Source organism: Mobula hypostoma, chromosome 5 (genome assembly GCF_963921235.1).
Source record: "Mobula hypostoma chromosome 5, sMobHyp1.1, whole genome shotgun sequence".
NCBI classification, from domain to species: domain Eukaryota; kingdom Metazoa; phylum Chordata; class Chondrichthyes; order Myliobatiformes; family Myliobatidae; genus Mobula; species Mobula hypostoma.
Window position 1 is genome coordinate 82,405,542 of NC_086101.1, and position 72,089 is coordinate 82,477,630.

At 39.5% G+C, this 72,089-nt stretch overlaps 1 long non-coding RNA gene across 1 annotated transcript; it reads right to left on the reverse strand.

Moving 5' to 3' along the window:
* Positions 1-26,738: 26,738 nt before the first annotated feature.
* On the reverse strand, positions 26,739-50,156 carry LOC134346225 (uncharacterized). The gene is made up of 4 exons (XR_010017871.1): positions 50,039-50,156; positions 45,849-45,995; positions 28,128-28,243; positions 26,739-26,948 (listed from the first exon to the last, which is right to left on the reverse strand). It is a non-coding gene; the product is annotated as an uncharacterized LOC134346225 (long non-coding RNA).
* Between the last annotated feature and the right edge of the window lie 21,933 nt (positions 50,157-72,089).

A 72,089-nucleotide genomic window follows, 5' to 3' on the forward strand; every position in this document is an offset into this window, starting at 1 on the left:
TCAGAATGGGAATGGGATGATCCTGCTTTCTCTGAATCTCAAGCTACTTGACTGATTTGGATGAACACAACAGCAGGAAGATCTGCGTCCGGTGCTCCCGATGTGGCCTTTTATATATTGGCGAGACCCGACGCAGACTGGGAGACCGCTTTGCTGAATATCTACGCTCTCTGCCAGAGAAAGCAGGATCTCCCAGTGGCCACACATTTTAATTCCAAGTTTCTGGTCAACGCAGCAAGCCAGACAGCATCTCTAGGAAGAGGTACAGTCGATCTCCCAGTGGCCACACATTTTAACTCCACATGCCATTCCTATTCTGATATGTCTATCCACGGCCTCCTCTACTGTAAAGATGAAGCCACACTCAGGTTGGAGGAACAACACCTTATATTCCGTCTGGGTAGCCTCCAACCTGATGGCATGAACCTTGGCTTCTCTAACTTCACCTAATGCCCCACCTCCCCCTTGTACCCCATTTGTTATTTATTTATATACACACATTCTTTCTCTCTCTCTCTCTCTCTCTCCTTTTTCTCCCTCTGTCCCTCTGACTACGCCTTGCCCTTTTCCTTCTCCCTGGGCCTCCTGTTCCATGATCCTCTCATATCCCTTTTGCCAATCACCTGTCCAGCTCTTGGCTCCATCCCTCCCCCTCCTGTCTTCTCCTATCATTATGGATCTCCCCCTCCCCCTCCCACTGTCAAATCTCTTACTAGCTCTTCCTTCAGTTAGTCCTGACGAAGGGTCTCGGCCCAAAACGTCGACTGTACCTCTTCCTAGAGATGCCGCCTGGCCTGCTGCATTCACCAGCAACTTTGATGTGTGTTGCTTGAATTTCCAGCATCTGCAGAATTCCTCGTGTTTGAGGATTTCCAAGTCCATTTGAACCTCTGATTTATGAATTGTCTTACTATTTAGAAAATAGTCTATGTCTTTGTTCCTTCTACCAAATTGTACAACCAGATATTTCACCACACTGTATTCTATCTGTCCATTCTCCTAACCTTGTTTAAGCCCTTCTGTGGCCTCCCTGATCCCTTAAAACTATTTGCCTTTCCATCCTTCTTCATATCATCTGAAAACTTGTCCACAAAGCCATGAATTCCATCATCCAAATCATTGACATATAATGTAAATGAAGCAGTCCCAAAACTGACCCTGGCAGAACACCACTCGTCACAGGCAGCCAATCAGAAAAGGCTCCCTTTATTCCCACTTTTTGCCTCCTGCCAATCCTCTACCTATGCTAGTAACTTTCCTGTAATACCATGGGCTGTTATCTTGTTAAGTCGTCTCATGAGTGGCACCTTGCCAAAGGCCTTTTTAAAATCCAAGTAAACAACTCCCACCAATTCTTGCTTGTATATCCGTTTTGTTATTTTCTCAGAGAATTCTAACAGATTTGTCAGACAAAATTTTTCCTTAAGGAAACCATGTTGATCTATTTTATCATGTGCTTCCAGTCAGCTAAGACCTTATCCTTAACAATTAACTTCCACATCTACCCAAACACTGAGATCAGACTAATTGGTCCATAATCTCCTTTCCTTGTCCTTCCTCCTTTCTTGAATAGTGGAGTAACATTTGCAATTTTCCAGTCCTCCAAAACCATGCCAGAATATAGTGATTCTTGAAAGATCATTACTGATGCCTACACACTTTTTACAGCTACCTGAAGCGTAGTCCGTCTGGTCCAGATGACTTATCCATCTTCAGACCTTTCAGCTTCCCAAACAACTTATCCCTAGTAATCACAATTGCACTCACTTCTGCCCCCGGCACTCTCAAACTTCCATCATACTGCTAGAGTCTTCCACAGTGAAGACTGATGCAAAATATGTATTCAGTTTGTCCTCCATTTTCTTGTTTTCCATTCCTATCTCACCAGCATTATTTTCTAGTGGTCCAATATCTAATCTTGCCTCTCTTTTACTCTTTATATTGTATATCAGAAAACAAATTTTTGGTATCCTCTTTGATATTATTGTTTATCTTACCTTCATAATTCACCTTTTCCTTCCTTATGGCTTTTTAGTTGCCTTCTGTTGGTTCTTAAAGGTTTCCCAATTCTCTAACTTCCCATTAATTTTTGCTCTATTATATGCCCTCTCTTTTGGTTTTATGTTTTTTTACTTTGACTTCCCTTGTTAGCCACAGCTGCACCATTCTGCCTTTAGAATACTTCTTCTTTGGGGTGTATCTGTCTTGCGCCCTCGAATTTCTCCGAGAAACTCCAGCCTTTGCTGTTCTGCTGTCATCCCTAATAGTGTACTTTCCCAATTAACTTTGACCAGCTCCTTTCTCATGCCTGTATAATTCCCTTTACTCCACTGTAATAATGAAGTTTATCATATTTTGATCATTGCCTCCTAAGAGTCCCTTTACCTTAAACTCACTAATCAAATCTGGTTCATTATACAACAAGTAATTCAGAATTGCCTTTCCCATAGTGGATCAATCTCAAGCTGCTCCAAAAAGCCATTTTGTAGGCATTCTATAAATTCTCCAGCACCAATTTAATTTTCCCAATCCTCCTGCCTATTGAAATCCCCTATTGACTACTTTGAAGTGCATTTTTGATCTCCCATTGTAAATTGCAGCCCACATCTTGACAGATGTTTTCAGGACTGCATATAACTTCCATCAAGATCTTTCTACCATTGCAGTTTCTTAACTCTACCCACAAGGATTCTACATTTCCTGATCCTATGTCACCTCTTTCTAAGGACTTGATTTCATTTTTTACCAACAGAGCTTCCCCACCCCCTGTGCCTACCTGCCTGTCCTTTTGATACAACATGTATCCTTGGATGTGAAGCTTCCAACTATAATATTCTTTCAGTCCTGACTTAAGAGATGCCCACATCGTCATATCTACCAATCTCTAACTGCACTATAAGATCTTCTATCTTATTGCATACATTGTGTACATTCAAACATAACACTTTCAGTCCTGTATTCATTATCCGCTTTGATTTTGTCCCCATGTTACACTGCAACTCATTTCACTGACTGCAGTTTAGCTCTGTCATCTGCCTGTCCTTCCTGACAGTAGCACTGCACACTGCATCTAGTAGTATACCAACTGCCATACCCTCAGCCCTACCACTCTGGTTCTCATACCCCCGCCAAATTAGTAAAAACCCTCTCCAACAGCTCTAGCAAACCTTCCCATAAGGATCCTCTTTTGTATCGGTCATACCTTCCCCAGAAGAGATCCCAATGACTCAGTAATCTGAAGTCCCGCCTCCAGCACCAGCCACGCATTCGTCTGTCAATTCATCCTATTCTTACCCTCACTGACACACGGCACAGGCAGCAATCCAGAGATTTCTACACTGGAGGTTCTGCTTTTCAGCTTTCTACCTAACTCCATAAATTCTCTCTTCAGGACCTCCTCCCTTTTCCTACGTATGTCACTGGTGCTAATACGTACCAAGATTTCCAGCTCCTCACAGGCTCTCTTTAGAATGCCATGGGCCCTATCCGAAACATTTCTGACCCTGGCACCCGGGATGCAACATACCATCTGGATGTCTCTTTCATGTCAACAGAATCTCATGTCTACTCTTCCAAATATGGAATCCCTTAACACCTCTGCAGTCCTCTTCTCCCTTCCCTTCTGAGCCACAGCACTGGACACAAGAGCCAGAAACCCAGTCACTGCGGCACTCCCAACAGTATACAAAGCAGTATACTTATTATTGAAGGGAACAGCCGCAGGGGTACTCTGCACTGGCTGTCCACTTCCTTTCCCTCTTCTGACAGTCACCCGGTATATGCTTCCTGCAATTTAGAGTTGACTACCTCCCTGTAGGTCCTATCTATCACCTCCTCAGTTTCCTGTATGAGCCAAAAGTCATTGAGCTGCAGCTCCAGTTCCTTAACATGTTCTGTGAGGAGCTGCAGCTTGGTGCACCCAGTGCAGATGTGGTTATCCGTGAAGCTGGAGGCCTCCCTGAATTCCCACATCACACATAAAGAACATAACTCAGTCCCTGGAGTCATTCTTACCGCACTAACTATGCACTAACAGACAAAGAATGAAGAATGAAGATACTTATCAGAAACAACAGGAATTCTGCAGATGCTGGAAATTCAGGCAACACACATAAAAGTTGCTGGTGAACGCAGCAGGCCAGGCAGCATCTCTAGGAAGAGGTGCAGTCGACGTTTCAGGCCGAGACCCTTCGTCAGGACTAACTGAAGGAAGAGTGAGTAAGGGATTTGAAAGTTAGAGGGGGAGGGGGAGATCCAAAATGATAGGAGAAGACAGGAGGGGGAGGGATAGAGCCAAGAGCTGGACAGGTGATAGGTAAAAGGGGATACAAGAGTATCATGGGACAGGAGGTCCTGGAAGAAAGACAAGGAGGTGGGGGGGGGGACCCAGAGGATGGGCAAGAGGTATATTCAGAGGGACAGAGGGAGAAAAAGGAGAGTGAGAGAAAGAATGTGTGCATAAAAATAAGTAACAGATGGGGTACGAGGGGGAGGTGGGGCCTAGCGGAAGTTAGAGAAGTCGATGTTCATGCCATCAGGTTGGAGGCTACCCAGACAGAATATAAGGTGTTGTTCCTCCAACCTGAGTGTGGCTTCATTTTTACAGTAGAGGAGGCCGTGGATACACATGTCAGAATGGGACTGGGATGTGGAATTAAAATGTGTGGCCACTGGGAGATCGACTGTACCTCTTCCTAGAGATGCTGCCTGGCCTGCTGCGTTGACCAGAAACTTGGAAATCATCATGCAGGACTCCCTAAAGGTTAAATTGCAGGTTGAGTCAGTGGTGAGGAAGGCAAATGCAATGTAAGCATTTAATTTGAGAAGATTAGAATTAAAAGGTAGGGTGTAATGCTAATGTTTTATAAGATATTGATGAGGGTTCACTTTGAGTATGGTGAGCAGTTTTGGGCCCCTTATCTAAGAAAGGATGTGCTGATGTTGGGGAAGTTCATGAGAATGTTGCTAGGAAATTAAAGAATTATCGTATAAGTGTTTGATGACTCTAGGCCTGCATTCACTAGAATTTAGAAGAATGAGGGGAGATCTCATTGAAGCCTATCGTCTATTGAAAGAGCTAGATAGGGTGGATGTGGAAAGGCTGTTTCCAATAGCCTAGGACCAAGAGGCATAGTCTCAGAATAGAAGGACATCCATTTGAAATGGAGATGAGGAGAAATTTCTTTAGCCAGAGGGTGGTGAATCTGTGGAATTCATTGCCACAGGTAATGGTGGAGGCTAAGTTATGGGGCATATTTAAGGCAGAGGTCGATAGGTTCTTGATTTGTTGGAGTGCAAAAGTTCATAGAGAAAAGGGAGAAGCATACAGTTGAAAGGGAAAATGGATTAGCTATGATGAAATGGTGGAGCAGACTTGATGGTTTAAATTGCTTAATTCTGCACCTATTGCTTATGATCTTATGTTCTTATTTACAGAATTCATAGTGCTATAAGCAGCATTAAATTGTGATGTTGGTTGAGGAATAATTGTTCATTAGGAAATCAAGAAAACATGGTCTTTTTCATGGACAATGTAGAACCTTTAAAACAACTTGAGAAGATCATAGTTCAACATCTCATCTGGAAGACAACAACTCTATAAAGGTAGTGCTCCCCTTGTGCTGTGCAGAGGTGTTATTATAGATAATAAACTCATGCTGTAAGTGTGGGGTTCGAGTATACAACTCTAATTAAGAAATAACAGCGCTGATACTGAACCATCTTATGAGTATCATAAAATCGGCTGAGACAAAGTCCCTGCCTTAAGGCTACGCGTTTTATCTCTGCATAGCAACAAGACAGAATTCTTTACATTTTCCATGTGTTTTTTTTCAGAGTCTAACATCTTTGGGGTTCTAATTTTACTATCAGTCATTCTCAGGTGTTGCTTGTTTCCTGGATGTTTCTGTGAAGAATAAGAATTTCAGGTTGTATACAGTATGCATTCTCTGATATTAAATTGAACCATTTGAAGATGTGAACAACAATCAAATCTTGCCCCCTCCTTTCATGCGTATGACCCATATTGCATATGTTGGAGCAGATTTGTGCCAATTTGAAAATTAACAAAATGTAAGTGTGGGATTTTGTTTGCCCTAACTTTCTCATCTCTGCCTTTCAGAGCTAGTTGCTCTCATTCAAAATAATAGATGATAGATGCTAGGAATCTGAAAAGAAAATGCAAAATACTTGAATGACTAATTAGGTGAAGTAGCAATTGTGAAGTAAAAGTTATTGTTCAACTCTTGAAACATCGACTGTTCATTCATTTCCATAGATGCTGGGTTGATGCGCTGAATTCCTCCAGCATTTTGTGCATGTTGCTCTGGATTTCCAGCATCTGCAGAATTACTCATTTATTGTTCAAGGTCGATAGCCTTTAGTTAGTTCCTTGTCAATGATGATTTACAGCACAGCGGTAATGTATAAGAGGAGATTCAACATAAGGCCTCTCACTCTTAACCATACCATTAATCCAAACTCCCACTTGCGGAAGAGTAAATCTACAGATGCTGGAAATCCAAGCAACACACACAAAATGCTAGAGGAACTCAACAGGCCAGGCAGTATCTATGGAACAAAGTACAGGCGACATTTTGGGCCAAAAGCATTGGTCTCGGCCCAAAACGTCGACTGTACTTTTTTCCATAGATGCTGCCTGGTCTGCTGAATTTCTCCAGCATTTTGAGTATGTTACTCCCTTTTACAAAATAACTTTCTTGCTTTACAGTCTAGAATGTGCAGTTATATTCAAACTTGACCTTGAATTGCTGTAAACACGATGAAATCTGCAGATGCTGGAAATTCAAGCAACACACACAAAATGCTGGTGGAACGCAGCAGGCCAGACAGCATCCATAGGAAGAAGCACAGTCGACGTTTCAGGCCAAGGCCCTTTGTCAGGACTAACTGAAAGAAGAGATAGTAAGAGATTTGAAAGTGGGATGGGGAGGGGGAGATCCGAAATGATAGGAGTAGACAGGAGGGGGAGGGATGGTACTAAGAGCTGGAAAGTTCATTGGCAAAAGGGATACAGAGCTGGAGAAGGGTGAGGATCATGGGACGAGAGGCCGAGGGAGAAAGAAAGGGGGAGGGGAGCGCCAGAGGAAGATGGAGAGCAGGCAAGGAGTTATTGTGAGAGGGACAGAGAGAGAAAAAAGAAAGAGAAAAAAAGCAAAAAAAAAATCTGTCTGTTTAGGTACCATATCTGATGCAGATTTTGTTGACTGTGGTTTTCCATATAGACCTATCCTTCGTATTTTGGATGACTTCCATTTCCTTGATGTGTAGCTTGATAATAAATAATAATAAATAAATAAATAAATAAATAAGGGATGGACTTCACTAACACTCCAACCTGGTGGCATGAATATTGACTTCTCTGACTTCCGTTAACGCCCTTCCTCCCATTCTTATCCCATCCCTTATTTATTTATTTATTTGTTTATTTGTTTGTTTATTTTTTTCCTTTTTTTTCTCTCTCTTTTTTCTCTCTCTGTCCCTCTCACAATAACTCCTTGCCTGCTCTCCATCTTCCTCTGGCGCTCCCCTCACCCTTTCTTTCTCCCTAGGCCTCCCATCCCATGATCCTCTCCCTTCTCCAGCCTCGTATCCTTTTTGCCAATTAACTGTCCAGCTCTTAGTACTATCTCTCCCCTCCTGTCTTCTCTTATCATTTTGGATCTCCCCTCCCCCTTCCATTTTCAAATCTCTTACTATCTCTTCTTTCCGTTAGTCCTGACGAAGGGTCTCAGCCCGAAACGTTGAATTGCTGTATTTAACCTCCATTTTATTGCCAGCAGATTATTTTATTTATCATAGTTTCAGTATCTTATTAAACTTTTGTTTTCCTACTTAACCATGTTCTGCAGCGCATTCCACTGAAGAAAGATAATGAAGTCTAGCATGATATGTGTAGGTTGTGTGGCAACCTAATCTATTGTTATGTGTACAAACAAAGAAATCTGTTGCCATGATAACCATTACCAACAGCTTTTGGCCAGTACCTTAGCTGCCATCTTAGGGCCATGCGTGATATGAACAAGCTTTCTGAATAAACAGGACTGAACATGTAAAATCACTGTGTGTGGATAAAAGTTTCCTAAATTGCACATAACTAAATGTAGGGGTTGAACACAAAGAAAGGAAGAATTTCTTCATTTATTCTATTGAATTACCTTGAAAATACAGTGTTTTTCCAAAGAATAAACACAGTATTCAATAATTGTTAGGACTCATTGGCCCAGAAATCCAGTCACATAGCACATACTGTATATGTGGTATGCTGAAATGTTGTGTTTGGTATTGAATTGTGGTGCAAAGTGAGTGTAATTGGGACTTGAAAACAAATAAAACACGTTGATTTAAAAAAAAATTGGTGCTTGAAGAATGCAAGGTACTCATCAGTCCATTGTAGTATTGTTTTCAAAATCCTTCTCCTGCACTGCACTTGCTCTGTAACCATAGGGTTATTCTGCACGGTTTTGCAAGGGGCTGGTGGTCCCTCATGAGCCTTTTTGAGTTCTTCAAGAAAATGCTAAAATAAATTGATGAAGATAGAGCAGTGGATATGATTTATATGGCTTTTAGTAAGGTATTCAACAAGATTCCCCATGGTAGCTCCTTCAGAAAGTCAGGAGGCTTGAGATCCAGGGAAACTAAGGAGCATGAATTCAGAATTGTCTTGCCCACAGAAGGCAGTGGATGGTAGTAGGCAGAGTATATTCTACGTGGAGGACAGTGACCAGTGGTGTTTTGCAGGGATCTGTTTTTTGTGATTTTAATGAGTGACTTAGCTGAGGAAGTGGAAGGATGGGTTAGTAAGTTAGCAGATGATATGAAGTTTGGTGGTGTCGTGGACAGGGTAGAACAGAGGTTCCCAGCCTGGGGTCGATAGCCTCCTTGCTTAATGGTATCGGTTCATGACATAACAAAGGTTGGGAAATGTTGATGTAGAAGGTTTTGTAGGTTACAATGGGACATAGGTAGGATGTAGAGCTGGGCTGAGAAATAGCAGATGAAGTTCAACCTAGAAATGTGTGAAGTGCAAACTTGAAAGCAGAGTTCAAGGTTAATGGCAGGATTCTTAGCAGTGTGGAGGAATATTGAATCCATGTCCATAGATCCCTCAAAGTTGCTGCACAGGTTGATAAAATGGTTAGGTTTCAATAGGTTTCGGAGGGGCGGAGTGAAGTTATGATGGCGCTAAACGGTAACCCTTTGCTTGCATCTTTGGAAACAGCTCTATTTCTATATTTGGTCTCTCTTTTTTTTTCCTTTTCAAGGTCCTTTTGAAGACTCTGACCCGGAGTTACACTCTGACTTTGGTTCTTTGCGGGAGTGGGACCCACTGTCAGGGCCTCACGACCGGCTGCTTTTTGATATCACAAGGATGTGGCCTGGAAGGTTAGCATGCTTTCAGGGTGCCGGGTTTTTGTGGCTCTGGAGATGTGCGGACTCTAGTCCGGTGCCCCTGACTGAAGTGTTGCAGGAAAACATGGAACATCGGGAGCAGCAGGTTAGCTGCGGGGTTGTGTGCCCGCAGAGCTGCGCCTTTCTGGTGCTGACTCTCTGGATGCAGAGCTCGGAAGAAGCGACGTAACAGACTTTTAGCATTGTAAATCAGCGAGTTTTTTGTTGTGTCTCCCCTCTCACTGCGAAACGGTTTTTCCTGAATCAGGGAGAGAGAGAGTCTATAGTATGTCAAGTTACCAGGTGAATGTATAGTTTTTGGAGTACTGTAAGTCTGTGTCTTGGTTGATGCTTGTGGCATGCTTGAGTGCTCAGTGGAGGGAACTGACGCTTTTTGGTGGTGAAAGCGGGGGTGAGGGTGGGGTGTGGTCATTGCCTTGCTGCTGCTTGTGCGTGGGAGGGGGAAGCTGGGGGGGGCGCTTTGGGGTTCTAACTTTTAACTGCATTCATTCTTTGGGACACTCCTCTGTTTTCGTGGATGTTTGTGAAGAAAAAGAATTTCAGGATATATATTGCATATATTTCTTTGACATTAAACGTACCTATTGAAAGTCTGCCTATTGTGCTGTTTCAATGCTGCAAAATGATCTGTCTGGATGATGCATGTGACAATAATAAACCAAGTTACTAATTTAACTTAGCGGCTTGTAATTGATTCCCTAACTGAATATTAGGGACTTAGTTAAAAAACACATAGCAGATTTAGTTCAGTAGAATAATAGGCTCCCTGATTTTCGATCATTATTCAGGTTCTCAGGGGTAGACTGCCCACCAATCCAATTCTCATTCCCAAGATGCACATATGGCCTCCGATTGCTTCTTCCGGTGCAAGAGAAATAGGGTGATATTTCACAGCCATACAATGTAATTAAATCCTAGTGCTTATGTGAGTCTGGGGGGATATCCGGTACAATGGTGGTGTACTCAGATGCAGCAGCCACTTGGGGTCCAATTAAAGGTGCATTTGTAGGACTTGTAAGTCTTTTTTATGACCGCAAGTCACTGCATGTAGTATTAATGCCTTTGCATCTTTGTCCAACTGTAACTTATCCAATGAAATTCTGGTTGACATATTATTTTATCCCATCGACAAATCTGTAAGGAAAGATGTACGGGAAACCCAAATTTGTTTGTTTCCTGGAAAATAACATTGAACGTATATTTTTTTAAATGCAAATACCACATATGGGTTGGGGAGATGGGATGGTGAAGATATGTCTCTACAAAAGGAGGTGAAAGGCACTCCTTCCCTCCACTAGCCAACAGGTCACTCAAGGGCAAGTTGCAGCTCCTATTTATTCTCCCAATCAGGGGCACATGAAGCCATGAGAGCAGATGTTGGATGGTCATATAAGCAACTGGTGCATATCGCAAGTCCTGGTTATGCGACCTTTGACGCCAGGCAGAAAATCTTTGAAGAGTGTTGATAACGACTGGGGTCACCCACCTTGTGAAGACACTGCCCAGAAGAAGGCAGTGGCAAACCATTTCTGTAGAAAAAATGCAAAGAACAATAATGGTCAAAGGCATTGATTGCCCATGCCTCCCTACGACGTGGCACATAATAATAATGATGAAACTCTGCAAAATTCTTCAATATTCAAGGTCCCTGGAATTATCATGAGAAGGATTTGTACGTTGGTGTTGTGGTGATGGAGAAGCCTCAAAGGTCCAAAGAGGAGGGAGGAAAAGCCAACAGATGGATGGTGTATGGACATTTATAGGTGCTGTGCAGCACTGCAGCAGGTTTTATGGTTGGCTGCTGAGATGTAATTGTCCAGATTGTAGAGGGAGAGATTTGGGAGGTCAATATCAGGTTCAGGGTGTGGAGGTACATTGTAATACCATGGATACTGCTGAGGCACGAGAGAGATCTGCCAGGAGTAATAAGTTACCAATCTGAGGGGCAGCTTGACAATGACAGACTCTAAGGGCTGTAATGGCACTGACTTCGCCGGACTATCTATGCATTAGTGAGTTGAGGACAGTTAAATGTTGCACCTAGCAAATGCTTAATTTTCTTTACTGAATAACTTTCATGAGAATTGACCTACACAGTGGAGAAAATTGTTCTTCATGGTAGAATAGCTTGGAAATGTAGACTTCAATAAAATTATTCTGTTCATGACAAACATTACTGTAACATAATACCAAATTATTTTGACATATGGCAGAATAAGTTTCAGAGATGTTACATGGGATCTCACAGATGTATACAAACATTCATGACTCTTTCCAGATAAAATGTTGGAAAAAGAATCATCACAGACACCATAACAGCTCACACATAATATATAATAGAACCCACAGCATGTGAGCGTCTGCTGGATCGTTCAAAATAGTATTAGATAGGTATATGTGGAAAAATAACTTGTATGAATACAGGTAACCTTCTCATCATTTTTCTCCAGTCCTGATGAAGGGCTGAAATGTCCTCTGTTTACTCTTCTCCATAGATGCTGCCCGGCCTGCTGATTTCCTCCAGCATTCTGTGTGTGTTGGTTGTAAAGAACGAGTGGATGTAATTGAACACAGAACTACAGTGTGTCATCATGGACGTGATGGGCTGAATAGTTTCCTTTGGTGTTACAGCAAATCATGTTCTATAATATTACATACAGTATCTCAAAAATGGACAAATCTAGGGTACACATATAAATCATAACCAAATGAATGAAAAGATGAAGAGGCTTTTTAAAAATGCAGATGATTTTAGTGTAGTCGTTTTCATGAAATTTTAAAGCCTCTATTAGCTTCATGTTTCAAACAATATACCCTTTTTATCATATACTTTATTACCGCTTTCCCAAGTTCAATTTCTGCACTAGCCTCAGTTGCAAATGCATCTCAGCATCTTCACACCCAATATAGGTGTTTTTCACACCTATTTTCAGTAAATGAATAGACATCTAATTACATTATCATAGCAACAGGAATTGGCTATATTCTCCTCCAATTACATCAATTAAGCTAATGAATAATGCCCATTAGTGTAATTACCCAAATGCATACATTAGCTATGACCTTTCTGTTGATCATCTTCATCCTTTTGTGCATCTCATTGCTATATCCACCTTCAGAGCCCTCCATAAATTGTATCCCTTTGATTCCACCTTTTTTCTTGGATATCCCACCTAATTTGCTTGTTTGCTTGGATGTATTTCCCAAGCATGTTCTGTGGAATGTTCTGCAAAACTATAGGTGCCATATCGACGTATAATATATTATTATAAATGTGGTTCTGGCTTCCTCCCTTCCTTTCCAGTTGTGATAAAGGGTCTTGGCGCAAAAAGTAGACAGTTTATTCCTCTCTATTGATGCTGCCTGATTTGCTAAGTTCCTCCAGCATTCTGTGTGCGTGTTGCTTAAAAAAAAACATTATTCTTGTATCTGAAATCCAAAATTTTGCTCGATCTTTTCAGCTGCCAAAGTGAATTTTATAGTTTTATATAGGCCACCACTCTGCACCAGAATTTATGAATATTTGATAATATATGGACTAATCGGCACCATGAATTTACTGCATATAACAGACATCGCTTGAAGAGATCTTCAAACAACAAAGAGAGCCAAAAAATTGGAGCTGATCCGCCTGTCATCAGGAAGATCAAATGTGCTCTTGAGGGAATTCTGAAGATAATCCATTTTACCAGGAGGCTGTATGGATTTGAAGGAACGAGCCATAAGGAGAAGTTGGATAAACTTGGATTGTTTATTCTGGAGCATCAGAGGCCAAGGGAAGGCCTGATGGGTTTATAAAATTATGAGAAGCATAGATAGGGTAGACAATCAGAATCGTTTACACAGGTTGGAAATGTCAAACATCAGGGCACATACACTTAAGGTGTGAGGGGGAAAGTTTAAATGAGTTGTAGAGTCCAAAGCTTTTTACTTACATTCAGTGATAGGTGCTAGAAACCGGCTCCCAGGTGTAGTGGTGGAAGCAGATACAACACTGGAACTTAAGAGACTGTGAGACACATAAATATGCAAAGAATTGAGGAATATGGATCATTTACAGACAAGGTGATTTAGTTTAATTCGGCATTGTGGGCCAAAAGGATCCATTCCTCTGTTATACTGCTCTATTTTCTGTGTTTTACCTTTGGATGTCAACAGTGATTAAAAAGTTATCACAATCATCATACAAATCATAAAGTTTCTCACCTTTAAAACACAAATTCATTTAATTAATTCCTTACCAAGCCTTCACTCATCAGCTAATGGCGTATTAAGTCGAACTCTGTACTGTGCAAATCTAAGTTAATATCAGACAAAATCATTTCATATAGGAGCTTTAAATAGTTTGTGTAGCTCAGGATTACTCACTGAACTATTAACTTAATGGCAAATCAGGAGCCCATGGAACCCTTTGCTTAATGGCATTTGTCCATGGCATAAAAAAGGTTGGGAACCACTGTGTTAGACTGTTATCCCTTGATTGTATGTTGTTTGACATTAGGAATATGACAATTGTTGAAAGGCCAGTGATTATTTAACATGAGTAGAATGTATACATTGCAGGGTATATGCAGACTACTACACCACTCTTCTTGAAACCTTAGTTGTTGCATATTGAAATGCTCTTCGTGGCTGTGTGCATGGGACTGTGGCCACACCCCGGTAACACAGCTTCAAAGTGTGAGCTGAAAAGCTGAGGGTAGCCAGCAGCCCCATACCCTGGTAAGATAGGGTCATGCCAATACTAGCATATGCAGACAGTTCCGGCAGACTGGGCAGATGTGATCTACAGTGAGATCCAACACCCAGGAGGGTGGTTCTGCAATGTTTCCTGGAGAGAGGTCATGACGACAAGGCATAGAAGAAGTCATGGTCATCCACTGCAACCGAGGAAGACCCCAGTTGTGGCAACTACTCATACCACTGAACCCGACTTCCAAGGTTGAGAGAGTGGAACTTCCCCAGTGCAAAGGCTTTTCCGCTTTAAGAACTCTGCCACACAGGTTTCAACTGTCATTGTCGGATGCAATGGATAGTCGATAAATGTAGCCGAGGCATCTGAAATATATTCAATTCAATTACAATTCAATTCAAATTACAAATGACTACGATCCTAACCTTTTTATTCCTCACCATCTACAATTCACAGTGGGGTGACCTGCCATGCTTTCAGTATCCGTGGCATATGAGGCTGCTTGGAAAAATGAGAGCATTAAGCAGAGGAGAATGTCACATATTAAATGCATGACTGCAGTGCTGTCCCACAGCCCTCCTGTACTGTCGTGTTTAGTTTACATGTGTATTGAATGATCAGTATGAACAAGAGGGGCTGAAGGTCCCTATTCATGAAGACTTTATGATTCTGTACGCCGCACATTGAAAGACGCCTTTGTGTAATTCTGTACTAGGACCAAGAACAATCCATGTGGCATCACAGTCTATTTAAATAATGATATGTTGTTTCATTCTTCCTTTCAGACTGGTTAACCTCTCACATTTCCATGTAATTTTTCACTAGTTCATTCACTCATCCAATCTGTTCTATCCTCACAACATGCTAACCTTCCTATTTTCATATCATCAACAAATATGACTACTATTCTTTCGGTCCCTTTAAGATCGACTCCAAATAGTTGAGGCCCCAACAATGATCCCAGTGGCACTCCACAGTAATAGGCTGTCAATTCAAAAATGACCTGGCGAGAATGGCGACATAGTTAGTAGAGCTGTTGCATTGCAGATCCAGAAACCTGGATTCTATCTGCATTTCCTGTGCATTCTGTGTGGAGATGCACATTCACCCTGCATGCAGATCGGTAGGTTAGCTGTCCACATGCAAATTGTCCCAAATGTGCAGTGAATGGTAGAATATGATCATGGCTGATCCTTTAACTCAGCACTCCTCTGCTGTACAAGCCTAAATATCGAACATTTTATTGATCACTGGTTGATGCATTTTAGTAGTCCAAAGGCTTCTGGATTTTCTTTCATATACTTTATGCCAAAATAACCTAGTCACTCTTTCCTTCAGTATTCATTCAGGTCTTCCAATCCAACTTTTCCTTGTAAGGTTATCCAGAGTTCTTGAGGTATGAAAGAATTTCTGGTATTTAGGCATATCTCCTAGTCTGTGGTTCCTTGATTCTAAGTTAAACATTATTTGGATAATTTAAAAAAGGTTTCACATACATACATTGTTCAAAGTTCAAAGTTATTTTTATTATCAAAGTACATATATATTACCTTATACTATCCTGAAATTTATTTTCTTGTGGGCATATTCAATAAACCTATAGAATAATAACCATAACAGGATCAATGAAAGACCACCTAACTAAGGCATTCAACTGGTGTGTAGGAGACAACAAACTGTGCAAATACAAAAAAAGAAGAAATAATAATAAATAAATAAGCAATAAATATTGACAGCATAAGATGAAGAGTCCTTGAACGTGAGTCCATTAGTTGTAGGAACATTTCTATGATGGGGCAAGAGAAGTTGAGTGAAGTTATCCCCTTTGGTTGAAGAGCCAAAAGGCTGAGGGGTAATAACTGTTCCTGAACCTGGTGGTGTGAGCCCTGAGGTTCCTTCTATCTTCTTCATGATGACAGCAGCGAGAAGGGAGCATGTCCTGATTGGCGGAGGTCCCTAATGATGGATGCTTCTTTGTATTGAAGACATTGGAGATGGAAGTGACTTGAAAAATAGCTTAACAAGATAAAGTAAATGTTCATGGTAAAAGGGCAGAGATACTGAATAAAGAATTATACATCATGGACCTCTGCAAAATTCCAGATCAATTCATGGCATTTGTACCATTCTGAAGAGTTTGAAGTAGGGTAATTTATACCATTGAACTATAGCAAATGTCAATTTAGTTATCAGCCATTCATTGAGATAACCTTTTGTGGAGTTACAGAGATACAGATGGAAACAGGCCCCTTAGAACATTGAGTCCTTAATGACTATTAAGCACCTTTCTTTACACTAATCTTTTCTCTTATCAATTTTTATTTTCTTCACATTTCTGTCAACTACAGCCCCTCACCATTGTTTATTTGCTGTCAAAAGAATTGTGGCATTGTTTGGAGACTCTACAGGTGGAAAAGAAGAATGTAAATGAGAGGAAAATGAAAGAAACTGAAATGAAAATTGAAAGAATATACCAAGACCTTTGCATCACTACTTCCAATACTAGGTCATGAAAGTTCAACCTCCATCGCAGACAGAGTACAAGTGCTATGTAAAATGGACACCTAGTCTAGCTTAGGCTTGCAATGTAGACAAGGACACATTACAAGAATAGTGTGCAGTTGACTAGATTGGAGGAGGTGTATGTGATTCACTGCCTTAACTAGAAGTGCTGTTAAGGTCATTAGCTGGCGGTGAATGTTAGGGAAGTGAGGGAGAAAGATATCACTGGCAGTGGAAACCTGTTGGAGCTGGTGGAACACTAATGATTCAGGAATGAAAAACCAGCATTTAGAATTTCAAAACATGATTTTCATTAAATGATATTCACATTCATCGTGGTCTTGACATGTATCTTTGTTGAAAGGCTATTTTATAACATAAGGAAAGCTACCTTATCAGAATACTTTCCAGAGAGTGCAAATTGTCTTATTTTTTAAACATGAACATATTTATACTGAATGTAGATTTGTTGACTTTGTCCTCTCAGAAGTCAAAAACAGCACCATTGAGTGTATGGCCAAGGGTTTCTTTTATAAGTATCTCTTCATTGAAAATTTAATATAAACTTAAACTTACACACTTCTTTTGCCGTGCACAGTAACAGGTTGGCAAAGATCTTTCAGTAATAGAACCACAACAGTGTAACAGATAAAATAGTGTCTAATTCCTCCAGCTTGCATTTATATCCTCACTCTCCATAGTTTGACAATCCTGTATCAAACTCTGCTCTTCAGAGTGTTAAGAAAATTTATAATTCACTTTATTTATACCTGAGTGTCACATAAACTCATTGAACATTCTTCCCACCCATTAATGAAGAGACAAAAAACAAAATATTTAGAATGAGCAGACAAATTGAGAGTGGAAATGAAGGGTTATACTTGGGGCTGAAGGTGATGTAGAATCTGAGGGCAAAAATCTTAGCTTTTTGCCACTAATATCACTCACCAAAATTTGATTCTGCATGGATAGGATTATAATAGTTTAATCTTAGTTGATGAATATGTTTATTTTGCTTTTTATTTTCATAAAGATACTTAAAAACTTTATTTTAATAGGTTATTGGCACTAATAAAAGAATTTCAAATGAACACATCAACTATTCACTTAACTCAATACCCACAACATAATCTCAGAACTTCAATCAATCAATGTTCTCATGTAGAGGACGGCTACAGTAAGTCTAAACTATCAATACACATCACTGTCCACTTCCACTGATATAATATCAGTTTTTTATACATGTTTTCTTTTTTAAAATTAACAGATAATAATTCTAAACATCTAGTATTTAAAGGAATGCATTGCATGATTTGCCAGTGGAAATAAATCCCAGTAAGTTACTGTGCAATCATTGCTTTATTTGTATAAAGCTGTGAAGTGCTTTTATGTTCTTTTCTATAAAGATGAATTCCATGTGGTACATACTTTTCAAAAATGTCTTTGTAGTGAAGTTCTTTCTACAAAGTGCCAAGGATTGTAGTATAAAATATGTTTAGATTAAGCAGAGAGATTTATTACCATAAGGAATAAATATGTGTGCATGATTTTTTTTGGAAATCATAATACGATCTGCTCTCATTCTTGGACTGCAATCGGAGTGAACAAATAGTTTGCACTTTTCTTCAGGTGTTCAATGCTGCAAGTTAAGTATCTTCTCAGTTATATACTTATCTTCACTTGCACATTAACGTTACATCTTCCATATGCTGTCAAGTATCATATAGTACTTAAGTCTGATTCAGAAGATTCAAACACAAATTAGTTTTCTTCATTCAGCACATCATGAGCCTGAAAATTTTACCCTTTACTATCCAATAGGTATGTTTAATATATCAAATGCCTCTTTGCGTTATTTTAATTGATACATAAATAGATTGGCACCTCTTAGAACAGCTCACTGAAGTAGTATGACAGTATTCACTTTCTACCCATAAATTGTAAATTGCACACATCTACAACCACTGCACTGCTTTACCACTTGTAATTTATACAAATAGATCAATGATGTACTGCACAGCAGTGCATATCCTACTGAATATAATACTGATTTTTTTTGGCATTTTAACTTTGTTTTCCTTGTCTAACAGATATGAGGGACAACACTGCTGGAACATGTCCATGGATTAATATAATGACAGAAAGAAAGTAAATAACCTCTGTTCCAACACTGGCTACAATCAAAGTCAGTCTGGCTGCATGAATAATTATTGCTGTGTGATCTCCAGCATAGTCTGATGTCAAAAATAATGTGTGTCTAAATTTGTGATGTTTTATGATAATTGCCTAAGAAAATCTTCCATCACCTTGAGCGTAGAACCCACTGAAATATTATTGGACCACAACAGGCCATTGCACAACTCTTAGATCTTAGAAGCTCCTGGGAGAATCTCTGTTTTACATCTAAGCATAAACTCACACGCCTTGCATGCTCAGACTATTAAAATGAATTGACATGTTAATGCTGACAGCAAGTAGTTACTAAATTACTGCTCAGCCAACCAGAAGGAACTTCTAAGCACTGAACTCCTTCCCCTATCTCCTCAGCACCACCTGAAGCAAAATACACATCTTTATTCTAGAATGTACTGAAAAAAAACAAACATTAAAATGGGCTGAATGTCCTGTTAGTGATGTACCTGTCATAAATCATTGGGATTTTAATCATACCTGTCAACCTCCCTTGCTTCCCCCCTCTGAGAGCCTGTTTGCTTTCTGCTGCCTCCTTCACTCACTTCCAATTATCTGGAAGCTGTTCCCTTGTTTATTTATTTATCTAAAGTTCACATACAGTATGCATGCACAAATTTTCTCCAGAGGGAGATGAGGCGGATCCAACAAAGGTCCACTGGAGCGTGTCAGCTAACAGCTGAATGAATGTACTGAGCCTTTAAACCTGGTTTGGAAATAAATGACAGGAGGGGGGTTGATTCTAATTAGTGCTTACAATGATGGATTATGCCTTAATATCTAGCTGTTTCACCTTTTGACTGCTATTTGACTTTCTGCGTATTGTATTAGAGTTCCAGAAGGACTGAAAAACATCTCCAGTAAATGGTTTATTCACCTGATTAAAAATTCAACTGAAATTATTGTACCAGCTGCTTAACTCTGTAAGCATGTTGTAATTCTTAATTTAAATCCTTGCAAATGCTGGGTGGGTGGGGTTGTTGGGGAGAAAGGGTGAAGTGGTTTAATTTGCAAGAGCAACGAGTGGAATATATGATATTGGAGCCGTGAATATTGTTGACTCAGGTAAGGTCTGTGTACTCTGAATAATACCCTTCATTTGAAGCATGGCAAGGGTAATGATTCAGTAATATTGCAATACAACTCTAAACTGCCACAGGGGAAATGGGCCTGTACCAGACTTAAAGGAGCTTAAACTTGATAGATTCATACAAAAGAGAAACCATTTTGTTATTTAGAAGACAATATTCCTTTGTTGATACAACAGGGAGAATTTTGAAGTCATCATCTAACAAATGCTCATGCCTTTGCATATTAGACTCAGAAAGATTAATATTGTTCCTTTAAGAGAAGCTGTTGACAGCTATATATTAGCAATGGGGTTAAAATGAGGCAGAAATTATCAAATTTTTTAGAGCTGGCTGTAAAAAAAACTAAAACATGACTTGTTTTTCAAATATGAAAAAAATAGTGATTTTGCTCCCAATGCATTTAGTTAACATATATTTTAGAGGAAAAAATGATTTCTTTATGATATGAATCAAGGATTAATTCTAGGTGAATGACACCAGATCAGGGGTATGCAGATAATTGCTAATAGAACATATGTTATAGGAAATTTTCTTGACACCTTTAATTTCTGTTAATAAAAATATAGTTTACATAATTTCTGGACCATACCTTGAGTTGGAATAAAATAATCTTTATTTTCTGATCTTCTTCTGTCTTTTGTCCCCTTTGGTTCTCACTTTCTGTAGGTGATAATTTGTACCGAGGTCACAAATTTATACTTTAGTTCGTCGCATAGCTGTGGTTTATATGTGAAGGATCCAGTCTTTGGTGCATTGATTCAGAATCACCCATCACTTGGATAACTAATGTTTTAAACCCTCAGCCTTCCCCAGTTCTCTGAGATAGAGAGTTCCTAGAATTTACAATCGCTTTATGGAAGGAATTGTTCCTCACTGCAGTCTTCATTAGAGGATATATATCAATAGTATCTATTCAATTGTTGGACCATTGACATTTCTGAATGCTTTTGTAGGGGATATAAAATAAAGCCTTTGTTTCCTTAACGTTGTTATAGCTGGGCGGGGCGGGGGGGGGGTCGGGAATTAATAGGGATTAGCTTCGACTACCCACCTATTAAATGCTCCCAAATAGCCTCTGACAGCCAAATCCAGTTTCTGCCCTTCACATGTGGCTTAGCTACTAAACCCAGCGGAAATGTTTCTACTGACGGGAAAAGAGGCAAAGGTGAGTTACTGGTGCCTTAAAACTAGTCAATTTGGGCAGATGGGGCTCATCAGCTATGGTTGGCAGCTCACTTAGAAGAAGGAAAACTCTGATCTCAAACCTCTACTCTCTTGAGGCAATAGCTGCTCCTGACATGAATATCTGGACACTAGGACATGGTTGAGCCTGAGCAACAGAGAGTCTTATATTAAATAAAACCAATCAAGAATACCATGAGGTTGCTTTACAGGTCAAACCAAAGTGTAAATTGGAGATTATGGAACTAAACTGAATAGCCTTCCAAAACAGGCACTGCAATCACAATAAATGACAATGTATTTGGTATAAAGCAGGCAGCAACATTGTTTAAACAATATTGTGAGTATTTGGAAAGGTATTAGCTTACTGCAGTTGCAGTAATTCTGAAATTGATGCATTTCTGTTTATGACACAATAAAGGAGGAAGTGGACTCAGCCATTTTCAGATGTTCCATTGGAGGCCTTGGTGGAAGAGGGAATGAAAGATGAGATAGGGAGTACAGGAGGCCCAGAGTAGAGTGAGCAGTCAGCCCAGGAGTGCTGATAGCTCTAGCAGTTTCAGAGGATGGTTAACACAAATTTTGCTGGAATCAGCAAGTGAAGCATACGTTACACATTGATCGCAACAAAATATTACAGCAAATTATGTCAATTAGAGAAGTACTCAAAAAATTCTACAAGGATGAGAGGCTTACCTACAAAACAATGTAAAAAGCTAACCAGGGATTGAGACTAGACTTAAGTGCTTACTAACCGCTGCGCGACCAAGAAGGAAGGCAAAAGAAGCGTCTCCACTTCCAGATCCAGCACAGTTTTCATGTCCTTATTGTGGACATCTATGTTGCTCATAACTTGGACTCAGCAGCCACCTGTGAACACACAACAGAACCATACAAATCTAACTGTCACCATCGGATATGACAGATACCAACCATCATCAACTGCTGAAGTGGAAATGAATTTAGAACCACTGGAACCAATGGAATTGGGGCATGTACAGAGGAAAAAGAAGTTCGAACTTCTTGCAGCAAAAGGAAAAACTGGTGGAAGAAAAAGTCACGATTGACAGCACATGACATTCATGAGTTCATCAAGGGTTAGACAGGCAGAAGTTTTGAAGTACTTATTAGAACTTATTAGAACTCTTAAAGATAGATGGAAGACTATGATCACTTATGTCATGCAACATAGTACATAACAATGATGATGATAGAACCAACTCCATTATGACATCTAAAGCATCATTTAGACAGGTCTTCGAAGAATAACGAGCTGTTCATTAATCCTGATAACAAGCAGTTCAGAGGAAGATAGAGACACCCAAACTTTGACTGCCCATTTCCCCTTGTAGATACTGCTTGCATGTTGAGTTCCTCCAGTTTCTTTTGTTCAAAATCTGTGTCTGTAATCTACTTGATTTGTAAGAGAAAGTCATTTCACAGGTACTTCAGAAGTGATCGACACTAACATATGGAAGTGAATTTAGGACAATATCAGAGGAAAATGAGGGAAGACTCAAAGCTGCAGAAATGTGCTTTTTAAGAAGAATGATGAAAATATCATGGAAGGCCACAGTAACAAATGAGGAAGCCAAAATAAGAAGAGAGCCAATATCAGGGGATGGCAACTGGAATTTCTGGGACATGTACTGAGGAAATTTAATTTTCCATACATTGATTGGGACTCCCATACTGTTAGGGGTCTAGATGGTTTAGAGTTTGTAAAATGTGTTCAGGAAAGTTTTCTAAATCAGTATATAAAGGGACCAACTAGAGGGGATGCAATATTGGATCTCCTGTTATGAAACGAATTAGGGCAAGTGACAGAAGTCTGTGTAGGGGAGCACTTTGGTTCCAGTGATCATAACACCATTAGTTTCAATTTGATCATGGACAAGGATAGATCTGGTCCTAGGGTTGAGGTTCTGAACTGGAAGAAGGCCAAATTTGAAGAAATGAGAAAGGATCTAAAAAGCGTGGATTGGGACAGGTTGTTCTCTGGCAAAGATGTGATTGGTAGGTGGGAAGCCTTCAAAGGGGAAATTTTGAGAGTGCAGAGTTTGTATGTTCCTGTCAGGATTAAAGGCAAATTGAATAGGAATAAGGAACCTTGGTTCTCAAGGGATATTGCAACTCTGATAAAGAAGAAGATGGAGTTATATGAAATGTATAGGAAACGGGGTAAATCAGGTGCTTGAGGAGTATAAGGAGTGCAAGAAAATACTTAAGAAAGAAATCAGGAGGGCAAAAAGAAGACATGAGGTTGCCTTGGCAGTCAAAGTGAAGGATAATCCAAAGAGCTTTTACAAGTATATTAAGAGCAAAAGGATTGTAAGGGATAAAATTGGTCCTCTTGAAGATCAGAGTGGTCAGCTTTGTGCGGAACCATAGGAAATGGGGGAGATCTTAAATAGGTTTTTTGTGTCTGTATTTACTAAGGAAGCTGGCATGAAATCTATGGAATTGAGGGAATCAAGTAGTGAGACCATGGAAACTGTACAGATTGAAAAGGAGGAGGTGCTTGCTGTCTTGAGGAAAATTAAAGTGGATAAATCCCCAGGACCCGACAGAGTGTTCCTTCGGACCTTGAAGGAGACTAGTGTTGAAATTGCGGGGGCCCTGGCAGAAATATTTAAAATGTCGCTGTCTACGGGTGAAGTGCCGGAGGATTGGAGAGTGGCTCATGTTGTTCCGTTGTTTAAAAAAGGATCGAAAAGTAATCCGGGAAATTATAGGCTGGTGAGTTTAACATCAGTAGTAGGTAAGTTATTGGAGGGAGTACTAAGAGACAGAATCTACAAGCATTTGGAGAGACAGGGGCTTATTAGGGAGAGTCAACATGGCTTTGTGCGTGGTAGGTCATGTTTGACCAATCTGTTGGAGTTTTTCGAGGAGGTTACCAGGAAAGTGGATGAAGGGAAGGCAGTGGATATTGTCTACATGGACTTCAGTAAGGCCTTTGACAAGGTCCCGCATGGGAGGTTAGTTAGGAAAATTCAGTTGCTAGGTATACATGGAGAGGTGGTAAATTGGATTAGACATTGGCTCGATGGAAGAAGCCAGAGAGTGGTGGTAGAGAATTGCTTCTCTGAGTGGAGGCCTGTGACTAGTGGTGTGCCACAGGGATCAGTGCTGGGTCCATTGTTATTTGTCATCTATATCAATGATCTGAATGATAATGTGGTAAATTGGATCAGCAAGTTTGCTGATGATACAAAGATTGGAGGTGTAGTAGACAGTGAGGAAGGTTTTCAGAGCCTGCAGAGGGACTTGGACCAGCTGGAAAAATGGGCTGAAAAATGGCAGATGGAGTTTAATACTGACAAGTGTGAGGTATTGCACGTTGGAAGGACAAACCAAGGTAGAACATACAGGGTTAATGGTAAGGCACTGAGGAGTGCAATGGAACAGAGGGATCTGGGAATACAGATACAAAATTCCCTAAAAGTGTCGTCACAGGTAGATAGGGTCGTAACGAGATCTTTTGGTATATTGGCCTTTATTAATTGAAGTATTGAGTATAAGAGCTGGAATGTTATGATGAGGTTGTATAAGGCATTGGTGAGGCCGAATCTGGAGTATTGTGTTCAATTTTGGTCACCAAATTACAGGAAGGATATAAATAAGGTTGAAAGAGTGCAGAGAAGGTTTACAAGGATGTTGCCGGGACTTGAGAAACTCAGTTACAGAGAAAGGTTGAATAGGTTAGGACTTTACTCCCTGGAGCGTAGAAGAATGAGGGGAGATTTGATAGAGGTATATAAAATTATGATGGGTATAGATAGAGGGAATGCAAGCAGGTTTTTTCCGCTGAGGCAAGGGGAGAAAAAAACCAGAGGACATGGGTTAAGGGTGAGGGGGGAAAAGTTTAAAGGGAACATTAGGGGGGGCTTCTTCACACAGAGAGTGGTGGGAGTATGGAATGAGCTGCCAGACGAGGTGGTAAATGCGGGTTCTTTTTTAACATTTAAGAATAAATTGGACAGATACATGGATGGGAGGTGTATGGAGGGACATGGTCCGTGTGCAGGTCAGTGGGACTAGGCAGAAAATGGTTCGGCACAGCCAAGAAGGGCCAAAGGGCCTGTTTCTGTGCTGTAGTTTCTATGGTTTCTATGGCTTCTATGGAAAGAGAAGCTTAAACAACTTGCAGTGGTGGGAAAACTGATGGAGACTAAAAAGCCCCACAGCCTAGAACCTGATTAAGCAAAAACAAATAATTACAAGATGGAATTTATTCAGAGGCAGAGTCACAGAGCGCACAAGTAGGCCCTTCAGCAAATCTAGTCCATTCCAAACTGTTATCTTGCCTATTTGCAATGTTCCACACCTGGATCATAGACCTTTATATCTCTTCCGCTCAAAATTCTTTTAAATGTTGAAATAGAACCCGCATTCACCACTCCTTTGAAAGCTCATTCCACACTTGAACTACCCTCTGAGTGAAGAAGCTCCCCCTCAGGATGCCATTAAATATTTCATCTTTCACTCTTAATATACTGTATGACCTCTAGTTCTAGTCTTATTTAACCTCTGTGGAAAAAAGCCTGATTGTATTTACTCATAATTCTGTATACTTTCATACTAAGAGAAAGATGCTGGAAAAGGTCCAGTAACTTCATAAAGGATCTCACACCACACCCTGCTCATGGATTGTTTGTCCCATTCCCATCAGGAAGGAGGCTATGCATCATCCATGCCAGTACCATGAGATTCAAAAACAGTTACTTTCCCCAAGCAGTGAGGCTGATTAACACCTCCACCCACTAATTCCACCACTACTTTATTATCTCCTGTAAGTCACCTTATGTACAGACTAGCGTCACTTTATGGACATACTATCAACCTATATATATATAAGCAATCTTACGTATTTATATTTATTGTGTATTTTTGTTATTATTATTTGTTCTGTATCTTTTGTTTTTTTTATGTTGTATTAGATCTGGAGTAACATTATTTCATTCTTCTTATGCTTGTGTACAGAAAATGACATTAAACAATCTTGACTTCTCATTCTCCTATGCTCCAGAGAATAAAGTCCTGATCTATTCAAGCTTTCCCTATAACTCCAGTCCTCAACTCCTGGCAACATCTTCGTAAATTTTATCTGTACTCTTTCAAATTTACTGATATCTTTCCTGTAGGTAGGAGACCAGAATTGCAACAATACACCAAATTTGAGATCACCAATGTCATATACAATTTTAGCATAACATCCCAACCTCTGTACTCAATACTTTGTGATTTATGAAGAACAATGTGCCAAAAGCTCTCTTCACACCACTTTCAAAGAATTATGGATCTGTATTCCAAGATCCCTTTATTCTACCACATTTCTCAGTGTCCTATTGTTCACTATGTAAGTACTACCCTAGTTTGTCCCATTGCATACTTGTCTGCATTAATTCCAACTGCCTTTTTCCCAGCATATTTTTCCATCTGGTCCTGATCCTGCTGCAAACTTTGATAACCTTCCTAGCAGTCCACTATGCTCCCAATTTTTGGGCATAACCAAGCATGAAAGCAATATAATGAAGGACATTGACCTGAAGCATTAACCTTATTTGTACCTTCATAGATGCTGCTTGAGCTTCAGAGAATTTTCAATTTTTTTTATTTAGGATTTTGTTTCTATAAATTACAAAGGGTAGAATTCTATATCAAAACAGATTAAAATAAAGTTTGGCAAAAAAATTGGCATAAAATAAGTGTCGAAAATATATGGGCACCACGGTAGCATAGCATTAAGCCCAACACTCTTACAGCTGAGGGGTTCATTTCCGGCGTCCTCTGAAAGATGTTTGTATGTCCTTCCCATAAGTGAGTGAATTTCTTCCAGATGCTGTGGTTTCCTTCTACAATCAAAAGACTTACTGGTTAGTAGGTTAAATGTTCATTGTTAACTGTCCTCTGATTAGGCTAGTTTTAATTCAGTGGGTTCCTGGGCAGTGCGGTTCATTGAGCCAGGGAGGACCTGTTTCACATTGTATCTCTAAATAAATAAATAAACATATATAATTACACAAGACAATTAACTTATGAATGAATAAGAGACTATAGGTGGAATAATTAAAGTTCAACACCATAGAAATTGATTGATGATGCCAAATTTTAGACACTTTACTGAAAAAAAGGTACTTGTAAATACCGTAGTTATTGAATGTGTGGAATGTTTATTTCTTACCCTTGAAATTAGTGCACCAGCTTCACACCTTTCATCGCAAGAATAGCCTTCCCCTCTACCGAGCACATCCAAAAAGTGTGCTGTCACAAAAAAAGCAGAATCCATCATCGAGGACCCCTCAGCCCTCTTGCTGCAGCTATCACGAAGGAGATACAGGAGCCTTAGGTCCCATACCACCAGGTTCAAGAACAGTTACTCCCTCTCAGCCACCAGGCTCCTGAACCAGTATGGATAGCTTCACTCACCTCATCACTGAACTGATTCCACGCCAATGGACTAGTTTTCAAGAACTCTACAAATCATATTCTTAGTATTATTTATTTATTTACTTATTTATTGTTGTATTTACATAGTTGTCTTCTTTTAAAAATTGTTTGCTTGTCAGTCCTCGTGTGTAGTTTTTCACTGATTTTCTTGTAATTTTTTGTTCTACTGTGAAATTTAGTATTTAGAATTTATTTAAATCTTACATCCATCCCACAATGTGAGGGAGTAAAAATCTTTGCATTATGACCCCATTGCAATGTACAGACATGTAAATTTAAAAGTCTAATGACTTGTAGGAAAAAACTGTCCCACAGACTGTTGGTCCTGGCTTTAATGCTGCGGTACCGTTTGCCAGACAGAATTAGCTGAAGCAGTTTCTGGTTGGGGTGACTGGTATCCCCAGTGATCTCCAGGCCTTCTTTCCACACCTACTGCTGTAAATGTCCTCAATGGAGGGAAGTTCACATCTGCAGATGTGCTGGGCTATTCATACCACTCTCTGCAGAGCCCAGCTATCAAGGTTGGTGCAAGAATGCCCGCAAAAAAATGAATCTCAGGCTAGTATATGGTGATATATACATACTTTGATAATAAATTTCCTTTGAAGTGAGGCAAGCTGCCTGACTCATTGTTAAAAAGATGTCCTGGACTTGGGAGGGTCTTCTGTAGATATTTCAGTTTAAATCTGTCTCTTCAAACCTTTGAAAATAAAGAAGAGTGCCATTAGCCTCACTGACAGCAAAATATATTCTGTGTCATGACAGCAATTATATTACAGAATTGTCATGCTTCCACCAGCTAACTTAGTAGCATCTGTTATGGAATACTTTTAATAAGTATATGGACATTGTAAGCCTACTCACAAGTTCAGTCTTGCATTGATAGAAAATGTCTTCCTACTAAGCTCTCCATACTTTTTCTTCTCTTTAATTTACTGAGCCCAGCCACATTTATGTCCAATTATATAGGTCTGTAATGTTTTGAATATCTTAAATGCCAAAGATCTAACTTGAAAATAAACTAAAGGAGACATACAGCATATTAGCTAATCATATGAAACATGGACTAACACTTTGAAAATCAAAACAATCCTTTGACCATCTCCCAAGAAAAAAAGATCATAGCAACCCTTTTGCATACCATGCAAAAGGCTGTTTTTTCACATATGGTGTAAAATTTTTACAGATTGCTTTATGTGTGTAGATTGCAACACAGACAATCATTCTAAGTGCAGACGTTATTTGTTAGGGAATAAAGGTGGATATTGTTTTCCATCCGTCATAAGGCACTTAGATCCAGCTGCAACTATTCAAAGGCAATTCAAAGACTACCCAAAATCCATTTCTGGGTAGCAAACAGGTTCCATTTTACAGGCATTCATGAGTTAATTTTGTCCATAAGTTGTCCATAGGTTGAAAGGTTGCTCAATATAGGAACTGCTGCTCCACAATTTAATGAAAGGCATCAAAAGCACATTAGACTGATGAGAAAGAATGATTATTAAAAGTAGAATGAGGAACAAAACTAGTTCTGTCATTCATAGTAGATTAGATCAGATTAGATTAGATTATGAGGACACGCAGTCCTCTTTTATTGTCATTTAGTAATGCATGCATTAAGAAATGATACAATATTCCTCCGGTGTGATATCACAGAAACACAGGACGGACCAAAACTGAAAAACTAACAAAAACCACATAATTATACCGTATAGTTACACATATGTTAACAGTGCAACAATACCACAACTTGATGAAGAACAGGCCATGGCACAGTAAAAAAGTTCAAAGTCTCTCGGAAGCCCTACATCTCATGCAGACAGGAGAAGGATGAAAACTCTCCCTGCCATGCCCGACCACAGTCCGACTCTGAGTCGTCCGAAAACTTCGAGCTCTGATCAGCCCTCTGACACCGAGTACCAAGCAGCATCTCTATCCGAATGCTTCGACCTCAGCCTCAGTCGCCAGCAGCAGGCAAAGCCGGGGACTTTGGGGCCTCCCCTCCGGAGATTCTCGATCGCACAGTAGCAGCGGCAGCGAACCAGCATTTCAGAAATTTCTCCAGATGTTCCTCCGTGCTTTCACGTCTGTCTCCATCAAATCAGAATGTTGTACTTTTCAGAATCCGGTTTATTATCACCGATTGTGCCATGAAATTTGTTAATTTAGCAGCAGCAGTGCAATGCAATACATAATATAGAAGAAGAAGAAACAAATAATCGTAATAAATGAAAAAAATACATCAATTACAGTATGTATATTAAATAGATTAAAATCGTGTAAAAGAACAGAAATAATATATATTTTAAAAGTCAGGTAGTGTTCATGGGTTCAATATCCAATTACGAATTAGATGGCAGAGGGGAAGAAGCGGTTCTTGAATCACTGAGTGTGTGTTTTCAGGCTTCTGTACCTCCCACCTGATGGTAACAGTGAGAAAAGGGCATGTCCTAGGTGCTGGAAGTCCTTAAAAATGGACACTGCCTTTTTGAGACTCTGCTCCTTAAGATGCTATAGGTACTTTGTAGGCTAGTACCAAGATGGGGCCGTATAAATTTACAACCCTTTGCAGCTTCTTTCACCCTGTGCAGTAGCCCCCACCCCCTTACCAGACAGTGATGCAGCCTGTCAGAATGCTCTCCACGGTACATCTATAGAAGTTTTTGAGTGTATTTGTTGACATGCCAAATCTCTTCAAACTCCTAATGAAGTATAGTAGCTGTCTTGCCTTCTTTATAACTGCAGTGATATGTTGGGACCAGGTTAGATCCTCAGAAACTTTGACACCCAGGAACTTGCAACTGCTCATTCTCTCCACTTCTGATCCCTCCTGGTATGTGTTCCTTCGTCTTACCCTTCCTGAAGTTAACAATCAGCTCTTTCATCTTACTGATGTTGAGTGCAAATCTGTTGCTGTGACACCACTCAACTAGCTGGTATACCATGCTACAGTATGCCCTCTCATCTCCATCTGAGATTCTACCAACAATGGTTGTATCACCAGCAAATTTATGGATGGTATTTGAGCTATGCCTAGCCACACAGTCATGTGTATATAGAGAGTAGAGCAGTGGGCTAAGCACACACCCCTGAGTTAATCGTCAGCGAGGAGGAGATATTGTCACCAATCCGCACAGATTGTGGTCTTCCGATTAGGAAATCATGGTTCCAATTGCGGAGGGAGGTACAGAGGCCCAGGATAACTTCTCCATCAGGATTGTGAGAATGATGTAATAAATATCTGTTCATGGGTCAGGCATTCTTAACCTGAAGGTGGCCTGTACCAGACTAAAACCTAAATTGACTGAGATATAGCGCAGAATAGATCATTCTGGCCTTTCAAGCTGCTGCGCAACCTCCCAATTTAACCCTAGTCGAATCATGGAACAATTTAGAATTGACTCCCATACCCCGGTAGGTCTTTGGATTGTGGGAGGAAGCCCATGTGGTCATGGGGAGAACATACAAACTCTTTACAGACAGCAGCAGGAATTGAACCCAAGTCCCTAGTATTCATTCACGAGGGTACCAAGGAGGCGAATGGTCCTCAACTTCGCTTGCATTTTGTTAACTAATACTACGGAGTCTGTAAATAATGCAATACGTCCACCAATTTCCATTGGATATTTTCAAGTATCATTTCAAATTAATATGCTCTAGAGAACAGAAACAAGTCACTAATAATTGATTTAAATTTGGAAGGCTAATATAAAAAGGCTGTCTTTTTTTCTCCTTCATCTGAACAGTAAGTGACTCTGTTGGATTTTTATTGTCTAGATTGTTTTCAGGAAATGCAATTGGTGCAAGAGATATACATTTTAAGCTCTTCATGGTTTTACATAATTGCAATTCCAGCTTTGATGCTGAAAAAATTCATTGAGCTTCACCTTGGAAGTAATTAGGATGTCTCAGAGGTTTATCTTCATAATGTAAAATGAATTCACGTTTTCTCTTCTGATATATTTTTGTTCCCTTTCCTTCAACAATATTGCCATTGAAAATTGTAATGCTAACAAGGAAGACATTTTACGATATGACAATAAGATGATGTCCCAATCAAATTATAATAGAAATATTATTACATTAGTGCTATCCAAGGAATAATAGTGACAAGATGTGACTCAATTGCTGTGCTTTTGTTCCAGTATCAGAAGTTTGTGAGTCTAAACCCTATTTTAGAGTTGTGAGTACTAAAATTCAAGATGACTTTTATGTGCAGCATTAAATTTGCATTGAACCGTCAGTAGCTCCAACATCTGATGTGATATATTTTTTTTAAATGGCTCTCTGAGGTGACTGTAAAACTTGGGCGGTACCTGAAAGAAGGAAAAAGAATTTTCCTTGACAGTTTTACGAACTTTTATCAAAAGGTATTATTAACTTATCTACAAAATAGGAAATGCTGTTACACTTAGCTAGCAAACCCATGAAATTATATGGTCCTTATATCAGTCCTGAAAAAGGGTCTCGGCCTGAAACACAACTGTTTTTTTCATTCTCATAGATGATGCCTAGCCAATGAGTTCCTACAGCATTTTGTTTTGTTGCTTTGGATTTCCAGCATCTGTAGATTTTCTGATATTTGTGCTTCATTTTCATAGGCGCAGCCTGACCTGCTGAGCTCCTCCAGCATTTTCTGTCTGTTGCTTTGGATTTCCAGCCTCTGCAGACTTTCTCGTGTTTACGGTCCTTACCATACAGTGGCTTGCTGGAGCTTGCTGTGTATAAATTGAATTCTGAGTTTCCTACATCACAACCATGGTTAACATTCAAAGTAAACCACAACTTGATTGTCAACTATTTCGAAAGATCCTAAGCTTTGAAAGGTTCTAATGGTTTCTTTTGATACTTTGTGTTATGTTGAGAACAGAAAAAACTCCTTCATTCACATAGATATACTTGAAATACTTTGCATTGCAAAAAATATTTTCACACATTTATTAACTAATGGACTATAATTCTGATGGTGGCATAGTTCGGACATGGGATGTTTGTGAAAGAGGCTGGTGGAGCTACCTCTGTTGCGAACTTGGTATAGTTTGTACATTCCTGGTCTCCGACCTTCATTATAACATGGACCAACAATATTAAGCAAGGGGTCTGTAGATCCCAGTATGATATACTAGACTTTAGTATATCATTGGATATCAAGTAAGTCTTCTAGTAAAGTTTACAGAACTGTGGTGGTGATTTTTTTTTAATGAAATAAAGTCTTAATGAGTGTTTGCATAATTGCAGGTCTGGAAGTTTCAAAAATATTTCTATTTCTCCTTCAGAAATTAGTCACATCCATAAAAATATGGAAAAGGTCGTAATTTTTAAAAAATTGGTAAAATCATAATTTTTACCTTTCTGCATTTTTGGAAAATTATCATTTGATTAAATAATTAATGACATAGGAGACAAGGTAATATAATGGTCAGCACAATGATTTACAGGTTCATTTTCGCCGCTGTCTGTAAGGAGTTTGTATGTTCTCCCTGCGACTGTCTGGGTTTCCATCGGGTGCTCAAGTTTTCTCCTACAATCCAAAGATGTACTGGTTGGTGAGTTAATTGGTCATTGTAAATTGTCCTGTGATTAGGCTGGGATTAAATTGGGGGATTGCTGCGTGACATTGTTCGAGGTGCTGGAAGGGCCTATCCTGTGCTGTATCACAGCAAAAGTAATGTTACGTGGCAAAGTTCATAAATAGTTATACATAACCTGAAATAGATAACCCACACCAATGATAAATTTAAGCAAAGTAACCATTTATTTATATTACCTTTGACCTGGAGTTGCCACTCATGGTGTCTGCTTAGAATTGGAAATAGAATTGGTATTGGCTTAGTATTGTAACAAAGGCCAAGGTATAGTGTAAAGCATGCCTTACATATTGTTCTCACAGATCAAAGTATTACACAGTGATTCGAGGCAGTACAAGGTAAACAACAGAATGCAGAATACAGCTACAGAGAAACTGCAGTACAAGAAGACAATAAGGAGCAAGATCATAATGAGGTGCATAATGAGGTCAAGGGTGCCTTATACTAGGAAGGCATTCAATAGTCTTACAATAACAGGGTTGAATCTGGCCTTGAGCCTGATGGTAGGTGCGTTAATGAATTTGTATTTTCAGTCTGCTGTGAGAGGGAAGAAGAGAGAACATCTGGTGGGGATGGGGGTCTTTGGTTATGCTGGCTGCTTTACAGAGGCAATGAGAAACTTAAAGAGAGCCAGTGGAGGGGAGCCTCATTTCCATAATGTGCTGGGCTGAGTCCACAACTCACTGTAGATTCATGAACCATATTTCATCTAATATTTTTTAGCATCAGTTTATATGTAAAGTTGGATGTAAGAATGGGGAAAAAAACCATGAAATGACAATTTAAATATTTACTGACCCAGAAGTTAAAAAGCAAAAGTAAAGCAGCTTTTGTAGTTATTTTAGTTCTCAAAGCTAAGTCTGAAGGGCAAGGAAGTCAGAGAAGTACAAGATTGTCTTGGAACAGACATTAGATCTGAGTATAAATTAGATTCATTTCACCTGTTGGCAACCATGAAGTTGTTCAATGAGATCCAGTAACTGGATACCTGAGAAATGTCCAACTCAAAATTGATTTGGACTATTTGTCAGTGTACTTGACAACCAATTGAGCTGAAATACCCTTGCTGCCTCAAGAAAGTTTTGATTTATTTATTCAGTTTTTGGGATGCATGTTTTGTTGGGAAGGCTAGCATTTATCGCTTATACCTAGCTACCATTGATAAAGTGGTGATGAGCTGCTGTCTTGAATCACTACACTCCCGGTGTTGACATTCCCACAATGCTGTTGGGTAGGGAGTTCAAAGATTAAAGTCCAGCAATAAAGAATCATGATTTATGTATAATTATTTTTTTCTTGTGAATGTTGTGTATCAGATGCAATGTATCTGATTTATCAGATTTAGCTTTATTATCACTGATCTATGTCATGAAATTTGTTGTTTTGTGGCCAACTATATATTTCCACTTCCGAGAGGACCACGACCTTGCTATAGGGTTTGGAGGCTTGCATGCCTCAGTGGTCTGGAGAGCTATGTTGGCTGGTGTCAGTGCTTTATGCTTTGGTCTCTTAGTAGAGTCAGCCATGCCAATCGGTCAAAGGTTCGAGGCCAGACTAAGAGTGATCCATGGTCCTCCAGGTTTGGGGTTCAGCTCAGGATTAATAACCCTGACTAGTCAGACAAAACTGTTACAGAAACAGCAATGAAGAATCTTTCTATCTGTGTGCAACAGTATTCTGAGTCTCCACCCGGCACTTGTATGGTTGACAGTAGTGAAAGCCGAGAGGAATTTACTGACATGATGAAAGAAGCCCTAAACACCACCAGAGATGGAAGACCTTCAGTACTGCCCTAAATACCAGCAACGTAACGAGCAGCAGATTAGTAGGCATATTTGCAGGTGAATGTGATGACGTGGAACAGAAGTTTCAAGTGGTGATGTACTCATGTGCTCAGTGTCCTTGTCTATTTGAATTGTAGAAATCACAAGTTTGGAAGGTGCTTAGCGGAGTTAATTGGGTGCATTTTGCAGATGGTACATACTCCACATTTTGTCTTTAGCAAAAAGAATAAGTAAGGTGGTCACTGGTAAGTCAACAGAGGAGGAGGTTTTGTCCAGGTGATATTGACCTTCTGGAATACTAATTGAACCCAATCACAGCACAAAGATACCCTGGAGGTCAGTCTGTGATGAGCATGCATGTTGTTTTTATTATTATTTTGGAACTTTGCTGTGGAGCCAGGAAGAATAGTCGTGGTTGACCTAGGTGGAATCTAATGAAGTAACCTTTATGCTTCAGGACTGCTTTGAATGGACCAACTGGCAGATGTTCAAGGAGGCTGCCACAAACAGAGAAGACACAGACCTCGTGGAATATGACTCACCTGTCACTGGCTACTTGTCTGTGCCGGTGGTGTAGTGGTATCCGCACCCAGATTCGGAACAAGAGATTCCGGCTCTTTGTTTCCACTCGTGCTGGGTTGTGCATTGAGCTAGCAACTCGGCCGTGTAAAACACAAATGCTGAAGAAATGGCAAGGTTACCACCCGATGTGCCAAACAAAGCATGGGGAGGAACTTCACCAGCTACGTCTGTAGATGACGTTGTTACCACAGGAACAGTCATCTCATGGCCAACCAGAAGCCCTGGCTGAACACAGAGATGCTGTCCCTACTAAAGCCTGGGACACTGCCTTCAAGGCTGGAGACAGAACAGCTCTCAGAGCAGCAAGGATAAACCTCATCTTAGGCATAAAGAGGGAAAGGACCCCCTCCACACAAAAAAAATTCAGGAAAACCTGTCCGCTAACGATTCCCAGCATGTGTGGCTGGGCACCAAGGGCATTACTAATGATGCAAGGAAAAAACAGCACCGACTATACCAGCGACAACTACTGCTCTGATGCTCTAAACAACTTCTACATACACTTCGAGGCAATGTCAACCACGAAAGCTAACCCCCTCCGAGGTGAGTAGGAACTGTCTGCAACAGCAGCAGATGTGAGAAGGGCTCTGCAGAGAGTCAACCCCCATAATGCGTCCGGGAAAACAGAAAGAAGAGAATCAGCCATCACAATGGACAGAGGTGAACTGTTTTATTTTACATCTATATATAGTCATTTTAAGATCAAAATTAAATTTAAAGTAACAACGATGAAGCTAAATTTTATGTTTAAGCATTTGGTTAAATTTTTATGATATTGCTGGTTGACTCAGTATCACAGACTGTGGGACTGATTTTCACCTGGCCAAATCAGTGTTTATGGGCTGCTGATGGTTCCTAGACTTTAGAGTCCCATTAACACCAATTAATGCTGCATTCTTTAGCTGCTTAAACCCCATGGCAGCTGTTTTCTGCAGTTCAGGATCCTATAGCTCTTCCGGGCTCTGCAAACTACTGTTGGTTGGTTGGATGCTGGTTATAATTCATGACTCAGTGCCAAGAGAAGATTTGCAGGCCTGTGCAGTGTCTAAGCCACCACTTACGCTGCTGGGCTGGAGCTAGTCAGCTACAGCCGGGGGTGGGGGAGTTATCTGGGGAATAAAACACAACAGTGATGTCCAAAGTAATGCAGAACTCCTCACTCACTTCAGAGACAAGCAATTTTTTGCATTTCTTTGCAAATTAAGTTCAAGACAAGTTTAGTTGACATGGCTCTCCCTCTCTCTCTCTTAAAATGGGGTCTTCATGGGCCCCTTTATCTTTTTTTGATGGCCTAATACTCCTCCAACGTTTTATGCCATGGTCTCTTATATCTGAATTTGAGTATGATTGCTTGCAGTCTTGGTGTTGAGCTTAATCCCAGAATGAGCTTCAGACTAATTCACTAGTAAGAAGCAGGACTTCAACCTAAAACGCCAGCAACTCCTCCCCCCCCCCCACTCCATGGGATGCTGCTGGACCCACCCTCCTGCACATTGTTTGTGGTTCCAGTATCTACAGTCTCTTGTGTCTCCTCATTAATAAGAGCACCTACCTCTGACTCTAAAATGTTGTTCACTTTCAATTCTTCCAGACCTTGAATGCATAAGTTTCTAATTTATGCTTCAGCAGCCTTAGATTTGACTATCTCACCCTCTCCTGGTTGTCCAATGATCTTCCAAAAACCTAAGGTTTTCCAAATTTCTGCAGCATTTATTCCAATTGATCTCACACTCCATTCACCCTTCCTTCCGCTCTTGCTCACTGACCTCATCAGTGCTTCCAGAGCAGTGAGTGTTTTCAAATCTTACTTTGGCCTACCCTTCCTTTGCAGCCTTTGTGATTCTGCAACTATCTGTTCCAGTATTTACCCAGTTGATCTTAGCCAAAAGGCCGAGAAGCGATAGTTCCAGTATTTGTTCCAGTTTGTAACTGGTCCACCAGTGAGGAACTCAATGATGAAGCTGCTTACAGTTCCGAGCTCTTTCCTGAAGCCCTTCTCCTCTGTTTTTGCTCTCCACTTTTAAGATCCTCTCTTTGCCATTTGGTCACACTACATGTCCTTATGTCTCCCTGTTTGACCTGCATTTCATTTTTTTTTTGTTTGAATGTGTATCAATTAAGCATTCTGGAGCATTTTATTGCTTTATGGTAGCATATTAATGCGAGTTACTGTTGAGACCTTGGATTTTCATGTTGAGGTTATGGGGTCTGAATTTATTTATATTTAAAATAACAGAATAATTCTGTTGGATCTATTAATTTTGGCTTGGGGACAATGCAGACACAATATGTCTTTTCATCCTCCTGGTAAAAAAAATCCCTTCCTCTCCCTCTTCCTCTATTTCCCATTCTGGCTACTTACCTCTTCTCTGCTGCCTATCACTTCTCCCTGGGCTCCCTCCTCCTTCCCTTTCTCCTATGGTCCACTCTCCTCTCCTAGCAGATTCCTTCCTCTCCAACCCTTTACCTTTCCCACCAACCTGGCTTCACCTATCATCTACTAGTGAGCCTCCTTCCCCTCCCCCACCCTTTACCTTTCCCACCAACCTGGCTTCACCTATCATCTACTAGTGAGCCTCCTTCCCCTCCCCCACCCTTTACCTTTTCCACCAACCTGGCTTCACCTATCATCTACTAGTGAGCCTCCTTCCCCTCCCCCACCCTTTACTTTCTGGCATCTTCTCCCTTCCTTTCCGGTCCTGAAGAAACATCTCAGCCCGAAACATCAACTGTTTGTTCTCTTCCACCAGCATTTTTTATGAGTTGTTTTGGATTTCCAGCATCTACAGACTTTCTCATGTTATAGGAAGAACATATTTCTTCACTTCCCATTTTCATTTAAGGTAACATATTTCTCACGATGAAATATTACCATAAATGATGACGGGCAGTGGTTAGGAAAAGATTGCTAGCATTAATTAAAGACAATCAAAAGATCCCAGAGATAAGCTTGAAATGGCAGCAAGGGGAATACTCATACTTGATTGCTCCTCTGAAGGGACTGAAGAAGGGGGTCAACAGGCAGAACTTCATTTCTCTACCCTTTAGAAAGCACTCCTCTGCTCAGCTTTATAGCAACAGTGGCAGAATAGTGAGAGCCAACGGCATCATTCCAAGAACCTGGATGCAATGTGGTTGATTCAATGACCTCTTAATGACTATTAAAGCAAGACACCTGACTCATAAATCTCATTATTCTCTGCCAAGCTAAGCATTATCTGTGACACCTGTTCTATCCTCATTATCACTTCCCTTACCTTTCACACATGTGTCATCTCTCACACACCAGCAACACTTTGCCACCACAACAAGCACTCCCTGAAAATATCTCATCAGGTTAGCACTAATGAGTACAGTCCCTTCTTCCTTGCGGGAAAGGCTGGCACTCGATATCAAGAAGCAGGCAGTCACAAGGTAGGACCCTGTCTCCTCAAAGGAAAATGGCCAATGAATTTAGAACATATGGAATAGGGAGTAATGTATAGACATGGGTTGAGATCTAGGTAATAGATAAAAAGCAAAATGGGATAAATGTATTTTTCTTGGGTTGGCAGACTATTATTAGTATGGTACTGTGGGGATTAATGCTTGGCCTCCAGCTATTCACAACCCATCTAAACAATTTGATGAAAGGGATTAAATTTTGTTTTTCTGTGTGTACTGAGGATACAAAATGAGATGGGATTACAAGTGAGGAGACAGACCTTTGCACAGTACTGTATTAATTTTATGTATTGCACTGTATTGCTGCCACACACAAAAACAAATTTCATGACATATATGAGTAATAGTACCTGATTTTGATATGGGTCTCTATTGTGCACAGAGAGTGGGAAGGGGGCAGGGAGAGGGGAATCATGGTTGGGAAAAGGGGAAGGGAGAAGGGAAGGACAAGAGAGACGTTCTGTACTGAGCAATAAACCAATTGTTTGGAATAAAGTTACCTTGCCTGGTGTCTCAGGGCTGGGTGTGCCTGCGTCACCTTCCGCCCCGGCACTCTTGCTCTGCCACCTGTCTCACACCCCTCCTGCAGTGCTCCATCCTCACCATTCCCAATATTCTTTGCTTTCACAAGATTTACTAATACACTACCTTCTCTACGTTGATAAATACAGTACAGCTCTCTACTCATATATATATATAATATATAGTGTGCCTAAGACTTTTGCACAGTACTACAGTAATTTTATGTATTGTACTGTACTGCTGCCACAAAAAACCTTTCTGCAGTGCTCCACCACTTCCAACATTTTTTGCAAGATTTAAAAACATGCTTCCCACTTTACATTGATAAATACCGTAAAATAACGTACTGTGTAAAAGTCTTAGGCACCTTAGCTACATACAGTATATATATACTTAAGACTTTTAGACAGTACTGTACAGCATACAATTTTATTCTCATTACCTCACACAGGATTTACATGTCATAGTGGGAGTGCAAGAAAGGTTCACCGGAACTGGCAGTTCTGGTGAACTTCTCTTGTGCTCCTGGAGAGTCTGTATTCCCTCCAATCTAGATGAATACAAGACAATCTCATTGAGACTTACACAATCCTTACAGGGTTAGGAGGCTAGAAAATGGTTCACCTGGCAAAGGGTCTAAAACCAAAGGATAATTTCTTAGAATATAGGGTGGAACATTTAGGAAAATAATGAGAAGAGATTTTACAACTGAGATGTAGTGAATGTTTGATACTTTCAATACCAGTCGACTGCAGAAGGCTCAGCTTTGAAGTAATCCAAATTTCAATAGATATCTGGATATTAAGGAAATAAAAAGATAGAGGGATAACAAAGGAAAACAGAGCTGAGGTCAAAGATTGGCCACGACCTTGATGAACAGTGGAGCAGGCTTGAAGGGCTAGCTGGACTACTACTACTACTACTTGTTCAAAGCAACACACTCAACATGCGGAAGGAACTCAGCAGGTCAGGCAGCACCTATGGAAGTGAATAAATAGTTGATATTTCAGGCTGAGACCCATCTTCAGAGCTACTAATTCATATTCTCTTACATTTTAACAAATGAGCACAATATTGATTTAAACATCTTCATACTGAAATAGAACAGTATAGAATAGTCCCCTTCACCACATGTTGTTATGCTGACCTTTCTAAACCTCCTCTATGACCAATCTAACCCTGCCCTCCTACACAGTCTAAAGCCTTCCATTTTTCTTATAATCATGTGCCCAAGAGCATCTTAAAGTCATATTGTAACAACTTCTCCTACTACACCAGGCAGAACATTCCAAGCACCTACCACTCTTTGCGTAAAAAAATACTACCTCTGTCATCTCCCTAAACTTTCCTCCAGTCAGCATAGATGTATGTCCTTTGGTATTGACCAGTAATATCCTGGGAAAAAAAGGTGCTGGGTGTTCATTTTATCTACACCTCTCATAATCTTACACATCTCTATTAAGTCACCTCTCATCTTCTGTTGCTCCAAAGAGAAAAGCCTTAATTCTCTTAACCATTCCTCACAAAACATGTTCACTAATCCACACAGCATCCTGGTAAATCTCCTCTGTACTGTCTCTAAAGCTTCCACACCCTTCTTATAGTGAAGTGGCCAGAACTGAACACAATACCCTAAGTTTGGTTTAACTAGAATTTACAGAGCTGCAACATTACTTCTTGATCTGAATACCCTGATTAATGAAAGCCAGCACATCATATGCCTTCTTAACCAACATATCAAGTTGCATGGAAACTCGTGAGAAGTCTATGGACTTGGATTATTTTTATGTGTTAGAATCTTAAAGATTAGGCTTCCTTTGTATGATAGCTCTGAACAAGTCTTAAACTACATCTTGCATTTATCTTTAAAATCATATTGCTGAAGGAGAGTGAGGAAACTTGCCTTCACTAATGTTCTGTTGGTGAAAGAGACTTCAATTCAATCACAAGCACAAGAGTCCCAACTGATATTTGAGCTGGGTGTTTCAACATTGGCAATGATTTTATCTCCACAGTTATTAGATATGAAAATTAACTCGAAATTTTAGTGAAGCTTCATGCAAGATCAATCCTAAAAAAAAAACAAATAATTTCTCATGTCCAGGAAGATTCAACTTCTCTCAGGCAACTGAGAAACTGAGCCAGCTGGTTCCTTGACTTCAGGCAAGATATCCAAATCCAGGCCAGAATTACAATTTCATTAACATTACTAATAAATTTGATATTGTATTATTTTATTTACTCTATTAATGCCTTCGCTATTTTTTCTGCGATTACCACACAGTTAGTGAAGTTTAATTTCCTACAAAGTCTGGATCTGTTCCATCTCCTTAAACATGTGAGTTCTGCTGGACTTTTCAACTTCCTGTTTGGACTATCATTTTTATAGAGCAACAGTAAAGTTCACAGTTTTGGTTCACTGTGATCCAATATGTTCCTTAAAATTATTTCTCAAAACTATCAGGGAATGAGAAGACTTCTCTCCAAAGTTTTCCTGCTGCACGATACTAACAAAGAGACCTTCAAAGAAAATATTTTTAGGAGATGATCAAAAAAAGTGATAGATAAACGATTCCTCCATTTACTGAGATATCTGGAGTCCTAAATGTAATTAAGCTCATCACTGCCTCAAATGGGGTAAAATCTTTTGCATCCTTCTGAAATCAGATCTTCTCATTTAACAATAAACTCAATGCTTAATGCTTACTGTGAATTAGAAGTTGACTCTGCCAATTCTTACTAACATAGTCAAAGTTGAATTTATGGTAATAGGTATAAGTAAGCACAGGTGTGATAAAAAACTTGCAGTAGAATCACAGGCACAAAACTTCCTCTACCCTTTCATCCATGGCCTTCTGTCCTTTCCTATCAGATTCCCCCTTCCCAGCCCTTAATCTCTTTCACCAATTGACTTCCAAAACTCTTTACTTCACTCCTCCCACTCTCCCGATTGCACCTATCACCTACTACCTTTTACTTTTCCTCCCCTCCCTCCCTCCACATACTTACTCTGACTTCTCACCTCTTTTTCGCAGTCCTGATGAAGGGTCATTTTGTGTGTATTACTTTGATTTCCAGCATCTGAAGACTTTCTCTCTATTGTATAGGCATCCGTTAGTCTTGTGAGACCATGGATATGCCCCTTGGAAGGTTTCCAGGGCACAGGCCCAGGCAAGGTTGTATGGAAGACCGGCAGGTGCCCATGCTGCAAGTCTCCCCTCTCCACCAATGTTGTCCAAGGGAAGGGCACTAGGAACAATACAGCTTGGCACCAGTGCCATCGCAGAGCAATATGTGGTTAAGTGCCTTGCTCAAGGACACAACATGCTACCTCAGCTGAGGCTCGAACTAGCGATCTTCAGATCACTAGACTGACGCCTTAACCGCTTGGCCACATGCCAACACTATTGTAGTTGGCACTCTCTCTATTGTAGTGCAGTATGATCATAATGAGGTCATGATTAGGATTGAGCAGGTTGGTTTAGGAATCAGATGGCTGAAGGAAGTTTTTCTTGAATCTGGTGATGTGAGACTTCAGGCTTCTGTACTTACTGCCTGATGGTAGTTGTAAGAAGATGGTATGGTCTGGATGATGGGGATCTTCGATGATAAATGTTGCCATTTTGAGGCAGTGCCTCATGCAGATCCTTTCAAAATTCAAAGTAAATTTTATTATCAAAGTGTGTATGTATATCACCATCTACAACCCTGAAATTCATTTTCTTGTGAGCATACTCAGCAAATCTATAGAATAGTAACTATAACAGGATCAATGAAAGATCAGCCAGAGTGCAGAAGGCAAGACACTGTGCAAATGCAAATATAAATAAATAGCAATAAATAACATGAGATAATGAGATATAGAGACCTTAAAGTGAGATCATTGGTTGCAGGAAAACTTCAATGATAGAGCAGGTGAGTGTAGTTATCCCATTTTACTCAAGAGCCTGACGGTTGAGGGGTAGTAACCTTTAAAGATAGGAAGGGTGTGTTGGGCTGAGTCCAGTACTCTCTGCAACTTTTTAGCTTCCTGCCATTTCTATTCACTTCTAAAATAGAATCCAGCATTATAACATAACAAATGTTGCCTAATGATTTGCACTGATACTGTGGATCCAATTTAAACATAAGCCAATTTTTGATGGATGAACAGTAAAGAGATCTCAGGACTCATTGACACCTACAACAAAAAAATCCCTGATCTTTTAAGTCCCAATTGCAAAATGGATAAAATCTAGGTCAGAAAGTGTAAAACTAACCTCTCCAGTAGTGACCCTGTTGGGATCTACTGGTGTGATCTGACAGTCTGCTGAAGACTTTCATTCATCACAGGACGTTTTTTGTGCTCAAGTTCAAGTTAATTGCCCTTAAGCTGGGGTCAGCAGATAGTTGTATCCTAGCTTTCCAGTCGATTTGCATTGAACAGGAAAATGAATTAGGCCAGGTCAACTATGAAGCTGTCTGGAGGAATGGATGGCCAAATCCTGCTTCTACTTCTCTGCTTCTTACTCATTCTCCAGTCATAATGTTGATTAGGCGCAGCTAAGGAGTTGCCTGAAAATCCTAGTAGCAGGCTTAAGTTCCAGACCAGGTATAAAAGTGTCACATAGAAATGTTACATTATCTACTGATGTTTTTTCTAATAGTATATGAGGTCAAGGATTTGTGGATAACTTTTGGAAGAAAATGACTCCCAGGGTTGTGTATGGTGATTATATATATACTTTGATAATAACTTTTACTTTGAACTTTGAATGTCATGGAATTATAGAATTTCTCTTAAATCAACTATTATGAGAAATTTGGGTAGGTGCATGGATGGGAAGTATATGGAAGGCTTTGATCCAGGAGCAGGTCGATGGGACTTGGCAGAATAATAGTTCAGCACAGACTGGATAGGTCGGGGGGCCTATTCTATGACTCTATAAAGATTATAGAAAAAAAAAACAGGTCATTTTATCCCAACTTGTGAGTGCTTATATTTCATGTGAGCCTTTATCTCTCTCAATTCATCTAACCTTATCAACAATACCTTCTGTTCAGTCATTTTATGCAATGATGCACATTTTCTGTTAGATACATCAGTGTTATTCAAGAAATGGTTTCAGTACCCCTGAAGATCATTTCGTGGAAATATCTTTTGCCAGGTGCAGTACAGCTCTTCTGTATATTAGTCTCCCCTGCTTTAATTGGGTTCCCTGGAGGACCAGGACTCAACATGGAAAATAACACGCTTGCAGTCCAGATCAGGCATGGCAGATACAAAAATAACGTTCAGAAATATTTTACTCATTTTACATGGAAGAAACAGATGGGCACAAGTTCAATTTCCCAGAGCTTTTCATTTGCTGAATTTTAATCTGCTAATCACCAGGAAAAAAAATCTGCACTCCATAATCAATGCTAGAATTTAAGTGACATTGAAAATGTTCCATTAATTTAAGAACTTATTCGCACGGATTCTTATGCAGGTGGTGGGTAACAATTAAACTGCAGCTGGAATTGCAAGTGATAGGTTTTTGGTAACTGTCCAGAAGCTTTGTCTCTGATTGCTTTCCTTTGTGGCAAAGCATTATTGTGGTGAAGATGTACTCTTCTAGAAATGCTGAAGCAAAATTCCTGCAAATGCTTGAAAGCCGAATAAAAAGCATCAAACGCTATGAATACTCAATACATCAGGCAGCTACCATGGAAAGAATCAAACAGAGGGAATGTTTCCGTTAATGACCTTTCCTCAGTTTGATAGAAACTCTTTGACCTGAATTATTGACTTTGTTTCTTTCACTGTGCTTACTCTTTGGAATTTTAGAAATGAATTGGATCTACTACTCATTGCTTTTTCAAACCTCTTCCAAAATATATTATGTAGATTATCAATTTATATGAGAATGTCGTTGGCAAGATTAGTAAATCTGCAGGTGACACTAATGTTGGTAGCAAAGTGGACAGGACAGTTTGGGAATTTACCTAAACTTATGACAAGATCTATATTAACTGCAGAAGTACGCAAAGAAATGGCAAGTAGAAATTTAACTGTGAAGTGAGGCTTTTTTGGAAGTTTAACCAGGGAAGGACATACACAGAGAGTGGTAGGGCCCTGGGAGTCCTAAGGTATTCTGCAGATGCTGGAAATTTTGAGCAACACACAATGCTGAAGAAACTCAGAAGGTCAGGCGCCATCTCAGGAGAAAAATGAACATTCAGCATTCTGGGCCTGTTGAACACAGAAACCTAGGAGTACAAGTAGCTTGTTTCCTGAAAGTGGTGACACAGTTATACAAGGTTATGTGGAAGGCATATAGCATGCTTACCTTCATAGTCAAGCAATGAGTACAAGAGTTGCGATACCACATTACAGTTGAAAAATATGCTAATGAGACTATACCTGGAGTATTGTATGCAGTCCTGATCACCTTACCATGGGTAGGATGTCATTAAGTTAGAGATGGTACTGAACTGGTTCACAAGGATGTTGCTGGGATGGGAAGACTTGGGCTGTAAGGAGTCACCAGGAAAGCAGAGGCTGTTTTCCCTGGAAAAAAGAAGGTTGAGGGGTGACTCTGTAAAGATATACAAAATCATGAGAGGTATAGATAAGGTAAGAGGTCACAGTCTTTTCCCAGAGTAGGACGTCTAAAACCTAAGGTCCCAGGCTTGAGATGAGAGGAGAAAGATTTAAAGGGGACTCAAGAAGCAAGTTTTTCACACAGAGGATGATGGATACATGGAACAAATTGCAAAGGAAGTGGTATAGGTAGGTACAATTATAATTTGTATAAATTTGTATAATTGTTTAAAAAACATTTAGATTGATGCACACATAGGAAAGGTTTTAAAGGGATATTGGCCAAACACAGGCAATTGGGACCAGCTCAGATAGTCACTTTGGCTGGCATAGATGAGTTGGGCCGAAGGGTCAACTTCAGTGCTGAGTAACTCCATAACTCAATGAAGAACTGAGGCATATGTACAAACATGTTTGTGTTTCATTAAATGACAACACCTAACTGTACACAGAAGATGATCAATCAGTATCAAGTATTCTCAGATACCCTGTACAGAAATATCTGGTAATTAGCAATCTTTTGGTCATTTACTTGCTTGGGAAAGAGCATTTAATCTGGTCTACTTAGCAGCTGGCAAGGCCACCTACAAGAAGTCAGCAGGTTGCTTTTTAACATATGCACATCACATCCTGAGGAAGTATTTGGAAAGTGACTTCATTTCTAACTCAGCATCCTGAGTGACAAGCAGTGGTGAGCTTCCAGGCAGCCAACCCACCGGGGTATTGAACTTGGGCCAAGAGAGCTTCAAAGAGGTGAATTTATAATTTTAGTCTTGCATTTTACTTGTCAAAACATTAACTTTACAAGAGATCTTGAGTTGCTGTTTACTAACAAACTAGTGTATGACATTACATTGTGATTTCTGACATGTTGTACAAGAATTAAAGTACCGGTTGACTCCAGAGATACAAACTGGAAAATGTATCATATTCACTTCAGAAACCTTTTATATAAGCTTAGTATCCTATAGTGCCTACAAGTCTGTTTTCACAAGGAATGCTGTTCATCTTGGTCAATTACTCTCTTGTTCCCAATTTAGAGTACTTAGATAAATGAGGCCACGCTCAGGTTGAAGGAGCAACACCTTATATTCCATCTGGGTAGGCTCCAACCTGATGTCATGAACATTGATTTCTCAAACTTCCTGTAATTGACCCCTCCCTTTTACCATTTTGTGATGCGTGGCCAAGTGGTTAAGGCGTTGGACTAGAGATCTGAAGGTTAAGAGTCGGAGCCCCAACTGAGGCGGAATGTTGTGTCCTTGAGCAAGGCACTTAATCACACACTGCTCCAGTCCACCCAGCTGAAAATGGGTACCGGCAAAATGCTGGGGGTTAACTTCGCGATAGACTGGCATCCTATCGGGGGGGGGGGTGGGAGTCACAGTTGCTTCACGCCACAGAAACCAGAGTAAGCACCTGCCTGATGAGCCTATAAGGCTCAGGACAGACTTTAACTTTAACTTTACTATTCCCTATTCCTGTTTCCTTCTCTCACCTTATTCTCCTTACCTGCCCATCACTTCCCTCTGGTTCTCCTCCCCTTTCCCTTTCTTCCATGGTCTTCTATCTTCTCCTATCAGATTCCCTCTCCTTTAGCCCTTTATTTGCTTCAGCAATCAACTTCTCAGCTCTTTACTTCACTCCTCCACCTTCCCGGTTTCACCTATCACCTACAGCCTTGTACTTTTTCCTCCCCTCCCCGAAACATTGAAAGATTACTTTTTTCCATAGACGCTGCCTGGCCTGCTGAGTCCCACAACATCTGTGTGTGTTAGTTAAGCTGGCATACTTTTTTAAACTTTTTAAATTGATATTAGCACATTTTTTACAATATGTATGTGATAGACTGCAATTTATCTCAGTATCCTAACAACACACTTAATACCTTCTCAACCCTTGCAACAGTTCTTTGAGTGGTCATATTTTGTGAATTCCAGGCAAGAATCACTTTCTTATTTAGAAGCCTGAACACTTTCTACATAGAGCCTGCATCCCCAAGAAAATATTGGTACTGCATACCTGCCAATATTGAACATCTTTTTGTTTACAATATAGTCCATTTACCTTGTGTCTACAGGTGAGTTTATCACTAATGCCACTGGAAATCATCATTACAAGGGAATATGTACATGGTTTAAAATTATTAAAGTTATAAAATTTGTGAAGATCAGCAATTCTAAAATTGATCTTTATAAGACTCTGATTTTGAATAACCCCTCACAGAATTACAACCATAAAAAGCCAGTTCAAATTATCTTATTAAAATTTGTCCAGAAGTCCTGATGGTAGCTGCTTAATGTATGGTATATAATGAACTTGAAAATCAAATTGCACATGGGTTACTTGAATTTGAATCAATTCATTTGTAATATTTGAGTTTCTAAGTTTCATATCATCATTTCTCCTGCTGCTGCACATGAGCTCACATTCAACCCATCTGATTGGTGTCCAGTTTAATGGCTAAGTGATAAACAACAAGAATGAGGAGGGAAATGCTGACAAACTAGTCTGGATTCAAGTGATCAGTATGCACATGTTGACTAAGCAAGACTGAATGCGTGGATAACCTGATAGTATGGGGAATTTTATAGCTCTTTCATATGTACATATAGACATGTAAGTGACTCCACAGCAAGTAGTGGCTTGAAACCATACCCCTTTCAAATCTATAATGGCTTCCTATTTCAGGCTGCATTCACATAGAGTGAGAACATTGGCTTCCAGTCAGAATCCATCCATATTTATAGAGTCAAGAATTATACAGCATGGAATATGGCCCATTAAATCTGCAATAAACTGTGTTCTGTCCACACTCTTGTACAGGTCAGAATGCTGGCACATGTCAGAGAACAAGCTTGCCAAGCTGCTGTCAACCCACACCACGAGCCTCCAGAAGATCCTGCATATTTTCTAACCCATAAAGATCTCCAACCACACCCTACTCCTTCAGTGTCAACGTGAGGACATGGCCACAATCATCATAAGGAAATGTTGGAGATGGATTGGGCACATGATGAGAAGAGGGGTCAACTCCAACATCAGGCCAGCAGTTTATTGGACCCCCAAAGGGTGGAGGAAACATAGGAGACCAAAGACAACTTGGCACCATACCATAGAGGCAGAAATGAGGACCTTGAGGCACACTTGGGGCACAACAGAGAAGATGGCCAAGGACAGACAGAGATGGAGGACCTTCATTGCTGCCCTAAACACCAGCACCATAACAGACAGTAACTAACTAATTGTAATCCAATTCCCATCTAATCCTCAATAAATAAATAATCCTATTACAATTTCCAGTAGCCACTTAACCTATTAAACTGTATATCTTTGAGATGTGAGAAAAAACGCCAGAGCATCTGATGGAAAATAGTTCATTTGGAGACAGACTGTGCAACTGCACAATTACTGCACCAGACTTCAGGTGTCAGATCAGCCTCTAAATGTGGCATTCATATCATTTTTTTTATTGGCATGAAGTGAAACCAGCGTGCACAGGTAAATACCAGTAAATATCAAGATGATGCACTAACATTGTTCAGAACTGATGATGCCTGAGCTGCAGGTATTAAAAGGTTCAAAGGTTCATTTATTATCAAAGCATGAATCCATATACAACTCTGAAATTTGTCTTCTCCAGATAGCCATGAAACAAGGAAAGAACACGAAAGTCATTCAGAGAGAAACACCAAACCCACCCCCTCGCCCTCACAAAAAGAACAGCATCCCTCCCCCGCTCAAAACACAACAGTAACATCGACCCCCCAAAAAAACAGCTCATCTCCTGCACAAAAAACTAAGAGATTACAACAGAACATCAACCCCCAAACACCCTCCCCTTGTACAACAAAACAGAAAAGCAACAGGTGATTTAAAAAAAACAGAATATAAAAACCATGTCAGAAAAAAATCCATGGTCCTTAGTCCAATCCGTAAATGCAGATTCACGACACCATCCTACGATATCACTGATATTCATCAAAAGAGCGGGAGAGAGGCCTACCCACCTGACCCAGCGAGCCACACAGCAATAGGCCGCTCACAGGTTCCTTCTCCGGCAGCGATCAAAAGGAAGGCAATCGGCGCTGAACTCTCACTCGCCTTCAGCATTCACCTCGATGTCTCAATCCTCCTCAATATTGCACAATATCCTATCAGTATAAACATTTATAACCACCAGATGCTGTACTCTAAGCCCCATCCAGATACAAATAACATCTGGTCTCCTTTTGTACAGAGCTTCAGTACAATATACCCCTGAGAACAAAATAGACACAATGTTGAAAAGTAGAACTGCAAACCAAGGGGCTATTAGAGGATTTATTGCACTTTGGGTGTGGTGTCATAAATCCAAAAGAAGTGGAGCAATGGCTGCCAAATGTGAATTTCAACAGCATGTTGTTTTTAAAGGTTATAACCCAAATGATGTACATTCAAGTATTCTTTACATAATTAATCCAGTGTGAATGTAAGGGGAGTGCTGGAGTAATTCCAGTTCAGTTTAAAAATAACTTGGCTGTGGTGATGAAAGTTTTTTTAGCATTAAAGCAAAATAATATGGGATTAATACACTTTGTTTTTTTTTCTTGAACCAAGCCAAAAGTATTTATTTAGAATTTTCAAAGCTGCTTTGAAATAAATAAGTAATATTGAGTTGAGAATTAATGGCGAGCCCTTTCAAAAGTCATAAACCAGCTGAAGGCACTAACTTTTATCAAGGGCCACGGTTTAAAGTATGCTTGCTCTGGATCCACTGTTGCAAACATGTTATAAAACAGCTCCATATGTTTGCATATATACTCAAACTAACTCTAAAACTCCACATAATATCAGATTATGAACATGCAATCATTTTTAATTTGCCAAATGCAGCATGTTAGCCACGTGTTTCCGGTTGGGCTTGATCGGCATTTCATTTCACATTCTAGTTGTCTATAGCCTAGTCATACACTGGGCACTAATCTCATTGCTGGATCACTGCCTCTAGTAAAGCAGCAGGAGATTCTAGGAGCTGGGGGTTTAGTATCATATGTATCACTAACTAGCTTTGAAAATGTACCTAAATAGTTTCTCAATTAACTTAAGGTAAGTTTTTTTGTTAAGAGGGATTTTTTCCAATTGGACTTTAACAAATAGTTTATCTAGGGAGTGTTCATTTCTGATGCAGTTTTTGTAATTGATTTGTTACTATTTTTTTCTACACAATATAATGTGCAAAATTAGGAATATGATAACTAAAACAAGATAGCAATGGAAATGCATTTAGAAATAATCAGTGGTCATACAAATACTTTAATTTAGGCCTTATCTTGTTTATTATGAATAGTTAATTTCACTGATAAATTGTATAGAGAGATATAGAGTGTATAAATGTACTGCTTGCCCTTTGGCTAATATTGTGCATCAGACTTTCAAGATCCTACAAATATATGTGCACAGCTCTGTGACCAGTCTATTGACCACTTCTCTGATCTTATTCCTATTCTTTCCAGCTTGTCCTTGACTTAACCATTTTCTCTTGCCTCAGGCTTGTTTGATTTGGACTAATTCCTTGGTTTTCCATTCCAAATTGACATGAAAGGTTTGTTCCATCCATTTTCAGGACACGGCCCGAGTTTATGAGAAGCAGAAATGGCTCCTCCAGTGAATCAGAGGTAAAGGCAGAATTTCCAATATGTGACCAATGGAAAGCACTGCCAGAAGTTACAGTAGGCTACCTTGTAAGCCAATACACCTATTAGATATTAATCCATTCAGTCAGTAGCGTTGAGCAAACTGGCCTGAAATACCATCCACGGTTTGATGGGGCTTCATATCTTGATGCTCAATACCATGCTTAAGGTAACTACCAAGTTAAAAGCCTAGATTATTCCCTCTTCTTTCAATCTGACGAAGTTAAATTAGGAGTAAATTAGGCAGTGTTGGCTGGTGAGAGAGATCTGACATGAAGTTATTCTCCTCTATCATCCAGCTAAGAGCCTTGTTGATCTTTTTTAACATAGAAACATAGAAACATAGAAAATAGGTGCAGGAGTAGGCCATTCGGCCCTTCGAGCCTGCACCGTCATTTATTATGATCATGGCTGATCATCCAACTCAGAACCCCACCCCAGCCTTCCCTCCATACCCCCTGACCCCCGTAGCCACAAGGGCCATATCTAACTCCCTCTTAATTATAGCCAATGAACTGGCCTCAACTGTTTCCTGTGGCAGAGAATTCCACAGATTCACCACTCTCTGTGTGAAGAAGCTTTTCCTAATCTCGGTCCTAAAAGGCTTCCCCTCTATCCTCAAACTGTGGCCCCTCATTCTGGACTTCCCCAACATCGGGAACAATCTTCCTGCATCTAGCCTGTCCAATCCCTTTAGGATTTTATACGTTTCAATCAGATCCCCCCTCAATCTTCTAAATTCCAACGAGTACAAGCCCAGTTCATCCAGTCTTTCTTCATATGAAAGTCCTGCCATCCCAGGAATCAATCTGGTGAACCTTCTTTGTACTCCCTCTATGACAAGGATGTCTTTCCTCAGATTAGGGGACCAAAACTGCACACAATACTCCAGGTGTGGTCTCACCAAGGCCTTGTACAACTGCAGCAGTACCTCTCTGCTCCTGTACTCGAATCCTCTCGCTATAAATGCCAGCATACCATTCACCTTTTTCACCGCCTGCTGTACCTGCATGCCCACTTTCAATGACTGGTGTATAATGACACCCAGGTCTCGTTGCACCTCCCCTTTTCCTAATCGGCCACCATTCAGATAATAATCTGTTTTCCTATTTTTGCCACCAAAGTGGATAACTTCACATTTATCCACATTAAATTGCATCTGCCATGAATTTGCCCACTCACCCAACCTATCCAAGTCACCCTGCATCCTCTTAGCATCCTCCTCACAGCTAACACTGCCACCCAGCTTCGTGTCATCCGCAAACTTGGAGATGCTGCATTCAATTCCCTCATCCAAGTCATTAATATATATTGTAAACAACTGGGGTCCCAGCACTGAGCCTTGCGGTACCCCACTAGTCACTGCCTGCCATTCTGAAAAGGTCCCGTTTATTCCCACTCTTTGCTTCCTGTCTGCTAACCAATTCTCCACCCACACCAATACCTTACCCCCAATACCGTGTGCTTTAAGTTTGCACACTAATCTCCTGTGTGGGACCTTGTCAAAAGCCTTTTGAAAATCCAAATATACCACATCCACTGGTTCTCCCCTATCCACTCTACTAGTTACATCCTCAAAAAATTCTATGAGATTCGTCAGACATGACTTTCCTTTCACAAATCCATGTTGACTTTGTCCGATCATTTCACCTTCTGAGGTTTACAAAAGACAGAGTGACTACAACACTGGGCCAAGATCTGTCATGGATTTTTCTGGCATTGCACTTTTCTAGTTGAATCATAAGACTGCACAGTATGGTATCCATTCACACACACTTCGTTCATTTTTCTTGATTCAGAATATTACTTTCCCTCAGTATCTCTGAATAAAGCTGATTTGTGCCTTGTCATGTTTTTCAAAAGGCCAAATTACACTAATTGCCCAAAATAACCAGGTTATTGTAAAAAAAAGGGGCTGAATTAAAACACCCAGAAATGGTGGGCTAAGGCCAAATTACATGTGAAAATTTAAAAACCTCAAATCAATTCCAAAACTCCCACCTGCAGCTTTAAAAGAGCTGAGAAAAGGGTAAAAAGTCAACCTGGTCCCAAAGGCAAATAACTTAATCAAATACTGCAGTATTATCAACTTGAGACCTTTGATTTAACCCAGCCTACAAATTCTGATCCGGTCTGCTAGGATTCCCAAACCTTAAGAAATAAGGAAGCTCAAAGGCCTGTAATGCCAGCTTTCTCAAAATGGACGAAAACTTTATGGTGCTACTAACAATTTGGAAAAGCAAGGAAAACTGTCCTCAGATTTCCTAGAGCTCCTACTCAACCCAGGATTACAATCCTCTCAAGTTTTGCCATTCAGAAGTCCCCACCCCATGTAATCTGACATCCTCCACTCTCAATCAAATTGTGAGATAAAGCACTCTCTTCCAGCAGTCTGATTCTTTTCCAAGTGTTGGAAATTGGGCCTACACATTTTTGTTGTCTGGCTTGGTGTCTGGCCCACCTGACTGAAAGTAAGCATTGCAGTCTGGCTGAATTCCAAATGATCTACCTGCAAAAAAAATAATGTGCATACTTCTGCTACTAAGCAACAGCAGGAGATTTATGGAAGACATGCAGAAGGTAATTTATAATGCAGAAAAATTTAGAGAGGAATATCATGACTTCAAACCTTGAGCAGCTGATGACCTGGCCATCAGAGGTTAAAATTAGAAATCTACTAATTGCAGAACTGGAGGAGCATAGTTATCTAGCATGGGTTCTGAATCTGGAGGAACTAGAGGGGAGCATATAAGGAACTAAGACTAACACATTTTTAATAAACATTTGCTGTAATCGTGTTTGTTAACATTATTTAAATCCAGGAGGGGAAAAAAAAGCAATATTTATCTTTCACAAAACATTTGAAATTGTGTCATTGGTAATGTGGCAATTGGAAAGTGTTTAGATTCTTCTGAGCTAAGGCCAGTGTTTTCTTCACCACAATGACAATGTATTTTTAAATTTTATTTTCTGTAAGAATCACTTACATCTTGAAAAGCATGAGTAAAATTTACATCTTAAATGAGTCTATATCTTGTATTTTGTGACATTTTCCCTTTCTTACTTTATGTTGAAATTCACAAGCTGACAGATACTGACAACAAATATATACTAACTCCACTATATAAACTAATCTATAGCACTCAATTGTATGACAGAATTTTTTTTAAGTTTTCACATAAAACATTTAAAGATAATGGGAAAAATAGCAGACTTTTACATTAAAAAAAAGTCTGGTAAATACTCCATTTGCTGACCTGGAAAAAGTAACAGATTTATATCCTTTGTTCATACAATATTTTTAATAAAGTAATTTTTTAAAAGTCTAGGTCAGTTTTGTAAGCGGTTGTTAAATTTATTTAACACACGTTGTCTTAATAACACAGTAGTTAACAATGGATCCCTGTAAGAGAGTGTTTTATCTCACAATTTGATTGAGAATGGAGGATATCAGATTACATGGGTTGGGGACTCCTAAATGACAAAATTTGAGAAGGTTGTAATCATGGAGAGGGCAATTGTTTTCAATCCCAGGCACATTGCGGTTAAATAGGAGCTCTAGGTAAAATTATATTTACCTTAAGTTCATTGATTATGCAAATTACTGTGTCAAGAAGTGGTACAACGAGGATGTGTTGTGTACACAGAAGCTACCAGTAATAAATAGGAGCAATTTAAATCCATAGGTCATGACATATAATTTTTTTATTATTTTGTGATGTAGTATCTGTATGACATGTGGTTTCATTAATGATAAAAATCAAAAATGATCATATATTACCCAACGAATTGCATAATGAATAATTTTCTGTTTGTTTGCAATATAATTATCAATCATCTTACACAAGAAGTCAGCAAAATTGAAGTTATTTGTAGAGTTATTAACCTTTTCTCCCCAGTTTTACTAAGTAACTAAATCAACTCTTATTTCATTCCTACTTTGCATTGTTGCTGATGTGACAAATAATTAAATTTAAAATATCCAATTCTACATTAGTTCTAATGATTTTAAATCAGATTTTCATCCTAAATAATTTTAAGCAGGCAACAATTAAATCTCTATTGCTTTGGCAGATTTAAAACCACTTTCACTTTAACTTCAGTATAGCTATCAGGAGAAGCTCATATAATTTTCAGTACTGAACTCTTTTTATTTTATATTTTGAATGTGTATTTCCTTGATTTCTTTCCTTCCCATGAAATTGAATGTGCCAGATTCTTATCTCAAAGAGATTAACTCTTGGTGTGAAAATGCTTTTCACAATGTAAGATGATTGCTACTTTGTTGACTGATCTATGATGAAAAGTATTTGAAAATCAACCAATTCAATGATTCCATGCTTATTTCATGTCACCAAACAAAGTGCTTGCGGCAAATAATTAATTTGGTAAATGGTTTCCATGACTTACTCATATATGCATTGTAATCAGAATCAGGTTTAATGTTACCAGCATATGTTGTGAAATTTGTTTTTTATGTCATACAATGCATACATAGTAATCATGTAACTGTGTGTTTTTCTCAGGTTTGGATTGGTAAATGAGTAAATTATTAGTTCAAATACAATTAGTATAGAATAAGTCCTAATATTATTGAAAACATCGGTAATAGGTCACACCAATATAAGTGCAGTAAAAGCTACATATTAAAAGAACATCTAAAATACAACTCTTAGCTAATTATTTGGTTGTCAAAGAAAACTAGGGCAGCACGGTAGCATAGTGGTTAGCACAACGCTTTATAGTGCAGGCGACCATGGTTCAATTCCGCCTCTGCCTCTAAGTTGTACGTTCTCCTCGTGGCCGCATGGGTTTTCCTCTGGATGCCCCAGTTTCCTCCCACAGTCCAAAGACATACTGGTTGGTAGGTTAATTGATCATTATAAATTGTCCCATGATTAGGCTAGGATTAAATTGGGGGATTGGTGGGCAGCGCAGCTCGAAGGGCTGGAGGGCCTATTCCACGCTGTTTGTCAATAAATAAATAAATTAGTTAACTAATTAATTAAATTGAAGTAGTATGTGATGCCATGTTCTAAGTGTGTACTAGGTCTATATCAATCGATATTCTGAAAAAAACAATTATGATATTATTTATAAAAGACTGACTGGCTTTCTTTCCATAAATTCTTTTCTAGAATCAATTACGTATGACTGTTATTCTAAGTTCATCCTGTCAAGGCAATTGAAGATTTACTCTGATTACTCTGCAAAGTGATGGAGAATTTCCTTTAGCAGTATCTCTTTGAATGTACTAACAATATCATTATATTGGACCAGTATTTTGTTCATCAATATGTTCATCCCATAATATTGCACTGTGAACCGAACTGTTCTTCTACACTATTCATTGGACGAGGCTGCTGCTCAACCTTTTACTGTTATTCAGTAGTAATTTTGTTTTATTGAGTATTTTAGCATATAATAAAATTCTACTTACATTAGAGAGTGAGGAAGAGAAAATAATTTGATTTTGGAGTTTACATAATATACAAAAATCCTTTTTGAAATTTTGTTTATGTGGTTTCAGATGTCACTTAAACCCGTTTAATTAAATTACAGATCTACTGCTGAAGGGATAGAGGAAATGTAGAAAAGAATGGAAAAAGTGCATCAAAGAAGATGAAGTAAGGTGGGAGGAGGCTGGTGTGGAGCAGCTGCACTGACTAATTTATTCTGTGCTCTAATTCTAAGCGAAACATACGGCACTATGCAAAAGTTTAAGGCAGGTATATATAGGTGGGGTGCCAAAGACTTTTGCACAATACTGTAGCAATTTTATGTATTGCAATGTACTGCTGGCACAAAATAAAACACATTTCATGACGTAAGTGAACAATGATAAATCTGATTCTGATATGCATCTCGATTGTGGATTGAGAGTAGGAAAGGGGCATTAAGAGAGAATTCATGGGGAAGGGAGATAGGAGAGAGCAGGAAGCATCAGAGAGACAGTCTGTACTGATCAATAAACCAATTATTTGGAATCAAATGAGCTTGCCTGGTGACTCAGGTCTGGGTGTGTCTGCATCTGCACCACCCCACCCCACCCCCCCACCTGCGCTCCTGGCACTCCGTCTCTGCCACTTGTCCCACACCCCTCCCACGGTGGTCCACCCTTGCCATTTTCAACATCCTTTACTCCCGCCAAATTTACAAACTCGCTCTCCACTCCACATTGACAAATACAGTACTTTGAAAGTTGTTCAAATCATAACAATTTTAAAACATGTCTGTGCACTTTTTAAGTAGAATTGCAATTGCAGTTTGTTTAGTTTAAAGGGAACTCTTAAAGAGACTAACATCGGAATCTTATTTTGGGTTTCTTTTGGCTCACAATGTTATGTTATACTGGTAGATATCATTCTGTTTGTCCATGCCATGTTCACTTACTAATCTTGTCAGGCTATAGATACACAGGTTTTCACTTGAAATACTCACGTTTCTCATTCCATCCATCTGAACAAAGTTAACCCCGATGTTCCCTTGCCTCAGGTTTAAAAATGGTAATTTTAAATGAATTACTTCATGGCTAGACTGCCAATATGTAGAGTAAATATGTAATACTCACATAAGAGAAAGGCATTTCAGAATCTGAAGTAGTTTCAGCATTTGTTTTTGATGATTTAAATTTGGGTGTAGACAGAGAGGGACATGTTTTCAATGCTGGTAACATAAGATTAGAGAATGAAACAAGCAGGACTATAAAAGGCTTTATTGAATTATACTCAGGCGGGTGGATTTTACCATCCAAGGAAGAATCAAGGATTCTTTCATTTTTGCAAAGTCTTTTTCAGAAACTCAGGGCATTCCAAAGCATTTTACATGCAATGAAGAATTTCTGAAGTTCTGTCAAGTAAGAAAGCATTCAGAATCAGGTTTATTATCATCGGCATGTGTCGCAAAAATTGTTAACTTAGTAGCAGCAGTTCAATGCAATACATAATCTAGCAGAGAAAAAAAATAAGAACAATAAATAAACAAGTAAGTCAAATACGTATATTGCATAGATTTTTTTTTAAGTGCAAATACAGAAATACTGCATATTACAAAAAAAAGTGATGTAGTGTCCAAAGATTCAAAGTCCATTTAGGAACCGGATGGCAGAGGGGAAGAAGTTGCTCCTGAATCGCTGAGTGTGTGCCTTCAGGCTTCTGCACCTCCTACCTGATGGTAACAGTGAGAAAAAGGCATGTCCTGGGTGCTGGAGGTCCTTAATAATGGACGCTGCCTTTCTGAGACACCACTCCCAAAAGATGTCCTGGGTACTTTGTAGGCTAGTACACAAGATGCAGCTGACTAGATTTACAACGTTCTGCAGCTTCTTTCGGTCCTGTGCAGTAGCCCCTCCATACCAGACAGTGATGCAGCCTATCAGAATGCTCTCCACGGTGCAACTATAGAAGTTTATGAGTGTATTTGTTGACATGCCAAATCTCTTCAAACTCCTAATAAAGTATAGCCGCTGTCTTCCCAACACATCCCAACAAAAAAAGTAATTTTTAAAATGTTGTTGGAGCATTTGGATCACAAATGTAAGCACATAGCTCTCTCTTTAAAGAATTTTAATCTTAAAACATGACTCAGTCTTATTTTTAGAAGTATTTAAGGGAAGAGGCACATAAATCACACAAGTTAAATAGAAAACTCAACAGATTTTAAAAATAGCATCTAGGATTGACTTATAATTATGAAGACAAATTTTGCATTTTCATCTTTTTCTCATTATTTTGAAAAGTACATTTTTGACTTTAATATTAATCCAGCCAACAGCATAATTAACTATTCAGGGATATCATGTGGCTTATTATATGCATTTTACAACAAGATCAAGTCTTCCCCTTCAGCACACTTCAAATACAGTAGATCTCTAACCTAATCAGAGTGACCCTAGGAGGTAACTCTAAAGTAGTGAATTACTGGTAATTGTAAGAGACTAGACACAGATTGTGATAGGCTATATTGATAAATGTTTCCACAGACAGCTTTGATTTTGTTAATCCTGCAAGCCTTAGATACATGAGATATCTTGGTCAGATAAATGCTTTATTACAGTAAAAAAAAAGACCATAAGGCATAGAGGTAGAATTCGGACATCGAGTCTGCTCCACCATTTCATCATGGCTGATCCATTTCCCTCTCAACCCCAATCTCCTGCCTCCTTCCCATAACCTTTCATGCCCTGACTAATCAAGAACCTATCAACCTCCACCTTCAGCATGCCAGAGAAAATAATCCAAGTTTGCCCAACCTCTCCTTGTATTTAATGTACTCCAGTCTAGGCACCATGCTGGTGAAGGTCTTCTGCATCATCCCCAAAGCCTTCACATCCTTCTGATAATTCAGCAACCAGAAATGCACAAGCCTATCTAAAGTTTGATACAGCTGCAACATTACTTTGAAAGCATTGGACTCTGCCATCGATCAGTGTGTAAGAATACATCAAGCCAAGGTTCCAGAGCATTGGTGCAGTCTTAGTTCCTAAACCTAAATATCCAATTTTACAGATACTTGTTCCATTTCTACACCATCAGAAGATATGTGTGTTGTGTAAGAATTATTTACAATCTGGATGTTAGACTTACGGATATCAGTATTACAAATATCCCTCGAAAACAAAAATTAACTTCATTTAGAAATATATGCTATTTCTCTCATCTCCCGTTTAAGTCTAAAAATAATGTTTAATATCATTGGCATATATCGTGAAATTTGTTGACTTTGTGGCAGTAGTACATTGCAATACATAATAATAGAAAAAGAATGTGAATTACAGTAAATATATAAATATTAAATAGTTTAATTAAATAAGTAGTGCAAAAATAGTAATAAAGAAGTAGTGAGGTAGTGTTCATGGGTTCAATGTCCATTCAGAAATCAGATGCAGACAAGACAAAGCTGTTCCTGAGTTGCTGAGTGTGCATCTTCAGGCTTCTGTACCTCCTTCTTGATGGTAACAATGAGGTCAAGGCATGACCTGGGTGATGGTGGTCCTTAATGATAAATGCCGTCTTCTTGAGGCACCACACCCTGAAGATGTCCTGGATGCCATGGAGACTAGTTCCCATGATGGAGCTGACTGAGATTACGACTCTTTGCAGTTCATTTCAATCTCAATCCTGTGCAGTATCCCCCACCTCCCCTCCCCCCCATACCAGATGGTGATGCAACCAGTTAGAATGCTCTCCACAGTACATCTGTAGAAATTTATAAGCAGCATTGAATTAGCAGCCTATTTTGTACCCAGGTTGATTCACCATCTAATTGTTCCCTTTCATTCAGGCTCCAAAAGTACTGTCAATACAGTAATTATAGAGGCAATAGCACCACATGACTAAAATCTTTTGTTCTGAGAAGATAATGATTTTGTGACTGGATAAAGAATCCAAAGATCTTGTGCTCAAGTTCCATGATACTATTAAATTAAATTCACGGAATCTGGAGTTATCTCAGAACTCTCTGCAATTTCTTGTCATTGTAGACGGAGCAGTTGCCATACAAAGCCATGATGCATGAAGGTAAATGCTTTGTTCACAAATAATAATTCAAATGCAGACTGCTGTAACATTCAGTTACTGGACTCAGGGTCTTGTCTGTATACTTCCCGTGTGACTGCATTTTACTGATATCTTATGCTCTTCGTGCTGTGAATGACTGTTGGTACTGTGTTCTTCAACTTGCCCCTGAAGTAACACTGTTTCATTCGATTGTATTTATGGGTGTTCCTGTATGGTTGGATGACAATTAAACTTGAATTGAGAGAAAAGAACGTAGCTTTGATTTTCCTCTCAAGACTTCCTTGCTCACTATCCACTTTATTCATTTTGCCAAATCTATCTTTCCAGAGTCCTGATGGCCAATCTTACTTTGGCCAGATGGATCAATAGTCAGGCAGTGAGGCCTTAAGCATTATTTGGATCTCTTCTAATGTGAGGGACTGATATAGATGGGTCAAAGCAAAGAGACTCTCCAAAACTCCTATGGAATTATGCGATAGCCAGGATAATAAAATCTTCACAAAGCTGCCAAGTATTCCCAATGCTCCTCTTATATATACAATTCTCAGAAACACATAAAAACTTTTCAAAGTAAAATAATAACTATATTTTGCTATAAATACTATTCCTATACAAAGCAAAAATCAACTACATTGCACAATACACTTAAGGTAATTAAAATATTGAAATAAATATTGTTTTTCTTTTTCTTTCACAGAGTCCTGCAGCAATCATTTAAATGGAACCTGTGCCTGGTCAATCTTGGTTATTGCTGAGTGCCACTCTGTAAAGTAGCAAAGAATAAATTCCAAGCATAAATGCTGGGGAATCCCAGCATCACAATATAGTAGCTGGGGAAAGGTTGTCAGAGCTCTGCTGGTAAGACAAGGACTTCAATGTTTCCATCAGCTCTGAAAGAAGAACTGTTGCACCAATGGAAGCTTTCTTACTTGTGTGATATACTATGGGCCCTACTATTTAATATCACTTGTTTTTTTCTATCACTTATTATTAAATACTATGTTTCATTTAGCAAGGATTTAGAATTAATGATTCTATGACTAGAATTGTGTGAAACGCACTCAGTGGCCACATTACTAGTTATCTCCTCTATTAATAACGTAGCCACTGAGCGCATGTTCATATTCTTTTGCTGCTGTAGCCCATCCACTTCAAGGTTTGACGTTTTGTGCACTCAGAGTTGCTCTTCCACACATGGCTGTTGTAACACGTGGTTACTTGAGTTACTGTCACCGTCCTTTCAGCTTGAACCAGTCCGGCTATTCTCCTCTGACTCCTCTAATAGTCGAGACGCTGTTGCCTTCAAAACAGCCATTTACAGGTTTTTTTTTAAAACTTTGCATCATTCTCTGTAAACTCTAGACTGTCGAGCATGAAAATCCCAGGAGATCTGCAGTTTCTTAGATACTCAAGCTATCCCATATCACAGTGATGAAGTGTTTTGAGAGACTGGTTTTGAAGCACATCATCTCCTTTATGAATGGCGACATGAATCCGCACCATTTTGCCTACTGAGGCAATAGGTCAACAACGGATGCTATTTCACTGGTTCTTCACCCAACCCTGGAATATCTGGACAGCAAAGCTGCATACACCAGGCTGCTCTTTATTGATTATGGGTTGGCTTTTAGCACCATCAATCCCTCAAAACTTATCAGTGAAATTCAGGACCTGGGCCTCAATACCTCATTGTGCAATTGAATACTGGATTTCCTCACTTGTAGATCCCAGTCAGTTCAGATTGGCAAAAACATCTCCTCCACAATCTCCACCAGCACAGAAGCACCACAGAGACGTTTACTTAGTTAGCCCCCTGCTCTACTCATTTTATTCCTATGACTGTGTGGCTAAGAGCAGCTCCAATACCATGTACAAGTTTACTGATGATACCACCGTTGTGGGCTGTATCAAAGGGGGTGATGAATCAGACTGAAAACTCGGCAGAGTGCTGTAATAACAATGACCTCTCACTCTATGTCAATAAGACCAAGGAACTGATTGTAGACTTCAGGAAACCAGACGTCTGTGATCCAGTAATCATCAGAGGATCAGAGGTGGAGAGACTCAGTAACCTTAAATTCCTGGATGTCACTATCTCAGAGGACCTGGCTGGACCCATCATATAAATATTATTGCAAAGAAAGTATGACAGCACCCCACTTCCTCAGGAGTCTGCGGAGGTTCAGTATATCATCGAAAACCTTGGCAAACTTCTATAGATGTGAGGTGGAAAGTGTTCAGACTGACTGCATTACGGCCTGGTATGGGAACACCAATGCCTTTGAGTGGAAAATCCGACAAAAGGTAGTGGATTCAGCCCAGTATTTCACGTGTAAAGCCCTCCCAACCATTGAACACATCTACATGAAATGTTGCTGTGGAAAAGCAGCATCCATTATCAAAGATCCTCACCACCCAGGTCATGCTCTTTTCTCACTGCTGCCATCAGGTAGAAGATACAAGTGCCACAGGACTCACATCACCAGGTTCAAGAACAGTTACAACCCCTCAACTCTTGAACAAAAGAGGATAGCTACTTTCATTTAAGGACTCTGTTATATTGTTATATTAATAGATGATGATATATTGTTATTTCAAACTCGTTATTTATTGCTATTTATTTATATCTGCATTTCCACAGCTTGTTTATAGTTTACACTTCCTGATGTTTACAGTTTAAAGTTACTGTTCTATAGATTTTCTGAGAATGCACACAGAAAAAGAATTTCAGGGTTGTATGCAGTGACTTGTATGCACTCTGATAATAAATTTTACTTTGAACTTCGTACTTTTATTACATTGAGTTGCTGCTAGATGATTGGCTAATTAGATATTTGCATTAATGAGCAGGTATACAGGTATACACGTCAGTGGCCACTGAGTGTATGGTGGTATATTAATATGGTAACTAGGTAGTTTCAGTGATAGAGAAAATGTAAAGAGAGTTGATCCAGAGCACAATTTGTATTGTGTTTATAATTATACTTATTATATTTTATAAATATTATTCTAATACTTATAAAATAATTTGTAAAAGTATACAGATAATTTTATATACTTAATGCTCGGCGAAGAAGATTATTAAGACACTGTAGGCTGATAAGACTCAGCTAAAATGATATCATTGTTAGCACTGCATTTACAAGATTGCTGTGTTCTAACAATTCCCAGTCAGACTATATGGCTTCTTCTTTTAATTTTTTATTATTCTCCACATTCTGTTGTTGTACAGTTACATCCCAGAGTCTGAGGTGTGATGCCAACAACAATGCTACTGGACAGCGTGTTTAATTGGTAGATTAACCATGGTTAAATGAATAATTCACTCTCAAATGGATCATTAATATATCAGTTTTATCATTTGGCGATGTATTGAACATATTGAAGTATCCTGATTAAAGACAATTGTGATATGCAGGATACTTGTGAGGTAAGATGGTGCTTTGATTTTATTGTAATCATGTTTCCCATTTTTTTTCTTTGTTCACAGACACATTTCACCTTACAGATTTCTTTTCAAAGGCGGCTGATCTTGTTCTTAAGATTAAAAGATTGTGCCATCTCTTTTAATGATGACTTATTAGTTATCAAAATGGATTTCCGAATGTTAAGTCAAAGAAAGAAGTGTATCTTAAGATTTCAAGAGGTGGGTTCTATTAAGGCAGGTTACATATCTGATATATGAACTATCATCTCTATATTTCTTCTACATGCAGTTCATGAAACTGTATTTACATCTTGTAATATTTTCAGCAGCAATAACTAGCATTTTTAAATACCATTGTCACCTCTTCTGATTTTTTTGAAGAAAATAAAAATCAATAATGAAATCTACGGAGACTTTGCAATAATGCCATTGAATGGAAGACTGAACATTTTATTTTCTCCAGTAATGGATTTTTATGTCTATACTGAGTAAGCAAAGGTTCCTGTCTTATACTGAAGTATCTAGCTGTCAAGGATATTTGAAATGAGCAAAAATGTCTCTGTAACATTTTGCTTCACATGGTAAAATACTGAAAATCTGCACACGGAGGATTTAAGGATCTGCACCCTTGGTTTCAAAGTTTATTGGGTAGCAGTATTGAAAAGAATTGACATTGGTAATATTACTGTTCATACAGATGGCTTAGTTCTTATGAACTTTTTCAGCTGAGTTTCCATTGTCTTCTCTTAACTATTTTTCATTGCTTCTAGCCTTACAAACTCTGAAGAAGACAGACAATAGTCACAAATTTATAGTGAGTTTTTTTTATTCTTCATCCCTCAGCATTCTGTTCTGAAGAGTGGATACATGGAGGAAACCAATGGACTCTATGACTCTATTTGAAAAAGAATTTCACAGCAGCAGAGTTAATGAAGTTTCAATGTGTTCCATATTGATATGGGATGTGGGCATATTTTGGACTGCACACCTGTAATTGCATGTGATAAATTTTAGGTGTCATCATATCTTGGGGAATACCATCATACTCCAACCTCATATAAAACACTGCCCCTGAAACAATGTTGCTTACATCTTTTCTATCCGGCTCCTAAATTGTTTCTTCAAAGTGCTTTCCAAATGCACTAGCTTGATCAAACACCTTTGCTTTGAGACCCATATTCATCACACCTGATTAGGAGCTTGGGCCCCTGCTTTTAATGCTCAAGGTGCTGTATGAATTCAGAGGCAAAACTTTTTCTGAAGAGTAAATAAATATTGTGTGTATTGAGAAATCAAAACATTCAAAGACAAAATATTTTTTAAAAGTACAGAAATCTGTGAAAGAAATAGTTCCGTGCAGACTGATATGTGGAGTACAGATAGCCTGAAAACTTGTACGTTAAAGAATAGCCAAGTTTGTACAGAATAATAACATCGAAGGCCCGAGTAATCAGCTTAGAAAAAAATCAGTTAGTAACAATGCCTGAGAACATCTGAGCACTTTGTGTATGGGCAACTATGCATAATGGTTCATTTGGGTTAAAGTAACCATATGGAATCTCTTATGAGAACCCCCATGCTGAGTGCAATACAGTCAAACATTTAATATGGATATGCAAAATCGAAACCAAACTAGGTTGATGTTTATGTCCTATGAGTCTCTGGAGGTGAGAAGAATTCAAAATGTTTCTTTTTATGGTTTGAGAGCTGGAAATTGGACAAAGTGTTCTCTTTCGGGATTTACACTGCTGTTCACATTTGGTTTAGTTCTGATTTTTCTTAATCCTTTTCTATAAATTCCTGGACACAAACTGAAAAGGTGAATTTCACATGTATCTGTGTTATTTTTAACATCACTAGTGGATGAATGCAATAATAACTTGAATATAATGGCAAGAACTTTCAGAATTTGTACAGACTAAGTACTATTGCCTCCAGTAATTAGCCACAAACTTAGTAGAAGTTTAATAATTTTTGGTCCTTTATTGCTGTAAACTCCTTATTTGAAAAAAATCTGCTTTCAGTTAAACTATGGCTGTGGAAACAGGAGATAAATGTACGAAGTTAATAAGCCTAAATGAATATTAGAAATTACAATTTTCATTATCTTGTAATGCATATTTTGACTATTTCACTATCAAAAGATTTTTACTGGCTTTACTGGTATATTGGGTTTGCTGCTTGCCTTTGTAAGAATGGGACTGTGGGCTGCAACAATAAATGCAACTATTGATAATTATATATTCTTGCAGAATAGAGCTGAGAAGTATACTTCTGCTTTGTAAACAAACCTTAATGTTGATTGCACACAGCAATAAATAGATTAAAATTACAAATAGTTTATCTTTGCTGCATTGATTAAGATAACTGCGGTAAATTAAATAGGTTTTGAATCTTCTTCAAATAGTCGCATGGGATTTCTTTTTCCATGGTCAAAATTGTCATCTTCAACAGTTCAACATATCTCTGAGATCAGAATCAGATAATCAGAATCATTGGCAAATGTCGTGAAAATATTTGTCTTTGTGATAGGGGTACAATGCAATGCATAATAATAGAAAAAAATTTGAATTACAATAAGTACATGCAGTGCTCTTAAAAAATGTTCACCGCCCCCTTCCCCTTGGAAGTTTTCATGTTTTATTGTTTTACAACATTGAATCAGAGTGGATTTAATTTGACTTTTTTGACACTGATCAACAGAAAAGGACTCCTTCGTGTCAAAGTGAAAACAGATCTCTATGAAGTAATATAAATTAATTGCAAATATAAAACACAAAATAATTGATTACATAATTACTCACCCCCTTCATGTCAAGATGCACCTTTGGCAGCAATTACAGCCTTGAGTCTGTGTGGATAGGTCTCTAACAGCTTTGCACATCTGCATACAACAATTTTTCTCCTTTCTTCTTTACAAAACTGCTCAAGCTCTGTCAAATTGTATGGAGGTTGTGAGTGAACAGCCCTTTTCAATTCTAACCACAATTCTCAATTGCATTGAGGTCTGGACTCTGACCTGGCCACTCCAGGACATTAACTTTGATCTTTTTAAGCCATCCCTGTGTACCTTTGGCTTTGTGCTTGGGGTCATTGGCTGGATGGAAAACAAATCTTTTCCCAAGTCGCAGTTCTCTTGCAGAATCCATCAAGTTATACTCCAGGATCTCCCTGTATCTTGCTGCATTAATTTTACTCTCTACTTTCACAAGCCCTCCAAGGACTGCTGCAGTGAAGCAACCCCACAGAATGATACAGATACCATCATGCTTCACAGTAGGGATGGTGTGCTTTTGATGACACGCAGTGTTTGGCTTATGCCAAACATAGCGTTTAGTCTGATGTCCAAAAAACTCAGTTTTGGTTTCATCAGACCATAGAACCTTCTTCCAGCTGACTTCAACGTCTCCCACATGCTATCTGGCAAACTCCAGCTGATATTTCATGTGAGTCTTTTTCAACAGTGGCTTTCTCTTTGTCACCGTCCCATAAAGTTGTGACTGGTGAAGTACTTGGGCAACAGTTCTTAAATGCTCAGTTTCTCCCATCTCAGCCACTGAAGCTTGTAACTCCTCCAGAGTGGCTTCCCTCACTATCCCCCTCTTGCACAGTCACTCAGATTTTGAGGATGATTTGAGGGGGCTTGGATTTACAGTTGTGCCATATTTTTTCCATTTCATGATGATTGACTTAACTTTATTCCAAGGGATATTCAGTGACTTGGAAATTTTCTTGTATCCATCTCCAGACTTGTTCTTTTTGCAGAGTTGCTTGGAGTGTTCTTTTGTCTTCATGGTGTAGCTTTTGCCAGGATATTGACTCACCAGCAGTTAGATCTCCCAGATACAGGTGTGTTTTTACTACAGTCAATTGACATGTACGTTCGAATGCTGTTCATAGATTTCAGTTCAGCATTCAACACAATCATTCCTCAGCACCTGATTGGAAAGCTGAAACTGCTGAGCCTGAATATCTCCCTTTGCAACTGGATCCTAGACTTCCTGACTGGGAGACCTCAGTCAGTCCGGATTGGAAGCAGCATCTCCAACACCATCACACTGAGCATGGGGGCCCCCCAGGGCTGTGTGCTCAGTCCACTGCTGTTCACTCTGCTGACCCACGACTGTGCAGCAATACACAGCTCGAATCACATCATCAAGTTCGCCGTTGTCACGAATGTGGTGGGTCTCAGCAGCAAGATCGACGAGTCAGCATACAGAGAGGAGGTGCAGCGACTAATGGACTGGTGCAGAACCAACAACCTGTCTCTGAATGTGAATAAAATAATAGAGATGGTTGTTGACTTCAGGAGAGCACGGAGCGACCACTCTCCGCTGAACATTGACGGCTCCTCCGTAGAGATCGTTAACAGCACCAAATTTCTTGCTGTTCACCTGGCGGAGAATCTCACCTGGTCCCTCAACACCAGCTCCATAGCCAAGAAAGCCCAGCAGCATCTCTACTTTCTGCGAAGGCTGAGAAAAGTCCATCTCCCACCCTCCATCCTCACCACATTCTACAGAGGATGTATCGAGAGCATCCTGAGCAGCTGCATCACTGCCTGGTTCAGGAATTGCACTGTCTCGGATCGCAAGACCTTGCAGCAGATAGTGAGGTCAGCTGAGAAGATCATTGGGGTCTCTCTTCCTGCCATTACAGACATTTACACCACACGCTGCACCCGTAAAGCCAACAGCATTGTGAAGGACCCCACGCACCCCTCATACAAACTCTTCTCCCTCCTGCCATCTGGCAAAAGGTACCAAAGCATTCAGGCTCTCACGACCAGACTGTGCAACAGTTTCTTCCCCCAAGCCATCAGACTCCTCAATACCCAGAGCCTAGACTGACACCAACCTACTGCCCTCTACTGTGCCTATTGTCTTGTTTATTATTTATTGTAATGCCTGCACTGTTTTGTGCACTTTACGTAGTCCTGTGTAGGTCTGTAGTCTAGTGCAGTTTTGTGTTGTTTCATGTACCACCATGGTCCTGGAGGAACGTTGTTTCGTTTTTACTGTGTACTGTATCAGCAGTTTATGGTCGAAATGACAATAAAATCAATTTGCCCCGGGATCAATAAAGTATGACTACGACTAAAAAGCAACTTGAATTGACTTGACCTGACTTGAAACACCTTGACTGCACCCAGGTCTCCAAAGACAGATCTCCATTTAACTAATTATGTGTCTTCTAAAACCAACTGGCTGCACCAGTGGTGATTTAGTGTGTCATATTAAAGGGGGATGAGTACTTAACTAATCAATGTTTTTTTAATATTTGTAATTCTCTCTTCGCTCCCATGCCATTGGGCAGAAGATACAAAGTCCTGGACGTATGTCTTACCAGTCCCTAGGACATCTTCCATTCTGCTAGTTTAAACTAGTACGGTAAGATGGAGTCCTGACTTTACCTCATTATGACCTTGCATCTTTATTGTCTACCTGTACTGCACTTTCTCTGTAACTGTAACACTTTGTTCTGCACTCTATTATTGTTTTAGTTTTTACTATTGTAATGATCTGACCTATATGATAGTATGCAAGGCAAGCTTTTAACTGAACCTGGAGCTGTGAATTTATAGGCTCATATGATTTAGTACTTCATTTGGAGTACTGCATTGTGCACTGTGTATTACTGTTTAATAGATCCTCTGAAACATTGTCTTACCAAGGGACAATTTCATCATTGTGCCTCATTGACTGTTTCCTTTTGTATGCTGATGATACCCAGATCTAGCTGACCACCATCACCTTCTCCAAACTGACAGGTGGCTTGCCTGTTGTCAGATGCATTATGTACAAAAATTTCCTCCAACTTAATAGGAGAATGACCAAAGTCATTGTCTTCAGTACCTTTTGCAAATGCACTAAATCCATCCTTGTCCTTGGCATCTTCTGTTGAGATTTTGGATACTGAAAGAAATATCATTTGTTGTAATTGATGTTGCATAGTGTGTTTACATTCAAAAACAACTAATAGGACACAGAACAATGCAGCACAGGAATAAGCACCTATGCTGAACATGATGCCAAGTTGTACTAATCCCTTCTGCCTGCATATCGATCTATCTTCCTGCATTCCCTGATCATCTAAAAGCCCTTTTAATCCACGGAAACTGCTGGTAAATAAATACCCCGTATATCCTTTTAATATTTCCTGTTCCACCTTCAAGCTACTTCAACATTTTTACCCTATGGAAAAAGATTCTGGCTGTTTACCTGACTCCTGATGAACATCAACTTTTATCCCCCTCTGTAGATGCTGCTTGACTTGCTGAGTTCCGCCTGCTTTTTGTGTGTTTGCTGTAGACTTCCAGCATCTGCAGAATCTCTTGAATTATGACTGTTTGCCCTACATATGCTTTTCATAATTTTATAAACTTCTAACAGGTCTCCCTCTCCTCTGGCACTCCAGAGAAAACAATCTAGGTTTGACCAACCTCTCCTTCTAACTAATTCCCAGCAGCTCTATTCCAGGCAACATCCTGGCAAACTTATTTTGAACGTTCTTCAAAGCTTCTACATCCTTCCTGTAATAAGGTGATCATAACAGCATGCAATATTCCAAGTGTGGCCAAACTGAACTTTTAGACATTTCTAACATGACCATGATACTTATCCTCCAAGAGGGCCACAATCTTGTTGTGGTTTGGAGGCTTGCATGCCCCAATTGACTCAGAGAGATATGTTGGCTAACGTCAGAGCTTTATGCTTTGGCTCTTGGAAGGGTCACCCATGCCAAACAGGTCAAAGGGGAGAAGCCAGACTATGAGTGGTCACCAGTCTTGGTTCGGGGGTTCAGCTCAGGGCTAACAATGCTGACTGGTAAAACAAAACTGTTAAGGAAACAACAATGAAGAATCCTTCTACATCTGAATGAGATGGTGTACCTGAGTCTCCACCCAGAACTTGCATGACAGACAGTAGTAAAAACCGAGCTACTGTGATGATGAAGGAAGCCCTGAACACTGCCAGAGATGGAGGACCCTTCATGTCTGCCCTAGACACTAGTGACGTAACAGGGAGTAGGTTCATGACTCTTATACTTTGTGCCCCTTGCAATGAAGGCAAGTGTACCACAGGACCTCTTTACCACCTTAGCTATTGCATGGCCATTTTCAATGAAGTATGGATTAGCACTCCAAGATCCCGTTATAGATCAATTTTGTTAAGTATCCTGGCTTAACTGTATACTTTCTTCTTACATCTGACCTCCCAATTACTAGTTCAAATTTATCTTGATCTCAATCTGTCAATGACTTGCAAACGTATTTTTTTTAAAAGATCAGTGTAACTTCAATTGTAGAACCTGATGTATGGCACACAAATTGTCTGAAAACCAGTATGTCAAAGAATGGCCTGTTTGTTTTAGCTGAAATTGACTGAAGGAACAATGATGCAGTGGTTTATTAAACACGGCCAACACGTACTGCTGCTCA